This window comes from Tachypleus tridentatus, chromosome 9 (assembly GCF_004210375.1).
Source record: "Tachypleus tridentatus isolate NWPU-2018 chromosome 9, ASM421037v1, whole genome shotgun sequence".
Classification (NCBI taxonomy): Eukaryota; Metazoa; Arthropoda; class Merostomata; order Xiphosura; family Limulidae; genus Tachypleus; species Tachypleus tridentatus.
The window spans coordinates 10915434-10985918 of NC_134833.1; the positions used below are offsets into that span (position 1 = coordinate 10915434).

The 70485-nt window shown below is 32.4% G+C and overlaps 2 protein-coding genes across 2 annotated transcripts; both read right to left on the reverse strand.

The window, feature by feature from the left end:
- Window positions 1-15118: 15118 nt before the first annotated feature.
- On the reverse strand, window positions 15119-21663 carry LOC143224756 (ubiquitin carboxyl-terminal hydrolase 43-like). Its single transcript, XM_076453027.1, has 3 exons — window positions 21454-21663; window positions 18619-18897; window positions 15119-16720 (listed from the first exon to the last, which is right to left on the reverse strand). The coding sequence occupies exons 1-2, from the start codon at window positions 21632-21634 to the stop codon at window positions 18725-18727; spliced, it is 354 nt and encodes a 117-aa protein (XP_076309142.1). The 5' UTR covers window positions 21635-21663; the 3' UTR covers window positions 15119-16720; window positions 18619-18724.
- On the reverse strand, window positions 21637-54961 carry LOC143226993 (ubiquitin carboxyl-terminal hydrolase 43-like). The gene is made up of 9 exons (XM_076458541.1): window positions 54953-54961; window positions 50010-50252; window positions 45290-45379; window positions 39986-40179; window positions 35153-35264; window positions 34319-34509; window positions 30849-30975; window positions 25268-25387; window positions 21637-21693 (listed from the first exon to the last, which is right to left on the reverse strand). The coding sequence occupies exons 1-9, from the start codon at window positions 54959-54961 to the stop codon at window positions 21637-21639; spliced, it is 1143 nt and encodes a 380-aa protein (XP_076314656.1).
- Between the last annotated feature and the right edge of the window lie 15524 nt (window positions 54962-70485).

Below are 70485 nucleotides of genomic sequence, written 5' to 3' on the forward strand. Positions count from 1 at the left end.
TAGTTCCGACTGAGTTGCTGCTAGTTTTGAGTTTTCCATATTGCTCAACGTGAAAAAACCACTTAGTGATGGGAAGTATATTAAGAGAATGGTAATTAGAATGTGCTCATTTCATTTTTGAAGGTTTTCCAGAAAAAAAAGAAAACATCAGTGCATTAAGGAATTGTCAGTGAGTAGGAACACAGTAAAATATAGAATATTACAGGTGAAAACAAAACAGCTAACAGAAGATAGTGGTTCAAGTAAATTACTTTCTATTTGTCTTGACGAGAGTACTGATGTTACATCATCATCTAGGTTAGCCATTGGTGCTCGATTTTGTTGGGGTGATGAAATTTGTAAAGAACTGGTTAACTTGGTAACGTTACCTGAACATACCACAGGTATTGAAGTATGTAAGGCAGTAGTAAACGAATTATCCAATCGATGGGTTTACCTTTCAAAAAATAGTTTCCATGACAACTGATGGTGCACCCAGCATGATTGGTAAAGAAGCACGTTTAGTAAATGGGTTTGCAAAATATGTTGGACATCCACTGGTAGGCGTTCATTGTATTATACACGAGGAGGCTTTGTGTGGAGCTTGGAAACTGTAACCAAGGTAATTAATTTTATTTATGCGCATGCTTGAAAAACAAAACAAAACACGACAGTATCAGAATTTGCTGAGAGAGGCGAACTCAGTGTACACAGGACGACTTATGCACGACATTGTTCGTTGGTTAAGAAGAGGTTCTTTCCTTAAAGTCTTTGTTGAGTGTTTGGATGAAATTTGTGTTTTTGACAAATGGTAGATTTCGTGTCAAGAATTATCTGATATTGTGTGGGTTGATGTTTTTCTTACAAATTTCTCCTCACACTTAAATGACTTGAACACCTGAAACTTTTGACTGTCTGAACAATATCACATTGGCAGTATTAACAGTATTTTCATCAACATATTTATGCGAGTTATTAATTTCAGCGATGAAAGTGTAATTATAGAAATAGACTTCCTGATGAAACTAGTGCGATATGCATACCTCTCAAAACAACCTAATACAAGCCTGATATAAAATATCTGTCATCGTTCGTGCAACAGCAAAAGTCTCACTAAAAGTAAAATCTGTTTATTTTCCTTGGTGTTTTTATGTTACATAATATGAAACAGAACTTATTATTTCATAACAATAAAACAATGAACAAACGTAAATAAGCAAGATGACTCCTTTTTCCTTAACAAAGTCCAATATTATTATTACTAATTCATCAATTTTATTCTTTGTGAAGTATTATAGTCATTAATAACTTGTAATTCCTGGAGCTGTTCCATTTAAAATAAATCAGAATAATAAATGATGATCTGCTGCTAAAATTACCATGGGCACGTGAGATAATTTTCCAGAAAATTATCTTCAATTTGGACAAACACTCTCAATAAGGTTCGCCATCTCTGCTCTAGAGAGAAAGCAGCTGAACAATGGTAGCCGCTGTAACTTTTGTCTTGTCATGTAATCAGATCTGAACATCACTCTTAAAATTCGAAACACTATTTTTTTTAAACAGCAAGGGATTAGAAACCGGTAAGGCTTGGATTCACAGTCTGGGCACGCTGTAACTACGCCACATCGAGTCCAACTCGAAAAGCATACAGCATAGGAAATGGTCTCTCGATTTCCTTGGAGGCTTTGTTGTTAACTACCAAAACTTTCAGTAAAATTATTACTTTAAGGCATAGTGATTTTATACCCATAACTTCTCGGAAGCAAACCATCCTTTAGCAACAAATCTCTGCTGAGAGGGTTCCTTAAGCTGTATTTTGACTTTCTAACTTGTACTTCAAAGGGGAAAAAAAATAGAAATTCACTAGGACTATAAACGAACCCGGAAAACATAATGTAGATTTCTCACAACCCGTTAATTGTTTGTTTAACGAGGGAAATCATATGAATAATACTCATAGGATATTGATTTTAAAAACTGAAACTAACATTTTTCTAATTGTGAAATGACAAATTCGAGAGAAGGCATGTAGTCATCACCATCAACCGTCAACTCTTGGGCTAGTCTTTACTGACGAAAAGTGGAATCGACATTCACCTTACACCGCTTACACGGCCGAAAGGATGGACATATTTGGCGACACGTTTCGATCCCGCCACTCGTAGATAGTGAGTCGAGCACTCCAGCCACCGAGCTACCACTAGCCAAACAATTGAGTGACCTGTCCATATAACCACAATACAGCCAAGTACAGAAAAACTGGAACCAGTCTTAAAACTCTCCTCTCCAGATAACAAGATGACACAGTCACAATATCTTTGTTATCTGCACGAAAGATTCCTGGACTAAGAACACGTTTCTGGACCAGTATGTACGTTTCCAGCGGCCAGTCTATAAATTTATAGTGTCATTTGTCAATCGGTAAACCGACAAAGAGAAGAGTATCCTTCGGGTTTACTAGACAGGGCGCTAGCATCAACTAATCTCGCGCAGCTGTTGAAGACGAGATGTAACACGCGAGAGGTCATAAGTTGATGTTATAAGAAGACATAGGAGCCAACAGGTGAACAAAATGAACAGTATCTTACACGGTGAAGAAACGTGAGCTTCATATTCTAAAACGTGACAGACATGAGCACACGTTGGGTAATTAGCTGAGACCACATAAAAGAAAAAACAAAACTGAAAACAATGACGAAGACATTCCTTCCAGAACTGTCCGACAATTCATGTTTAATCCACTTATGGAATCTCAGTGCAGCTCCCGAATGGATGTCTTCTGTCTCTGCTTAGTAGTTCTGGATTAGGAACAGTCAATACTACAGAGTATGGAGTGGGTGTCTCTTTACCAAAACAAAAACATGTAAACCATTTCAGCTTACATTTACAAAAATATCACACACATTACAAAACTAAGTTACTAACCTATATATATATATATGTGTGTGTGTGTGACATTAAGCAGCATTACAACTGTTTGTATGTACATAAACACAAAAGTACATACTCGGCTGTGCTCTGTTCAACACGAGTATTAAAACCTAGTTTTTAGCACTGTCAAACTTACAGCTATTCCATTACTGTGAGACAAACAGTAATAATAACAACAGAATTTAATTCTGTTTGTTGGCACTCCACTATACAAACTTATGACGGTTACAAGTACTTGTCTGCGAAGGCTTCGTTGGAACCAAAATGACACGTTAGAAACAAGTTATCAATTTCAAAGACAACGCAGTGCATAAGAAGTAATGGTTATACCGAGTATGGACGAGTGACAGTAGAAATTAACATTTTCCATAAGGGTGTCTTGAAAAATGTACGAGTTATGAATATGTTGATATCTTGTTAACATCGATGATATTATCATATCATAACTAGACGTTACTGTGGTAGTTATGTAACTGTAACAATATTATCATATAATAACAAGACGTTACTGTGGTAGTTATGTAACTGTAACAACATTATCATATGATAACTAGACGTTACTGTGGTAGTTATGTAACTGTAACAACATTATCATATGATTAAATGTAGTTACCATTCAGCTAGACGTTACTGTGGTAATTATGTTAGTGTAACATCATCATATCATAAAATGTAGTTACCATTCAACTAGACGTTACTGTAATAGTTATGTTAGTGTAACATCATTATCATATGATTAAATGTAGTTACCATTCAGTTTGACGTTACTGTAACATCATTTATCATATGATTAAATGTAGTTTCCATTCAGCTAGACGTCACTATGATAATTATGTTAGTGTAACCATCATCATATGATAAAATGAAGTTACTGTGGTACTAGATGTTAATGTAACATCATTATCATATGATTAAATGTAGTTACCATTCAGCTAGACATTACTGTGGTAATTATGTAATTGTAACATCATCATATCATAAAATGTAGTTACCATTCAACTAGACGTTACTGTAACATCATTATCATATGATAAAATGTAGTTACCATTCAACTTGAAGTTACTGTGGTACTTATGTTAATGTAACATCATTATCATATGATTAAATGTAGTTACCATTCAACTAGACGTTACTGTGGTAGCTATTTCACGATAATATGTTCTATCATGTTTTTTTTCTATGAATTACACCAAGTGTGATTTATTAGATACAGATCTTACAATTTTTTTTTGTCTTTATGTACAGAATAAAACATAGAACAGACTTTTTTATATTTTATTTCTAAGTCCACGCAATTTCATTACAACAATCGACTTACTATAAAACTATATATTTTCAGCTTTAGTAATTTCCTCAACTTATATACACTTTCAAGCTCTCAGGATATATTGCAGTTCTCTTATTTATATCTCACCTTTCACAACCTGGTTCTTAAAACTAAAAGACACAAAGAATGTGTTTCTAAATTTATATAGGGAGTCGTGAAATAACATTAAAATACACGTACGTGAGTATACATAGTCAGGACAAACCCACTGATATACGTATATATCGATTCCAATAAGAAAAAAAAAAAAAACAAGTCAAATACGTGTACACAAAGTTAAGGAAACGAATCATTAAAATAGCTATACACATGAAAACAAAGTACGTATACATAAATTCAGAAGTAAAATATGGTATAGTTTGAAACGTGAATACATTCGTTATCCTCCAATCCACACAAGTTATCTACATATTGCAGTAAATATGTGTTTTTCGCAAGAAAAACTGTTTTTTAATATTCAAATATTTTATCGTTTCATTATGTATGGAAACAAGTGTACTAATACAAAAGTCAAAAAATTCGTCCCGATCTTTAATTAAAAAAGGAATCACGCACAGATAATTAAAATACGTAATATTTATGTTTCGTGTAATAGAAATGCAGTTAACGGTCAACGTTTCGTATATCCTCGAAGATTAGAAAAGTCTTATTTGCCCAAAATATCTTCCATATGCTGTATGAAATTAGACTAAAAAACACAAAGTCGCTAGAGCGTGAAAATAATAAAAGCACCGCACACGAATTCTAAACCCTAAGGACACGCGGTACGAGATTATTTCAGATGGATTGATGTTCTGCATTCCTAATAGTTTAAAGTTTTTAATTAAAACGACTGTTTAAACAGTGCCAGACAGATAACAAAATGAACACTCTGTAATACCAATAAAACATATTACCACAGCGACAGTTTCAGCTGGCAGTCAAGTATACATCATTTTCTAAGCCTAATTGAGTAAATTAAATCACGACAATACAAAACGCTTAAAGATTCTTTTACCACACACGTTGTCATAGCGACAGTTATTTTTGGAAGTGACCTAGACTTTTGTGACGTCACTTCCCGAGTAACCTGAGAGCAATATAACTGTCTCGTAAAAATGACTGAATATGAAAAAAAAAATTGTTGCGTTTGAATCAACTCTCGAATTGTTATTAACACTACTCGAGATTTAATTGTATTTCACTGAAACCAATCTTCTTAAAAATAAATAACTTTCGAACTTCTGAGAAGGTAAACTCAATACATTTTAGTATTAATAACAATAAAAAATGTAAAAGAAAAACATACATATATATATATATATATATATTTCATAAATCATTGTGGAATAAAGACGTTAAAAAAGAAACTTTGACTTAAAGTCCTTGAAGTAACAGTGGGATATCAAAATAGTATAATATGAACTAATAAGTGTGACAAAACATACATTCACCGTAACTCTGTTATTTCTCACATTTCCTTCAAATCAAAATCGATTTCTAATTAAATTATTTTACTTCATAAACGCTCCCTAATAAGGAGGTCGCGTTAAAAGGCGTTATATCCTTCAACCAAGCAGAATCAACGTTTTCCCAAAACAAACGAACTTTTCTCTATATATGTTTCTAACAGAATAGCACGTAGTATGAAGATAACATTTTAAAATACATCAAACAAACTTAAAAATCCGCCAACTGTTGCTTTTTTAACATAAAGTTCAAGCAGATATAAAGTTGAAAAAAAGTTTTGTATGGAAGAAATACATAAACATTGGAAACTGTACCTGGACTTAGTAGAATTTGTAACACTACATATAATTAAGGTAAGTAATCAACATTTTTATCATGTAGGACACAACTACACACAATTAGAAGTTTATAATCTTAGTATAGTTTTCCTAGGAAGTTCTGTATTTGCTCTTTCAATTTTTATTTAAAACTATGTCATAAACAAAGGTTACCGAAAGTTACGATAAACTGAGCATACATCAAAAAGAAACGTGAGGTTTTCAAGTTTATAATAAACTTAAGTTTATCTATCACTATTTTACCAAGTCTCAATAACGTGTATATTCTTGAGGTAGTTCAGAAAGTGATTGTTTTATTCTATAGTAATACAGAATTTATCCTTTTTAAAACACTCAGGTCAATAGGTACTCCTATTACAATAAACACAACAAATGTTCAGGTTTGTAAATTGCATTATTTAACTGCGATTCTACTTTAGGTATAAATGTGATCTTCTCAGTTGAATCATACAATCATTAAGAATTGAGGCTTTTTGTAGCCTTTGTTTCAGAGTAATTTTTTGCATATTTTCTCTAAAAACTGACCTACAATATTTGTAACAAAGATTACAACTAGAGTATTACTGCACGGAAATAACACTAAACAGAAGCTGCCAGAAGTATGCTTCTTTTGAAATTAAACATTCTGATGAGATTCAAAACTCCAGAAAATCTACTGGTCCATTTTCTCCTGACATTTTCAAAGTTAAAACATGATAGTACATTCATTTCAGATCATAACTCTTGAAGTTTAATTCACAGAAATAAATACAAGCTACACATATAAATGTTTAAATTATATACTATAAAGTGAAGGTCATTACTAGAACACAGACTATTAAAGTTTATTGTGGGATGCTGAAAAACCATAAAATAAGGTAATATTACACTCATGCTTGCTTTCTGTAATACGTAAAGTATAATTATTGTCAAGTTAGCTCTTTATATGTGCTTAACTTATGGACTTCATGAGTCTCAGTGATTTATTTTATACCTAACAGAGTATAATTATTGTCAAGTTAGCTCTTTATATGTGCTTAACTTATGGACTTCATGTGTCTCAGTGATTTATTTTACACTTAACAGAGTATAATTATTGTCAAGTTAGCTCTTTATATGTGCTTAACTAATGTACTTCATGTGTCTCAGTGATTTATTTTATACCTAACAGAGTATAATTATTGCCAAATTAGCTCCTCAAGTGTGTTTAATTTATGGACTTCATATGTGATGATGGTTTTACTGTCAAGTAAATATTTCTTGTTTCTTTGTAATGCTGTTAAATACCACCAAGAGCAACTGTCAACTGAAACTTAATATATTCCACAGTTAAATAAATCTTTACATGAAATTTAGTTGTTCAACATATAGCTTATAAACCTTTATTAATCTGAATGTCACTGACCACGTCTTCTGTTCTGTATTATTCATCCAGTAATAAGATTGAATGAGATAACTATTGATTCATGTTAAACATTTTCTACAATGTCTCAGCTGATATACTAAGCACAGATTTAATTAACAAAATCAATCCCATAAGTATGTCAACAGTATTAAATATCCTACCCATGAAGTGAAGTAATAATATTAAGTACTGTTTAACACAATACCACCAAATAATTTCTGAATAAAATGAAAATGCAAAGAAAAGCTTCAGAAGTCAAAGTACAGATATGGATTTCTTCGTCTTTCATGTAAGAACATACAATATTTTTAAATAAAAACAAACTATCAAATGAAACCTTATAAATATTCAGGTATTACAAATCCACGTTTCAAAATTAAACTAAATTTCACAAAACTTTTACAGTCTTGTTTCATTAGTCACACAGTGCTCGTTTGCTGTGTCTCTTGTTTACCAGAATACCAGTGAGGTCTCACAAGTTTTTACTTTATTTACTCGTATGTTTTTTTAAATACAAACAAGAAGAAGGTACTTCTAAATTCCAATGTATTCTTTTCCTGTTATTATTAAAGATTTACATAAATAAACAAAACACAATGTGGATAAAACTGATGTATCATCAATGTAATGTTCTAGTTTTTTATCTTTACATTACAATATTACAGGTGACTCAACCTGTCAGTCAGTTGGTGTCTTAAGTGTGGGACAACACAGCAAACTGGTTTTATAACTAAAACAAACACTCAGTCCAGGAAGAGTTGAAGTAGGAAACGTTTTGTTACTCGATAACACTGACTGACAGACTTTCCAAATTACAGTCATCATTCAAATTACCACTTCATGCAAGACCAAGAATCAATTAAGTTTGTTTTCTTATAGCAAAGCCACATTGGGCTATCTGCTAAGCCCACGAGGGAATCGAACCCTGATTTTAGCGTTGTAAATCCGTAGACATACCGCTGTACTAGCAGGGGGGCTAGGAATCAATTAAAATGACCAATAGAATTACAAAATTCCTAGTTCACTCTATTAAAACTTCCGAAGTTTACCAACAGTCTGTAACGTGATGTCTTGGTATCAATGTCAACAGCTATGCTACATAAATAAAAGTATCAAATCATCTACAGAACAAAATACACATGACAAATTAATTAGCATTCTAAAGATGTAGTGGTTTTGAGTAGTAAAATCAAAAGCTATGTAACTTTATACATCTTGCCAATTACTGATTGCCCAGTGTTTTATATTACGTTATTGTTTGTTTGTTTTGAATTTCATGCAGAGCCACTCAAGGGCTATCTGCACTAGCCGTCCCTAATTTAGCAGTGTAAGATTAGAGGTAAGGCAGCTAGTCATCACTACCCACAGCCAACTCTTTTACCAACGAATAGTGGGATTGGTCGTAACATTATATTGCCTCCATGGCTGAAATGGGCAAGCATGTTTGGTGTGACAGGGATTCAAACCTGCAACCCTCAGATTACAAAATTGTTATTAAAAACTTTAAAAAGTTTTCAAATAATTTTAAGGTCTTCCTGTTCTCAGTTATTAAATATTACGGGAACATAAAAACTGTCAAAGGCTACAAAATACTTTACATACAAGTAAAAGTATTTTTAACTTTAAAACTTTTATTTTAATAGCAACCGATCCCCCATTTGTCTGTGACTACAAAAGTTTCTAGTATCAAACAAACATAACTGTTTTTGTTTGTGGTATGCATTGTTCTGTTCAAACAACAAAGTTGCATTACATGCATAAATGACACATAATATCTAAAACAATTGCCTAATATCTTTAAGCTTCAAATACTCCTTATCATGTGATGCATGTTTTTAAAGATCTTTGTAAAATTATTTATTTTTGAAAATCCAAAGCCTAACAATGCTATAAGAGATAGATATCAGGAGTTCAGAATCTGTAGGACCTGACTACGTGCATCAACCAATTTTAAGTATTGTTAGAAGTGAACTGTAAAAGCGACATGTGAATAGATTTTTCAGTCAAAAAGGACTTACGACAAAAAGATATCAACTATAACAAAAACACTATAATTAAACAATAGTGCTCCACATTGTTTTAATTTTCCTTTACATCCACCCAGTTTGAATCTTTATTTAAATTAGGTGAATACACGTGCATGGTTAACATGATAGAAATGAAACATTCTTCAGTCAAAAATAACTTAGATTAATTTTTTACTTATTTATTATAATGTATACATAGTAGAAAGTAGCATGCTTTCAATGCTGTTGATATACAAATATTTGGTATTTTTTAGCCATGACATAGCAGCTCATAGAATGGCTCTGAGTTTGTTTGTTTTAGCATAATTCTTTAGCTCATAGCTCCATCACAATTACAAATGTGAGATATAATTACTGTTTTAGACAGTGGAGGTTTTAGAGGGTAGGCTGGTAGAGACCCTCCTAATGATTAATAAAATTAAATAGGGTATACATGGTCCTCATGGTTGGTATTCCTGGAGCACAAAAATACAGATAACAGGGGGGTTGGGGTTTCATAGATTAATTTACTCTCATATTGCCTGAAAGGATTTCAACTATCACAGGCACTGAGGAAGGATTCTCTTTTGTTTTTTACTACTCAGTATGATTAAGAATTACCTCCCGTTATCACAACTCATTTCTGTAAAGCTTATAATAATAACATAAGCTGCTACACTTAAAGAAACATTTGTCCATGAGTGATTCAAACCACTGTAGAGATACTGACCCATCAGTAATAACCTACATGAAAATAATCAAACAATAACTTTATCTTCTCTATTCAACTAAAGTTTTCTATTTTAAGGTTGGATGAAAATAATATTAATGCAACAGAAACAGACTTATGGTTTAGGACAACACAAATACACAACTCCTCTTAGCTAATAAACTTCTTCATAAATATCATTTTACTAATGACTTTTAGTTTGATGAACATTCTTGCCAGAATGATGAGAAACTTGAAATACCTGGTTCAAGATCTTTAAGAACATGTAATACAAATTCCATAAGAACCATCATCATAGCATGCTTATTAAGCCATTCCAAATCGGACAATTCAGACAAAAAGTCATCACATGAATAATTACAAAATTTTAAGGAAAACACATTTGTAATGTTATTACACATTCACACACTTGTAACCTTAGAAAGCAGCACAAACCTTTATAAAATGAAACAAATTAACTCAAGACATTAAACAAAAACTACTAGTGACAAAATAATCATTCTGCACTTATAAAAGTAGGAGCTTAAAACCAGTTTATATCAACAACACTCTCCCAGTACACCACAAGGTTTGAACAACACTCTCCCAGTACACCACAAGGTTTGAACAACACTCTCCCAGTACACCACAAGGTATGAACAACATTCTCCCAGTACACCATAATGTTTGAACACACACTCCTAGTACACCACAAGGTATGAACAACATTCTCCCAGTACACCATAATGTTTGAACAACACTCTCCCAGTACACCACAAGGTTTGAACAACACTCTCCCAGTACACCACAAGGTTTGAACAACATTCTCCCAGTACACCACAAGGTATGAACAACACTCTCCCAGTACACCACAAGGTTTGAACAACATTCTCCCAGTACACCACAAGGTATGAACAACACTCTCCCAGTACACCACAAGGTATGAACAACACTCTCCCAGTACACCACAAGGTTTGAACAACACTCTCCCAGTACACCACAAGGTTTGAACAACACTCTCCCAGTACACCACAAGGTTTGAACAACATTCTCCCAGTACACCAAAAGGTTTGAACAACACTCTCCTAGTACACCACAAGGTTTGAACAACACTCTCCCAGTACACCACAAGGTTTGAACAACACTCTCCCAGTACACCACAAGGTTTGAACAACACTCTCCCACTACACCACAAGGTTTGAACAACACTCTCCCAGTACACCAAAAGGTTTGAACAACACTCTCCCAGTACACCACAAGGTATGAACAACACTCTCCCAGTACACCACAAGGTTTGAACAACACTCTCCCAGTACACCACAAGGTATGAACAACACTCTCCCAGTACACCACAAGGTTTGAACAACACTCTCCCAGTACACCACAAGGTTTGAACAACACTCTCCCAGTACACCACAAGGTTTGAACAAAACTCTCCCAGTACACCACAAGGTTTGAACAACACTCTCCCAGTACACCACAAGGTTTGAACAACATTCTCCCAGTACACCACAAGGTTTGAACAACACTCTCCCAGTACACCACAAGGTTTGAACAACATTCTCCCAGTACACCACAAGGTTTGAACAACACTCTCCCAGTACACCACAAGGTTTGAACAACACTCTCCCACTACACCACAAGGTATGAATAACACTCTCCCAGTACACCACAAGGTTTGAACAACACTCTCCCAGTACACCACAAGGTTTGAACAACACTCTCCCAGTACACCAGAAAGGTTTGTATACATACAGGTCTCCCAGTACACCACAAGGTATGAACAACATTCTCCCAGTACACCACAAGGTTTGAACAACACTCTCCCAGTACACCACAAGGTATGAACAACACTCTCCCAGTACACCACAAGGTTTGAACAACACTCTCCCAGTACACCACAAGGTTTGAACAACACTCTCCCAGTACACCACAAGGTTTGAACAACATTCTCCCAGTACACCACAAGGTTTGAACAACACTCTCCTAGTACACCACAAGGTTTGAACAACACTCTCCCAGTACACCACAAGGTTTGAACAACACTCTCCCAGTACACCACAAGGTTTGAACAACACTCTCCCACTACACCACAAGGTTTGAACAACAAAAGGTTTCTCCCAGTACACCAAATGAACAACACTCTCCCAGTACACCACAAGGTTTGAACAACATTCTCCCAGTACACCACAAGGTATGAACAACACTCTCCCAGTACACCACAAGGTATGAACAACACTCTCCCAGTACACCACAAGGTTTGAACAACACTCTCCCAGTACACCACAAGGTTTGAACAACACTCTCCCAGTACACCACAAGGTATGAACAACATTCTCCCAGTACACCATAAGGTTTGAACACACACTCTCCTAGTACACCACAAGGTATGAACAACATTCTCCCAGTACACCATAATGTTTGAACAACACTCTCCCAGTACACCACAAGGTTTGAACAACACTCTCCCAGTACACCACAAGGTATGAACAACACTCTCCCAGTACACCACAAGGTTTGAACAACACTCTCCCAGTACACCACAAGGTTTGAACAACATTCTCCCAGTACACCACAAGGTATGAACAACACTCTCCCAGTACACCACAAGGTTTGAACAACACTCTCCCAGTACACCACAAGGTATGAACAACACTCTCCCAGTACACCACAAGGTTTGAACAACACTCTCCCAGTACACCACAAGGTTTGAACAACACTCTCCCAGTACACCACAAGGTATGAACAACACTCTCCCAGTACACCACAAGGTTTGAACAACACTCTCCCAGTACACCACAAGGTTTGAACAACACTCTCCCAGTACACCACAAGGTTTGAACAACATTCTCCCAGTACACCAAAAGGTTTGAACAACACTCTCCCAGTACACCACAAGGTTTGAACAACACTCTCCCAGTACACCACAAGGTTTGAACAACACTCTCCCACTACACCACAAGGTTTGAACAACACTCTCCCAGTACACCAAAATGTTTGAACAACACTCTCCCAGTACACCACAAGGTTTGAACAACACTCTCCCAGTACACCACAAGGTTTGAACAAAACTCTCCCAGTACACCACAAGGTTTGAACAACACTCTCCCAGTACACCACAAGGTTTGAACAACATTCTCCCAGTACACCACAAGGTTTGAACAACACTCTCCCAGTACACCACAAGGTTTGAACAACACTCTCCCAGTACACCACAAGGTATGAACAACACTCTCCCAGTACACCACAAGGTTTGAACAACACTCTCCCAGTACACCACAAGGTATGAACAACACTCTCCTAGTACACCACAAGGTTTGAACAACACTCTCCCAGTACACCACAAGGTATGAACAACACTCTCCCAGTACACCACAAGGTTTGAACAACACTCTCCCAGTACACCACAAGGTATGAACAACACTCTCCTAGTACACCACAAGGTATGAACAACACTCTCCCAGTACACCATAATGTTTGAACAACACTCTCCCAGTACACCACAAGGTTTGAACAACACTCTCCCAGTACACCACAAGGTTTGAACAACACTCTCCCAGTACACCATAATGTTTGAACAACACTCTCCCAGTACACCATAATGTTTGAACAAACTCTCCCAGTACACCATAATGTTTGAACAACACTCTCCCAGTACACCATAATGTTTGAACAACACTCTCCCAGTACACCATAATGTTTGAACAACACTCTCCCAGTACACCATAATGTTTGAACAACACTCTCCCAGTACACCATAATGTTTGAACAACACTCTCCCAGTACACCATAATGTTTGAACAACACTCTCCCAGTACACCATAATGTTTGAACAACACTCTCCCAGTACACCACAAGGTTTGAACAACACTCTCCCAGTGCACCATAATGTTTGAACAACACTCTCCCAGTACACCACAAGGTTTGAACAACACTCTCCCAGTGCACCACAAGGTTTGAACAACACTCTCCCAGTACACCACAAGGTGTAAAACAACACTCTCCCAGTGCACCACAAGGTTTGAACAACACTCTCCCAGTACACCACAAGGTTTGAACAACATTCTCCCAGTACACCATAATGTTTGAACTCACACTCCTAGTACACCACAAGGTATGAACAACACTCTCCCAGTACACCACAAGATTTGAACAACACTCTCCCAGTACACCACAAGGTTTGAACAACACTCTCCCAGTACACCACAAGGTTTGAACAACACTCTCCCAGTACACCACAAGGTTTGAACAACACTCTCCCAGTACACCAAAAGGTTTGAACAACACTCTCCCAGTACACCACAAGGTTTGAATAACACTCTCCCAGTACACCACAAGGTGTAAAACAACACTCTCCCAGTACACCACATGGTTTGAACAACACTATTCTAGTATTTGAAACAGTTTGAGCAACACTTTTTGCCAGAGAGAGTGTCAATAACATTCTCCATGTTCATCAAGGAGTTTGGACAAGTCTCCCAATTGACCGGAATAACACTCTTCTATAATACCAGACAATATACAACAGTGTCCTTATACATAAGGGGCTTTTAACAAGTCTCTCAATAAACCAAAAACTTTGAAGAATATCTTCCTAGTATACCAAAGAGTTTGAGACACACTTCTCTCAAACATCAAGATTCATCCCACGTTTTACTTCCATTGTTCTACTAAGTACCATAATTGTATACAAAAATAAATGCACTTATTAAACTTTGCCAGTCATGTTCTCCTCATAATAACTAAACAAATGGGTTTTTAGTTAAAACATTCACATGTATTTTAATTCTGAAAGGACAATACTATCCAACACAGAACTATACATTAAAGTGTTATTGCTCTACTGAAATATTCCCAATGTCTATAATCTATAGAACACTTGAATTTCATTATTTTACAGTTTTATTTTGTTACAAGTTTCAAAGCTACAAAATAAAACTTACTTTTATATATATATATATATATTACAATGTAAATAATTCTAATGATGTATCTAAAATTTATCATTTGTTAAAGGAAATGGTGACAATTTCACTTTGATAAACTTGAATAACTACACTACCAAAGCTCCAAAGTTCATTTCTTTAATATTTACAAGATAAATTCCAGTCTGAGAAAGGTACTTTTATACTACTTATCAGATCACACAAAATATAAGTTTACAAAACAGAAACATCAAGACAAAGTACTTAAAAAAAATTACTAAAAGATGTTGTAAGTCACTTTGTTCCTGTTCTCTATGAAACATTTCTACAGGTAGAGAGAACAATTATCTCTGAAAGTCTTGCTGGAATTATTATTGTTTTATATATATATATATATAATGGTATAAGAAAAGTAATAGTGTTAAATTGTGCATATAAATAATTTTTTTAAGAACACTGTTCACTATCATTCTGTAGTGTTAATAACTGAAACTACTGCATCACTGAGACTAGTATATTAGAGAATGTTTAATATTGTCATGTCTCACATTTAGAGAAACACACTGCCCTTACATGTTTGAGAAAACAACTGACTGTTTTTTTTTTCCCCAATATGTAACATTAACACCATCAATGTTTTTTTCAGTTCAAGTTTTTATGCACCTGAAAGTTACAGATGACCTAGAACAATGGACTCTTACATTCTTATTTCTTGTAAAATGCAACACTACAAAAGTGAAATAAACAGTAACACTTCTTGGAATGTGGAGGATTTTCAATGTTGGTCAAGAAAAAGTGTAACAGAGAATGGTACAACTAGTTAACAGTAAGGACAAGATAAATGAATTTGTTCAGTGACTAGATAAAATGTAAATAGTTGATGATGGGTATATACAAGACCATTGAAACCACCACCTCTGCTGACCACCTCTGATGACCTCTAATATCTTCTACAAGAGAAACAATGTGATAAACATTTTCCTCTCTCTCTCTGGACAAACAACAGCTACGTATTGAGCAAAGTTCATAGAGGATTATTAAGTGGAAGAAATAAGTCAAAACCTTCACTACTTATTTTCACCCTGCTTAATTATTATTCTTCCACAATTGAACACATACACAAAGTTTTGCCATCAGCAACTTTGTCATGTTGGCAACATCCTGGCCAAGTAATGAATGATGTTAGTGTCCACCAGGTATAGCAAGCTACCCAAATAAAAATACCTGCAGTTTAGTTCTGTTACTATCAAAACATTGACACACTAAGAGTTAAAACTAAAATTAAGAGAAGGCATGAGCACGCCACTACAGCAACATTAACGATACAGAATAACAACAACAACAAAGCACCTTTCAGCAAGCGTTGTGAGAATGGCAGGAAAGTTGTGAGCACACAACAAGATGTTACAAAACTGGTTATCAACACCCTCTCTCCAACTGTATCACACTGCTGTTACCCGAAACACCGTTTGGCCAGGAGATGCACTCATATCACTCTTCTCGGGTAAATCATGTTTACCTACTTCTTCGTTTGGAGCTTTGTCACCTGAATGTCTGTCCTCTAATAAGTCTTTCTTAGGTGGCGTTAGTGGGATCATACTGGAGAACTTCTTTTCACCCCGCTGGAAGGGCCCCTTATGTCGAAGGCTTATAGTATCAAATGAGGATTCTAAAATACAAACCATCCATTAAAAAACACTTTTTTCAATTGGAAAGAGCTGGATGCTTTAGCTTGAATTTAACTGATCAACCCCATGCAACCCTCATTTACTCATTGATAGCTGCTATCGAAATCCCATAACCCTTATTAACCCACTGATAACTACTATACAACCCTCAATTTACCCATTAATAATCACTACCCAAGTCCCATGCAATTCTCATTAACCAACTGGTAGTCACTACCTAAATCCTGTACAACCCTCATTTGTCCTTTGATGGTTACTATACAAACCCCATATAACCCTCATTAACCCACTTGCAGCCACTATCCAAACCCCACACAACCCTCAATAACTGAATGGTAGTCACTCTCAAAATCCCATGCAACCCTCATTTATCCATTGATAGTTACTATTAAAATCCTGTACAACCCTCATTAACCTACTGATAACTGCTATACAAACCCCACACAACCCTCATTTACCCATTGCTAGTCACTATCCTAACCTCATACAACCCCCATTTATCTGCCATTGGATAGTTAATAAAACAGTCTCAGATAAGGTTTCTCAGAATACAAAGCAAGATCTTTAACATTAATTAAATACATAAGACTTTTCTTAATCCTACTGTAACACCAGACACTAGGCTACTAAAGTACAGGAGGTTAATCCGATGAAAGCAGTTACAGATCCTAACACACATTACATTGTTTGTGATGACACAGAATAAATCCCAAGAGGCATTTAGAGCTTCAAGACTAGTTTACGTTAACCCTACATACTAATAAAACATTGACATTTCATATATTATCAACTTAATGCTAGAGCCTTCCTCTGACAGTTACCTGTCTATAATATTCATCAAAACACGCTAAGCCTCCTTGTGTTATTGGCCCTTAAGCAATACAAATTATACACAATACATTGTAATACTAATCTTTTTTTAAATCCCAGGGCCAATACAATAAAACTGATTATTTTCCAAATAATTCCTAACAATTCAGTAAAACAAAACTTAGTATTACTGACTGAACAGAAACATTATGTCCAACTCTTCTTTATATTTTTGTTCTTTTAACATTTATCAATTATTATATCACTTTACAATGTTTAATAATGCAGAGTAATAACGTCAAAAACTTTTGTCTGAGTTCAAACTAATGTAGTACGATTATTTGCTCTACTTGCCTAGAAACAAAGCCTAGAAAAATTCACATTTGATCAATAGACAAACCCTGTCAAGGATTTCTCACGATAGAACTGAGTAAACTTAAATATGCAGATAAGAATTTCCTACACACTCATTAACTAAAAAAGCCAGTACTTAGATGTAACAATGCCTTTACACTGTTGACAAGATGAATAATATAGTAAAAATAACAATGGCAGGTAAACAATGTGAAAAGAACAATAATTATACGTTCTTCTGCTCTTTGTGAAAATAAACAACCACATATAATTCTCTCGCCATATTTCAATGTTTCTTTATGATCTTTGAAGCAATACTCCTGTAACCACTAAGTATACAACAATAAATTTGAAAACCTTTCATTTCTACATAAGAAAGATAACATTAAGAGTTAACAATGACATCACTTCTAAAATCACCCTCATAACAACTGAAACCTGTTCCTTCGTGTCAAATAAAAATTTCCTAATTATGTTTATTAATGCTAGCACTGATAGGCTTCAGAAGAAAGAGGTATAGTATCTTTCACATTCTCAATATTAATTACATTTTATATAACAAGACATTCTTCATGACTAAACTTTCACATATTGATGTCCTTCACCATACGAAATAACATTAAAATATTATAACAAGTATTTTCCTGAACACAGTAATGCTAATGATCATGGTTTAACCTGTAATATAAATGTATATCCCTATAATCATACTGACCTACATCAAAAAGGTTATCTTGACTTTTACTGTTCTTTGGTGGATGGTAGTGGAAAGGAGGCATCCGATAGGCCCAGTGATCTGTGTTCATTAAGGATGCTGTTGATTAGCTGCTGTAGCCAGAGGTAGATGAAGATGCACATGATGAAGATGATAAACTTGACCGTTGGTAGAAAACAATGTACGCATCAGCAGTCACTATGTCACATTCCTGGATACCAACCACTTTAGTATCATCAAACATATACCACTTTCCATCCACAGGATTTCTACAGTAGCCTGTAAACATAGAACACTGTCATCATTGAATGTATACCACTTTACATCCACAGGATTTCTACAGTAGCCTGTAAACATAGAACACTGTCATCATTGAATGTATACTACTTTACAACAACAGGATTTCTACAGTAGCCTGTAAACATAGAACACTGTCATCATTGAATGTATACCACTTTCCATCCACAGGATTTCTACAGTAGCCTGTAAACATAGAACACTGTCATCATTGAATGTATACCACTTTACAACAACAGGATTTCTACAGTAGCCTGTAAACATAGAACACTGTCATCATTGAATGTATACTACTTTCCATCCACAGGATTTCTACAGTAACCTGTAAACATAGAACACTGTAATTATTGAATGTATACCACTTTACAACAACAGGATTTCTACAGTAGCCTGTAAACATAGAACACTGTCATCATTGAATGTATACTACTTTACAACAACAGGATTTCTACAGTAGCCTGTAAACATAGAACACTGTCATCATTGAATGTATACTACTTTACAACAACAGGATTTCTACAGTAACCTGTAAACATAGAACACTGTAATTATTGAATGTATACCACTTTACAACAACAGGATTTCTACAGTAGCCTGTAAACATAGAATACTGTCATTATTGAATGTATACCACTTTACAACAACAGGATTTCTACAGTAGCCTGTAAACATAGAACACTGTCATCATTGAATGTATACTACTTTACAACAACAGGATTTCTACAGTAGCCTGTAAACATAGAACACTGTCATCATTGAATGTATACTACTTTACATCCACAGGATTTCTACAGTAACCTGTAAACATAGAACACTGTAATTATTGAATGTATACCACTTTACAACAACAGGATTTCTACAGTAGCCTGTAAACATAGAACACTGTCATCATTGAATGTATACTACTTTACAACAACAGGTTTCTACAGTAGCCTGTAAACATAGAACACTGTCATCATTGAATGTATACTACTTTACAACAACAGGATTTCTACAGTAACCTGTAAACATAGAACACTGTAATTATTGAATGTATACCACTTTACAACAACAGGATTTCTACAGTAGCCTGTAAACATAGAATACTGTCATTATTGGATGTATACCACTTTACAACAACAGGTTCTACAGTAGCCTGTAAACATAGAACACTGTCATCATTGGAATGTATACTACTTTACAACAACAGGTTTCTACAGTAGCCTGTAAACATAGAACACTGTCATCATTAATGTATACTACTTTACATCCACAGGATTTCTACAGTAGCCTGTAAACATAGAACACTGTCATCATTGAATGTATACCACTTTACAACAACAGGATTTCTACAGTAGCCTGTAAACATAGAACACTGTCATCATTGAATGTATACTACTTTACAACAACAGGATTTCTACAGTAGCCTGTAAACATAGAACACTGTCATCATTGAATGCATACTACTTTACAACAACAGGATTTCTACAGTAACCTGTAAACATAGAACACTGTAATTATTGAATGTATACCACTTTACAACAACAGGTTTCTACAGTAGCCTGTAAACATAGAACACTGTCATCATTGAATGTATACTACTTTACAACAACAGGATTTCTACAGTAGCCTGTAAACATAGAACACTGTCATCATTGAATGTATACCACTTTACAACAACAAGATTTCTACAAAGCCTGTAAACATAGAACACTGTCATTATTGAATGTATACCACTTTACATCCACAGGATTTCTACAGTAGCCTGTAAACATAGAACACTGTTATCATTGAATGTATACCTCTTTCCATCCACAGGATTTCTACAGTAGCCTGTAAACATAGAACACTGTTATCATTGAATGTATACTACTTTACAACAACAGGATTTCTACAGTAGCCTGTAAACATAGAACACTGTCATCATTGAATGTATACCTCTTTCCATCCACAGGATTTCTACAGTAGCCTGTAAACATAGAACACTGTCATCATTGAATGTATACTACTTTACAACAACAGGATTTCTACAGTAGCCTGTAAACATAGAACACTGTCATCATTGAATGTATACTACTTTACAACAACAGGATTGCTACAGTAGCCTGTAAACATAGAACACTGTTCACTAGTAAACATGTACCACTTTACAACAACAGGATTTCTACAAAGCCTGTAAACATAGAACACTGTTCACTATTAAACATGTACCACTTACAAAACAACAGGATTTCTACAAAGCCTGTAAACATAGAACACTGTTCACTATTAAACATGTACCACTTTACAACAACAGGATTTCTACAAAGCCTGTAAACATAGAACACTGTTCACCATTAAACATGTACCACTTTACAACAACAGTTTTACACCATGATTTTGGTTACATCACACAGATAACAGTTTAAGTACACAAAATAAGTTGTTGTTGTTTGTTTTTTAATTCACATTTAAGAAATAAAAACAATTAATTATCAGTTCCATTTGAATTTGTATTTTCAATGGCTGGAAACACAAAATTTAGATTCATAATTTACAAAACTTCACTATTAAGTTTACCTGTATAGTGTCCTGCTTGCATGTTTCCATGATGATTACAAACTGCATATAAGTCGTACACATTTTCTTCGGGACAAGTGAAGTTCTGCGTCCTAGGACGTTTCCATGGTGACCAAGTCCACATTCCATTGGGATGACTGTTGACTAGGATGGGGTTCCTTTGAGCAACATATGGAGCCATGTCTAGTCCCAAAACAGGAAATTCCACAAGGCTTTTAACTTAGTGCGTTGACTGGAGGACTGGAACAAGATTTTATATAAACTTAAAAGAAAAACTATTGGATGAGAAGTGCAAAGCTGAAATGGCTAACATATACTATAAACTAGACTTGTGTCTATCCGTTTGTCTGTCTGCAAAAAAAATCTTAGGCTTGTGTCTGTTTGCAAAAATATCTTAGGCTCGTGTCTGTCTGTTTGTAAAAATATTTTAGGCTTGTGTCTGTCTGTTTGTCTGTTTGTAAAAATATCTTAGGCTTGTGTCTGTCTGTTTGTAAAATATTTTAGGCTTGTGTCTGTCCGTTTGTCTGTTTGCAAAAATATCTTAGGCTTGTGTCTGTCCGTTTGTCTGTTTGCAAAAATATCTTAGGCTTGTGTCTGTCCGTTTGTCTGTTTGTAAAAATATCTCAGACTTGTGTCTGTCCGTTGTCTGTTTGTAAAAATATCTCAGACTTGTGTCTGTCTGTTTGTCTGTTTGTAAAAATATCTTAGACTTGTGTCTGTCCGTTTGTCTGTTTGCAAAAATATCTTAGGCTTGTGTCTGTCCGTTTGTCTGTTTGTAAAAATATCTTAGACTTGTGTCTGTCCGTTTGTCTGTTTGTAAAAATATCTTAGACTTGTGTCTGTCCATTTGTCTGTTTGGAAAAATACCTTAGGCTTGTGTCTGTCTGTTTGTCTGTTTGTAAAAATATCTTAGACTTGTGTCTGTCCGTTTGTCTGTTTGTAAAAATATCTTAGGCTTGTGTCTGTCCGTTTGTCTGTTTGTAAAATATCTTAGACTTGTGTCTGTCCGTTTGTCTGTTTGTAAAAATATCTTAGACTTGTGTCTGTCCATTTGTCTGTTTGTAAAAATACCTTAGGCTTGTGTCTGTCCGTTTGTCTGTTTGTAAAAATATCTTAGGCTTGTGTCTGTCCATTTGTCTGTTTGGAAAAATACCTTAGGCTTGTGTCTGTCTGTTTGTCTGTTTGTAAAAATATCTTAGGCTTGTGTCTGTCCGTTTGTCTGTTTGCAAAAATATCTCAGACTTGTGTCTGTCTGTTTGTCTGTTTGTAAAAATATCTTAGGCTTGTGTCTGTCCGTTTGTCTGTTTGTAAAAATATCTCAGACTTGTGTCTGTCCGTTGTCTGTTTGTAAAAATATCTCAGACTTGTGTCTGTCTGTTTGTCTGTTTGTAAAAATATCTTAGACTTGTGTCTGTCCGTTTGTCTGTTTGTAAAAATATCTTAGGCTTGTGTCTGTCCGTTTGTCTGTTTGTAAAAATATCTTAGACTTGTGTCTGTCCGTTTGTCTGTTTGTAAAAATATCTTAGACTTGTGTCTGTCCATTTGTCTGTTTGTAAAAATACCTTAGGCTTGTGTCTGTCCGTTTGTCTGTTTGTAAAAATATCTTAGGCTTGTGTCTGTCCATTTGTCTGTTTGGAAAAATACCTTAGGCTTGTGTCTGTCTGTTTGTAAAAATATCTTAGACTTGTGTCTGTCCGTTTGTCTGTTTGTAAAAATATCTTAGACTTGTGTCTGTCCGTTTGTCTGTTTGTAAAAATATCTTAGGCTTGTGTCTGTCCATTTGTCTGTTTGCAAAAATACCTTAGGCTTGTGTCTGTCCGTTTGTCTGTTTGTAAAAATACCTTAGGCTTGTGTCTGTCCGTTTGTCTGTTTGTAAAAATATCTTAGGCTTGTGTCTGTCCATTTGTCTGTTTGCAAAAATACCTTAGACTTGTGTCTGTCCATTTGTCTGTTTGCAAAAAAACTTTAACTTCCCAAGATTTGATCACTGCAATACTTTCAGGGGTTCTTGAGTAAACTGGAGAGGAATTTTTACTACCCCCAACTTTCTTTGTTTTCTCATTTTTACAGCTTATTATAATTCAATTTTTCCTCCTTGCTACTGCTAGTCTAATAACCTTTTTTCACATTCTGCCAGCAAAGGTACCTGACACCAGGTGCACCATTTATTTTGCTAATTTCAGCAATTATGGTGAGATTACTGATTAGACTAGCAGTAGCAATTACATAACAATGTTTCTGATACAAAAGTAATTTCAGTGAAGTTAGTATGTTCACCAAGTCATTTACAATGTTATCAGACAATTGTGTGTCTGTCTGTTTATAACCAGTGAACATTACCTGACACAAACGTGTGTCTGTCTGTTTATAACCAGTGAACGTTACCTGGCAAGCGTGTCTCTCTCTGTTTATAACCAGTGAATATTACCTGACAAACATGTGCCTGTCTGTTTATAACCAATTAGCTGCTGGACTAATTCTCAACAAACCTGAAATGTACCCTCAGCAACCCAAGGAAATAACACATGGGGATCAGTAATTGGATGAAACCCTCTTCTGTGTAAACCTCATTAATTCCTCCCCAAACGACTGAATATGTCACCATTATTCTAGTCTACCCACTTTTATATCAGCAATTATGAACACAATTACTGACAAAATTATTCACATAATTATCTAAGTAACCACTTCATCCTACCAAAAATGGTAACTGTAGCTGAAGCCTCATCCAACCAAAGGTGTTAATTATGATTGTAGCATCATCCTATTCAAAGATGCTTACTGTAGTAATAGTTCTTATCTTCCTGATATTCCATCATTATAAAATTTAAATATAAACTTTTAATTGTATCAGAGCTTTTTGTCCCACTCGCAAAACTGACTTGTTTATCCTGTTTCAAAATTCCTAAGAAAGGATAAATAAAGAGCCATTCTACTATTAAACTGAGAAGACTAGAGGGAAGACAGCTAATCAACACCCAGACCACTACCAAATAGTGAGATTTGACAATCACTTTCAGAGAGTATTCACAGACAAACTGAGAAGCACATTGTTGATGCAGCATGAGATGAATCATGAACTTACAGATTTCCAGTCTTGGTACACTGACCACAAATCTATGCTTTGCCAAAGATTTGTAAATCAAAGTATTTTTTGGAGTGTTTTCCTGCTCGTTTTTTTAACTGAAATTTTCACAGTTTACTGATTTTGTTATTGTAGTTTCAATTTAGTCTCTGAGGTTTGTTCCAGAAACACCCTGTATCTGTATAACAAAGGTGACTCTTGTCGATTTAAATTTTGGTTCCACTTTTCCCTAGAAATTCTGTCTGAGCATTGGATATTCCTGACTTGCTGGACTAATTACAAAGTTAATATCAGTTATATCACTACTTGAACACGTAAAATCAAATTGTGGTGACAAAGTTAAGTAAAATCTGTTCTGATGCAGTTTTGTTGTTTTAGATGAATCAATGATAATGGGAAACTCTGCTGTATGTTAGAATGAATCATTTCTACAGTGTTACCTTTGTTACTTCACATTTTTACTTCAAGTGGGTTTCTCGTCATCGTGAAAGAACATAACAGATGTCCACATTTACTACTAACCCATCAGAAGACATTGTAATTGAATAAATATATGACACAAATGTACATAATGTTTCTTTGTACTGGTGTACCCATTACTTCTTATAAATGTATGTCTTACATTTTCTACTGTATCATTAGAAACACTACAACATACAATATTTTATAAGACTAGAACAATGTATTAATGATTCAAGATGATATAAAATGTAAGTCATGAATAATTACCTGTCTGAACCGTTTCAGATGAATAATAAAATAATCAGGACAGGACCACAAACTGAGTTGTTTAACCCCTAGTTGATGTTGGCGGCATGAAGGACACATCCAGGCATTGTCCTCTCCAAGCTTATAAAACAAAAATGGATTTAATCACACACAGAGACAAAACCTGAGATTATAAGTAAAATTAAAACAGAACCTAGTGAGCTTCTGAAACATGCACCAATTTTGTTTTTAATTTTCTTTCAAATACATTGATTGCTAATTCCAACAAATATGGTAAAAGCCTCATGTTACCAATTAAGATACACACTTAGAATACAAAGTTGAAACACAACAAGTAACCAACCCTTACTTATGCTATTCCCTATCAGCAAGGTCCATGTATTGAATTATGTTAAGAATATTGTTTTCTGTCATAATGCTCAGGGTAAAGAAGTGGCGTGAAATGGTAAACTGGGTGAATTCACTTTTACTTCTACATAGAACACAGAAAATTCCAGCAGTAATTAACCGTCACTGATGATACGTTTCTTTTAACATTTTTTTTGGTTATTAGAGATTCCAGTAACCAGCACATCACTGATCCACATGCCATTTTGTGCATAAGTTAGAAAGATATTATTCTAGATAAAATCATATATCAGTTATATGTGATATCTAATTATTATTTAATAACACAAGTAATAATCACAAACCAACATTTCTTATGCCTAATTTCTATTTTTACTTTCGTGTATTTCTACATACGTATATCTTTAAATGTTGGTATACATTTGCAAATATTTAAAAGATTCTGAGTGTACCAAAGTACGAACTGTATGACCAAAATAAAGCTTTTCTTTTAACTTTTAAAGCTCGAATGCTACCAGCATCCAGCCAAACTCCATGATTTACCAATCGGATTACAATAACATCCAGTAACACTCGTGTTGCTTTGGCTGAAACTAATTCAAACCATATTATTATCCTCAAAGTGAAGAAACCTGAAGTTTTACAAGATATGACAATAATTATTAGGAAACATGAAAATATTTCCAGCAGAACATGCAAACCTTATAGTTTAAAAACAGTTAATTATACAAACTTTTAGTATCAGCAGTTTTCATTCACAAATGTTTCACGTCACTAGAAAAATTGAAAGAAGTTTTAAATTTGTTTAATTTCACACAAAGCTACTCAAGGGCTACCTGCACAAACCGTTTCCCACGTTATGAAGTGATAGACTACATCACCCACTGTCAGCGACTCTTTTATTAACAATTGGTTGGAATGATCTACACTTTATAATGCCCTTACAGCTAAAAGGGCAAGCACGCTCAGCGATTGCATGCAAACTGTGAATCACATGCACCAACTTTCAAGCCCTGCCAAGCCCAATTGTCAAAAAATAAACAGATAGATATGCAGCCCGACCAATTTCAATTTTTTTAGAATTGTTTTCTCTCATTAGGTCAACAAACTTTGCTTATTACTGTGGAAAATCTAAACATCCATAAATCTATAAAAAGGAACAATTTCTCAATTTTTCACAGTCTAAATGTTGCAGCCAACACTCCCTTTAACACTTGGAAAAATACATCTTGTATCAAAATCCTATACCAACTTCTACACCATAAATACACATTGTAAAAGTAACAGAGAAACAGCATATCTGTATACGGGTCATTCCATGACAAATCATCCAGATTTTGGAAAATTTTCCAGGTGACGCCCTCAGAATGCCTTGAAAAAATTCACATGTGCTCATCTACTCATATAATGAAAAATTGTCAAATATTAGATCAATATCTCTAACACTTTCTGATTTACAGCCCTGTAAAATTAAAGTTTTTTTTTTTGGCGAATTCATTTTCGGGCAACTTTGGCTGCTTAAAGCTGCAAGAGTAATGGTGGTAGAAGGCTGAAATTTGCTACACTGACTGAATTAATATCACAGGATTCAAAAAGTATCTCAAACCAAGTTTATCTCTCTTAGGATTTTCATAGTGAGGCAGTAAAATCACCTGAAAACCCAAAATCATAAAAAACATTGGTTTATTTAATAAGCCATAACTCTAAGACTTAATATGATACAAAGCTGAATTTTGTTTTCAAATTTCCAATAACTTATCAGTTGATAAATCAGCAATTGTTGTAATTAAAAGTCTATTAGATCTCCTGTAAAAATATGTAGTTGCATGCAACTTTGTATGATTTAGCTAAAAATAGCCCTACTTCAGGCCACAGTTTGACCATGTCACCAGTTATTCAACCTTTTCAGATTTTTACCATATATTCTTACATCTCTGAATATGATCTACAAATAAAATCAGGATGGTTTTCAACCTACTTTTTGAGTTATAAATTTTTAAAATATTCTCTGACCGTGCATTGTTTACTTGACACAAAACACTTCAGGTGTGTTACTGTGTACAAATATATCCATACAATTTTAAAATAATTTATGAATCCAACTGAAATATTCCAATCAGCCTTTACAATATATTCTTACATCTCTGAACATGATTTTCAAAAACATCAAGGTTGTGAAATATAATATATTAACAGGCAACCTAAATAAAATAATTGATTTATTTGAATTACATACTTGCAAAAAAAAAAAAAAGGTTGTTTGTGAATGTTGAGATCTTATTTCTACAGTCAGTGTAGGAAACCACGGTTCTATTGATTGATTCAGTATTACTCAACTAATGTTTCACACACAAATCACTTTTAGTAAAAACTTTCACTTCAACTGAATATATAAATGCAATAATGCTCGATGGGGAAAATTACCAAAAGTATTTGTTTATTCCTCAGCAAGCTGATATTAGTTTAACTTCAGATAAACAATACATCTGCAATACTTATTTAATAATTATCATATACTGTATGACCAGTGACTTTTTTCTTACATCATCCTGTTGGTAGTAACAGTGAAAGTGATGCTACAGCAGCTCAAATATGGTCTAATGATAACAATGACAATTATCACCCAGGGAAATATGTGGCATGCATGTACAATCATGAATGGTATGTGGAAAAATTGGATTCATAAATTATTTTAAAATTGTATGGATATATTTGTACACAGTAACACACCTGAAGTGTTTTGTGTCAAGTAAACAACGTATGGTCAGAGAATATTTTAAAAATTTATAACTCAAAAAGTAGGTTGAACACCATCCTGATTTTTCTTGTAGATCATATTCAGAGATTTAAGAATATATGGTAAAATCTGAAAAGGCTGAATAACTGGTGACATGGTCAAACTGTGGCCTGAAGTAGGGCTATTTTTAGCTAAATCATACAAAGTTGCATGCAACTACATTTGTTTACAGGAGATCTAACAGACTTTTAATTACAACAATTGCTGATTTATCAACTGATATGTTATAGGAAGTTTGAAAACAAAATTCAGCTTTGTATCATATTAAGTCTCAGAGCTATGGCTTATTACATAAACCAATGTTTTTCACGATTTTGGGTTTCCAGGTAAATTTACAGCCTCACTATGAAACCTAAGAGAGATAAACTTGGTTTGAGACCATTTTTGAATTCTGTGAGATTAATTCAGTCAGTGTAGCAAATTTCAGCCTTCTGCCACCATTACTCTTGCAGCTCTAAGCAGCCAAAATTTGCCCAAAAATGAATTTGCCAAAAAAAAAAAAAAAAAAATTTTACAGGGCTGTAAATCAGAAACTGTTAGAGATATTGATGTAATCTTTGGCAATTTGTCATTATATGAGTAGATGAGCACGTGAATTTTTTCAATCCATTCTGTGTGGGTCACTTGTAGTTCCCTGGATGATTTGATATGGAATGACTCATACAAGTAATGTAGCACTTGTCATGCTAAATGACTTTAAATATAAAATAAATATTTTCTTCCATTTATCCAAAAACAAAACCAATCTTCAGTGCTGTAGTAACGTTTAGGTCTTCTACACATGAAATCAAAACTCATGGAATGCAATATTACAAGAACGATGCAAGTCGTGAATAGAAGCCATAGCTGAGTCTAACAGCATTAACTTCATGATTGTGAACCAACTGTATAAGTTTTGAAACACTGATTTAAAGGGTGTGATTTGTTTTAATTACTATTTGCTCTCTTTCAAATACATCCAAAACAGTGGATACTTAAACAGTTTTAAAAAAGAATGTTCCTAAAATAATGTAGATTCAAAAAATATCTAATCTTTATATTCTCTACTATTTCCAATTGAAATGTTGTTTATTTTACTGTTATTTGTACTTGAACTGTAAATAGTTCAACTGAAAGGTAGTTTTTATATAAAGATACTACTTATTACATTACAATCACTAGAAACTGTTATTTTATTGGTTCACAATTATACAGTTAAATCCAAACTCTTACAACTGTTATTCTATTGTTTCACATTTAATACAAACAATGAATAACCTATACCTTTGTGCAACAATACAATACAAACAATCAGTAACCTATATTCTTGTGCAACAATACACAATACTAACAATCGATAATCTGAATCCTTGTGCAACAATAGGATACAAACAATCAATAATCTATATCCTTGTGCAACAATACAAACAATCAATAATCTGTCCTTGTGCAACAACACAGTACAAATAATCAATAATCTATATCTTTCTGCAACAATACAATACAAACAATCAATAATCTATATCTTTCTGCAACAATACAATACAAACAATCAATAATCTATATCCTTATGCAACAATACAGTAAAATACAATCAATAATCTATATCCTTGTGCAACAATACAGCATAAACAATAAATAATTTATGTCCTTGTGCAATAATACAACAACCAATAATCTATCTTTGTGCAACAATACAATACAGACAATCAATAATCTATATCATTTTGCAACAAATCAATACAAACAATCAATAATCTATATCCTTGTGCAACAACACAATACAAACAACCAATAACCTATATCCTTGTGCAACAATACAACTGCATGCAGTCATTTGTCCAGCATCACATCAACAGTTTGTTGTTTTTAACTTTTCGCTCACCTTGTCTTCGTAGTTGATTAAACAATCATATCCATTTTGAATGTGTATAAGTTTCTTTGTATTAAGATATATTAGGATATGCATGCTGGAAATTATTTTAAACTATGTTACTGTCAGCTTCACAATATTAATTATTTTAAAACTTGTACCACAAACCACATTTAACAACAATATATTTAATGACATTACTGTTAAGAGCCTAAAAAATTGAAATTTTACAAAGTTCTCTCTTAGAAATTTATTATAAATAAAGGTATATTACAGCCAAAATGCCTCACCTAATACATACATGTTCATGATACTAACATAGTTACATACACTATAGATAAATGCCCTCACCTCATATATCTATATTCACAATACTAATATGGTTACATTGTGGTAATTTCTCTTCAGATTAACGTACAAATAGTCAAGTACATTACAACAGAATATCCTTCACCTTGTTTATTCCAGTAGAAAAATAACATTACACTGTAATCCACTTGTTGTTTTTTATATTAACATACACTAATGGAATGTAAAACTAAATGCACTTCAACTTGTTTTTTTTGTGTTTTCTTCATACTAACCTTTTCTTCCACAAAATAATGCTGGAAACAGTCATCTAGAGTTACTTTAGGCACCTGTTTTTGTTGGTTTCTTAGTTTTTGAACACTGGGATCCACTTCCATAAGGACCTCAACATCACTAATCATCCTGAAAACATAAGAGATTCGGGTTTGAGAACCACTTTTGTTCTAATAAATTACAATTAAAATGTCTTAATTTTGAAACTGTAAAAGTAAACAGTTTTAAACTGTCAAGCCAGTAGTCCTTAATTTTTGTCAGTAAGCAACAGTCTGGATTTTGTCCACAAACTAAAACCTGAATTGAGAAGAAACAACTTTGTTTATATTGTTTTTACATTGTAAAAAACCTCTTGGAAATACACTTTCAGTGTACTTAAATGTTAACTGACAAAATGGTCTTCCCCCAACCCCTCACACAAAGCTAGAATCCCACACTGCAAACTTGTAGGGGCCAATTTAGGTGTACAAATATCAAACCAAGTTGAAAGTGACTACTTAAAATGAACAGACGTAAAATGAAAATGATGCACATCAGTGGAGTACATCTCACTACTTCTGGAACAGGTGTGGTTTTCACCGAGGGAAGAGGAAAGTGAGACAGAACTGAATGTGGTAATACTTAGAGCACTGGACAAGTAATGGTCAGGCAGAATGTTTTGCTTGTCATAGGATTGTGCCTGATATTGTACTTGTGTGGAACAGAATAACAACACGTAGAATGCACGAAGACTGTGTGAATGTGAATCCCAAGAGGTAGTGTGTATCTTACATCTCCTTAAGGAGTGAAGCAGACCAGGAAAATGGTAAGGATCAGAACAAGATGTAAGTATATGAGTGAGAAAGTTAAACCACTCAAAATGGCAGCACAGGACCTAGAGGGGAAGAACCAGTTAGGATTGAAGATGACACAGGAGGAGTGATAAAGGACATGGGCAACACCAAAGGCATAAATATTTGAATTAAGATGATTGCAAACAGGAAGAGAAAGAAACAGGTGCTGAGGAAGAAGAGATTGATAGAACAGGAAGGCAAAGGTCTAAGTGAAAAACAACAAAGGGTTTATTCAACAACACTAAGAACCCAAACAGGTAGTTGAAATGAATGGAAAAGTAGAGAAAAGACAGGGGAAGAAAATACCAGATAGAAACTGGAGAAAGGGATAAAAGTCAATAAAACTGTCCAATAGCTGGGAAGTGATAAAGTGGACAAGACTTTGTCAAAAATCATGTAAAGAAGAGAGAAAGACAAGAAACCAAAATGCTGGAAGGACATAATCCACAGCAAGGTGGCCAAAATCAGAAGGTTCATGACTGTCCTTGATAAATAGACATAGAAAAAGCGAACAGATTGAGAAGGGAAACATGCAACACATGGAGTCAGTCCCTGGACTGAGACAATGGACCTGAGAAAGGCCATGCATGAATACAAACAATGATGACATCTGTGAAAGGAGGAACCACTCCTCAAGGAGAATCTTGTTGGGAAAAGATAATCCATCATCAGGTTCAGGAATCCAGAAAAAAAACAAAAGAGAAGAAGTGAAGACCACAAAGTGGTGACTGTGGGCCCACAAAAAAAAGGATATCCAGTATCTGAAAACAAAGAGATCTGGAACTGGTATTCCTTGACTTAGTAGTACAAGTAATGACAGAATAACCACTGTCTCCTGTAGGAGAGGAAGAAAGTGAGATAGAGCTTGATGAACCACCAAAAGAAACACAATATGGAGACCAGAAATCATCCAGGAGTAGATGTGAGAATCACCAATCCCCCAAAGATGAGTAAATAAACAGATATAAATCAAACATGCAAGCCAATGAAAATTACCTAAAAAAGACATTAATAATCAGTATCTAAGTTAGCATTCCACTAAGCTGACCTAGACGACAAAGGACACTGAAGTCCTACACTCATGAAAATGGAAACAAGGCACATGGTTAACAATAATAAAAGAAATATAATTATTCAAATAGAACAATAAATTATACGTTACTGTAAGTAATGCTATGTAACATATCTAAACATACCTAATTAACAAAGTACTTATGAAATGGGCAAACCACCTAAATGTATCTACTCCACAAAGAATGTAAGAGTAGCAAACATGCAACCTGAAGAAATTTACATAGAAAATGTGTTAATAAACAATGTCTAACCTACAGTTCCTCCAAATTAACCTAGATTACAAATGACATAGTGAACAATGACAAAAAGAAATTACTCAAGTTGGACAACAAATTAAATGTAAAGATGTGTAACTTACACACAATATAAAAATACATAAATAAAGTACATCTCAACAATAAACTAACATAACCATGAAAGATGCTGAGTCTAAAAAGCAGGTGGTATTAAAAAAATGTACAAAACATTTACTGAAAATATATAGTAATAAAATATATAGTAATAACATACATCAAACTTACAATTCATTTGAAGTTATTTAGAAGACAAAATTACTAAAATCCAAGCACTTATGGAGTGAAATATGTAATTCTTCAGTGAGTGAATAAGTGCAAAGGGCATCTTAACCATGCTTATCTTAGATATATCAACCAGGTGTGTATGTTGCAAAACTTACCAAAAATCACCTCAGAAGAAAAACAATTCTTTACCATGACAACAGATGCCACATAAAGTCCACAGTGTCTGCTCATTGTTTATATTCTTACCCATAAAGATTTTCTCATGACAACAAGAAGAAATCGCTGCTAGACGAACGTACGAATCAACTCCCTGTGAATCAAGGCCTGTTGCTCCTTAGCAGATAAAGTTTTACTGTGGTTTCTTTTAATTTAGTAACAAGAAATAAATTCAAAAAAATACTTGAAATGGCAAAGAAGGACATTTATAAATAGTAGCCGCGATGTGAAAACACAAACACGTGTCTAAAAAAATAGCGTGTCAATCACCAAAAAGGTGAGAATTGGCTGGGAATAGCACAGGGAGCGAGTTACACCAATATAGATGGTGCAATGGTATTGGTGGAAAGTAGTCACATGATATGTACACGTTAAGAAATAGCACAAAACTAATAGGGTATAAAGACCAGTGTGCTGTCAGCAAAAATATCTTTATCAGTGCATAGAAGGCAGATAGCTTTGTGCGAGGGAAGATAACACTTCAGAAATAAGCTTTTGATACACAAATAAAATTAAGTCTTTACAATATCTAATAATGTGATACATATATATATAAAACTTACATTATAAACAATTCTAGAAAAACAATGAAATTATTAATGACAAAACTGGACAATAGTGGAAATGTTTGTTTGAAGCTTGCAACAAAGCAAGATAGCAAAACTGTTTGTTTGAGTGCTATAACACAGTAACATGATTTAAAAAGTTTTGGTTTTCAGATCCAGTCATTTTATTGTGGAAGTTAGCAGACAGAGTGTACAAGTACTACATATCAATCACATAACACTTAAATGAAAACAACAAGATCCAAGAACATGAAGAACATACTCTTCCTTTGTCTCTTGGTCCCATTCTACAATCAACTTCAAATGGTGTGGCCCCATTACAGTAGTGGCTTCTATAGCTTCCAAAGCATGGTCAACAGTTGGCATGTACAGTGGGTGGTCCACATCACTGGGTAAGTAGCATTTGCCAGAAAGTCCACCAATAACCCTCAAACGTAGCACAATTCCAATGTTCTAACAAAACAAGTGATGTTATTGGATCCTGTAGCTATTCAAAACCATAATTATATTTATCTACTAATTAATTATCTGATCACAAAAAAGATCATTCCACACTTAACTGAAAATCATCAAAAACTGCAATACATACGTCAGTTTAGCCAGGTACTAACACTTCCACATATTTATTATTAGAAAATGAATTACAACTAAGAGAGCTTTGTAAGTTGGGTGAATATTTTTTAATATAAATTTTGATATTTTTTTTTAATTTTATAGTAAATTCATATTAGTTTAAACAAAACAAAAGTATAATTTGAATTTTTCTTAAACTAGAATTATTCAGTCATGGTGAAACTATATATATTTCAAAGCCAACACTGTGACATTTTGTGAAAAGGTCAATATAAAAGTTCATCCAGCAGTCCTAGCTCCATTAACATTCCAAGGATTACCTTTTTCTTTTAAGGAGAGTCTCACAAAGGGATCAAAGAGTTATTAAATAGATCCAGAGAGGTTAGAAAAAATTTAACACTTTCATGTCAATGGGAGTTACAATATAGAAAATTTTTAAAATCTCAGAAGACTACTCCAGATAGGGGAAGCAGAACTCTCTAATGGAAGGTGAAGTCTGTCACCTTGGTGAACACACCCTTACCTCTAATGAAACATCATTCTGTAGTATGTCATCCATTGCTACCAACATTTGTTTCTGTATCTCTTTAAACGTGGCTTCTCTTGAGATTTGGAGAACATATGGAGAACCAAATCTAGCAGATAGACATATATTAGTGCTAGTCATCAGATAAACATATATTAGTCTTAGTCACCTAATATTAAAAATCATGCAAAAAGCTTATTCTAAATGTGTGTGTGTGTGTGTATAACATTTGTAATAAATTACAATACTTTATTAATAATGTTGATATACTGATACAAAAATTAACAGTTAATGGATTTAATACAGAAATTTCAAATCAAATTATTAAACTATTGTGTAATAAATACAAAGAAAGTAAAATGAGAAATTTTACTAAAATTTGTTTTTAGTTTAAAATGCGGTCATTTAAGAACTTGGCACTACTTTATGTGGATGTACACCTCGAGTCACATATCAAAGTACAACAGTCTCACTAAACTATCACTTTACTGATGTCGTGTTAATTAGATGCTCTACCATATTGGTGGTAGGAATGTTAACTTCAAGATGCAAGTTTTATCTTACTTACACCTTAAGTAGTTGTACCTTATTTTCCTTATTTTTTTATTTTCTTTAATGTTAGTTATTTATGTTTATCATTGTCTTATTCTTATTTTAACTTGGGAGACCAGTCACCTTCCCACAACTGTCTGCAGGCAGTGAAGGGTGACACAGATGTAGGACGTTGTGGGCTTAACCAAATACATCTCACTTTCCTAATTTCTAAATTTCTAATCTTATGTGAGATTAGCGAATTGGAGGTTAAGACTGATAGACAGTGTATCCCCACTGCAATGTGGGTCCTACTTCATCAGTCACCTCCAAAACCTAGTATACATTTTATAATCCCACGTTGTACCTTGTACCCTAAAATCCTTTTTAAAATATGCGGCATATTTTATTTATTAATTCATTTTAATGTGTTTTCTTTATGGTTATAATATATATAGTTTGGAGTGTGCAGAAAAAGATGAGTATATTAAAATATTTGAATAATTTTTTGAGAAGCCTTCAGTTGGATTTTACTTTCTGTTATTTCAAAATCAAGTATCAACATTCTGAAAGATTTCCAAGCACTATTATAGAAACACAGTTACATACACTGATTTCAGTAGTGTAGGTAACACTTATATAGACTAGATCCAACAGCTTAGGTAACACTGTTATAAAAAATTAATGTAACCAGCTAAGGTAACAATGTCATACAAATTAGTTGTACTAATCTAGCAAAGTTTGAACCTGTGTATAAACATAAAGATATCTTAATTTGTGTACTTATCAGCAGAACTTTCAAACTTAAATTTCTGCAGTATTCTTGCAGGACAAAAGTTACATTGTTTATAATCAATGTGGTTGCCTCATATTTTTCCTCATTATGTTCAGCTGTAGTTTGTGATGATGCAAAACCCACTAGAAGAAAAATGTATCTCAGGATGGCTGATATGGGCATTAACACTTTTACCAAAATAAAGTAGAGAACAACATTTTGACCTTCTCAGGTCATATTCAGGTTAATCTGAGGTCCTGAAACTGAAACTATATCTCTATAATAGTGCTTGGATATCTTTCAGATGACCTAAGAAGGTTAAAACGTTGTTTTCTACTTTATTCTGGTAAAAGTGTTAATACCCATACCAACCATCCTGAGATACATTTTCAGCTGTAGTTTATTTCATGAATATTGTTCAGCTTACCCCAAATGTATTATTTTGTAATCTCTTCTTTGCATTTCTGGTTTATGTATCATTTTGGTGTAAGGCCTGCATTCCAGCATACCAGAGCTACGTATCAAGATGTAATTTCTTCTTACATTGTAATACCAGAGCTACGTATCAAGATGTAATTTCTTCTTATATTGTAATACCAGAGCTACGTATCAAGATGTAATTTCTTCTTACATTGTAATACCAGAGATACGTATCAAGATGCAATTTCTTCTTATGTTGTAATACCAGAGCTATGTGTCAAGATGTAATTTCTTCTTATATTGTAATACCAGAGATACGTATCAAGATGTAATTTCTTCTTACATTGTAATACCAGAGATACGTATCAAGATGCAATTTCTTCTTATGTTGTAATACCAGAGCTATGTGTCAAGATGTAATTTCTTCTTACATTGTAATACCAGAGATACGTATCAAGATGTAATTTCTTCTTATATTGTAATACCAGAGCTATGTATCAAGATGTAATTTCTTCTTATGTTGTAATACCAGAGCTACGTATCAAGATGTAATTTCTTCTTACATTGTAATACCAGAGCTACGTATCAAGATGTAATTTCTTCTTACATTGCAATACCAGAGTTACGTATCAAGATGTAATTTCTTCTTACATTGTAATACCAGAGTTACGTATCAAGATGTAATTTCTTCTTACATTGTAATACCAGAGTTACGTATCAAGATGTAATTTCTTCTTATATTGCAATACCAGAGCTATGTATCAAGATGTAATTTCTTCTTATGTTGTAATACCAGAGCTACGTATCAAGATGTAATTTCTTCTTACATTGTAATACCAGAGATAATGTATCAAGATGTAATTTCTTCTTATGTTGTAATACCAGAGTTACATTATCAAGATGTAATTTCTTCTTACATTGTAATACCAGAGTTACGTATCAAGATGTAATTTCTTCTTACATTGTAATACCAGAGTTACGTATCAAGATGTAATTTCTTCTTATATTGTAATACCAGAGATACGTATCAAGATGCAATTTCTTCTTATGTTGTAATACCAGAGTTACGTATCAAGATGTAATTTCTTCTTACATTGTAATACCAGAGTTACGTATCAAGATGTAATTTCTTCTTACATTGTAATACCAGAGCTACGTATCAAGATGTAATTTTTTCTTACATTGTAATACCAGAGCTACGTATCAAGATGTAATTTCTTCTTACATTGTAATACCAGAGCTACGTATCAAGATGTAATTTCTTCTTACATTGTAATACCAGAGCTACGTATCAAGATGTAATTTCTTCTTACATTGTAATACCAGAGCTACGTATCAAGATGTAATTTCTTCTTATATTGTAATTAAATGTTACTGTTTTCTTTTATTCACTTTAACTGTTATAAATTTAAGTAGAAAACTTGACTGTCATGTTTTCTTTCTGTCCATTGTTTTTCTAATATTTTACTTTTCCCACATGCTTGTTTCTGATGAAGTAGCTTTCATTTTGACATCTTTCTCATGAAATTAACTTTGTTGTCACATCTCCTGAATGGACTAGCTAACGATATATGTTTCCTGACTGGTCAGTATTTAACACACACTTCAATGACCATCATCTAAACAGTGACTTTGTTCCAGTTCACCCACAAACAAATCTACTGAATTGTGTTATATTGAAGGTAGAAGGCATGAAAAACAACAACACAAAATCAGAATTTATAGGCTATGGTCATAAAGGTACAACCTGGAGTTACAGGCTATGGTCGTAATGGTATAGCCTGGAGTTACAGGCTATGGTCGTAATGGTACAGCCTGGAGTTACAGGCTAGGGTCGTAATGGTACAGCCTGGAGTTACAGGCTAGGGTCGTAATGGTACAACCTGGAGTTACAGGCTATGGTCGTAATGGTACAACCTGGAGTTACAGGCTATGGTCGTAATGGTACAACCTGGAGTTACAGGCTATGGTCGTAATGGTACAACCTGGAGTTACAGGCTATGGTCGTAATGGTACAACCTGGGTTATAAACTATGGTCGTAATGGTACAACCTGGAGTTATAGACTATGGTCGTAATGGTACAACCTGGAGTTATAGACTATGGTCATAACAGTACAACCTGGAGTTCAAAATCAAAATGATTCCACCCAATTAGGAATATTTAACACCTCTGGGATATATGTGAAACTAAGAATGATATTTAAAACATTACTGAACACGGTTATCACAAATCAAACCACAGTCATATAGACCAATAGTTCCAATACCTTTATAGTTTGAGGCTTCCTTGATGTAAATGAAAACAGTTGAAACCCCAAACCTATAAAAATTGCTTGATATGTAATTTATCAATTTCAAAAAAATAATTACTCATGAACTCCAATGACATCTATGAAGCACTTTTTCTGTTAAACTCTATGTTTGTAACTTAATGTGATCTTTTCTTATCAATTTATATGTATTATAATTAGATCATGAGACCATCTTTGTTTTGAGTCCATTTTCTGGCAGTGCCTTAGAAAAACTTAATGGGTCCTGAGGGATGTGGCTCCCACTTTGGGAAACACTGATATAGACTCTAGCTGCCCCAAAAAAGGATTAAATCTTAATTACCTGCTAGAGAATTCTAATAAAGCACTACAGAGATGAAACATGACACGAGAAACTTCAGCACACAAGTCACATAATATTTCTACTTAAAATAGTTTTTTAATCATTTTTATAGCTTACAAAAATTCTCATAGCAATGACTTGGAAAAAAAACAAACAAGGGGGTGATTCTTCATATTATATAATTCTTCCTTACTGACTATGTCTTTCTCTGGACTGAAATATTTTTTGTTTCTTTTACATCGTAAGAATTGAGGTTACTGACATATTTTTTATGTCACTGGCTATAATGTCTTCTCTCGTCATGTAAGTGAACTTGAGGCTATCATGTCCTTTTTATGTTAATATACTTGAAAGTATATAGTCAGGCTTCTTTTACAGTTAACAGATCAGACCACTGGACATCACATATTTTCATGCAGTGTCACATAAACCAAATCTACAAAAGCTGTAATCACAATGTTTTAAATATAAGGCACTAGGTGACACTCACATCCTTCCCTGAGTTCCTGTTCCAATTCTGTTCACCCACAATAGAAGTATATATTCCCCTTCACTTTGTGTGGCTGGTTTCAATTCTGGAGTTTCCACAGCATACACTTCCTGATTCTCATCAACGATGGACAAGACATCATCATCACTGTAGGTCTGCTGAAAACCATCATCTCCTAACTCGATCAAAACTATCTAGAAGGAGATCTTTAACTGTTAATAAACTTCTAATACTACTTTATGTTACATAGATCTGTGACCCCTCTTTAACAAGGAGAAATAAACACATAAAATAACATCCTTTCAAAAAACCTGCAGACATCTGACAAGACTGTGTAATCAGTACAAAGGTTTCTAAAATAATATCCTTTCAACAAACCTGCAGACATCTGACAAGACTGTAATCAATACAAAGGTTTCTAAAATAACATCCTTTCAACAAACCTGCAGACATCTGACAAGACTGTGTAATCAGTACAAAGGTTTCTAAAATAATATCCTTTCAACAAACCTGCAGACATCTGACAAGACTGTAATCAATACAAAGGTTTCTAAAATAATATCCTTTCAACAAACCTGCAGACATCTGACAAGACTGTGTAATCAGTACAAAGGTTTCTAAAATAATATCCTTTCAACAAACCTGCAGACATCTGACAAGACTGTGTAATCAGTACAAAGGTTTCTAAAATAATATCCTTTCAACAAACCTGCAGACGTCTGACAAGACTGTGTAATCAGTACAAAGGTTTCTAAAATAATATCCTTTCAACAAACCTGCAGACGTCTGACAAGACTGTAATCAATACAAAGGTTTCTAAAATAATATCCTTTCAACAAACCTGCAGACATCTGACAAGACTGTGTAATCAGTACAAAGGTTTCTAAAATAATATCCTTTCAACAAACCTGCAGACATCTGACAAGACTGTGTAATCAGTACAAAGGTTTCTAAAATAATATCCTTTCAACAAACCTGCAGACGTCTGACAAGACTGTAATCAATACAAAGGTTTCTAAAATAATATCCTTTCAACAAACCTGCAGACATCTGACAAGACTTTGTAATCAGTACAAAGGTTTCTAAAATAATATCCTTTCAACAAACCTGCAGACGTCTGACAAGACTGTATAATCAATACAAAGGTTTCTAAAATAATATCCTTTTGACAAACCTGCAGACATCTGACAAGACTGTAATCAATACAAAGGTTTCTAAAATAATATCCTTTCAACAAACCTGCAGACATCTGACAAGACTGTAATCAATACAAAGGTTTCTAAAATAACATCCTTTCAACAAACCTGCAGACGTCTGACAAGACTGTGTAATCAATACAAAGGTTTCTAAAATAACATCCTTTCAACAAACCTGCAGACGTCTGACAAGACTGTGTAATCAGTACAAAGGTTTCTAAAATAACATCCTTTCAACAAACCTGCAGACATCTGACAAGACTGTGTAATCAGTACAAAGGTTTCTAAAATAACATTCTTTCAACAAACCTGCAGACGTCTGACAAGACTGTAATCAATACAAAGGTTTCTAAAATAACATCCTTTCAACAAACCTGCAGACGTCTGACAAGACTGTGTAATCAGTACAAAGGTTTCTAAAATAACATCCTTTCAACAAACCTGCAGACGTCTGACAAGACTGTAATCAATACAAAGGTTTCCTTTAATGTAAATACTCAATTTCTACCAGGTTTGGTGAAATTCCATTAACAAAGTAATACTTTGTACAGTAATTCTGAGAGACCTGCATTTGTACTCAGAAATATCTTGAAAACAAACAATAAGAACAAAGGAACGTCATGACAGCATTAGATTATTCAAAACCTGACCACCTTTAATATACTGCATTTCAACTGACACTGATTCACAATTGAATAAAATTACTTACAGTATGCCATTATATATTATTCAGCATCAAAGCTCAGTAAATAAATTATTACATGTCAATGTTTATTTATATTTCCACATGTAATCTTACCAAGTCTGACAAACTTTAATTTCTAAATGAAAGAGAAGATAGATGTAAAGAATCATGTATGTGATGAAACATTAAAATTCTGAAGGTGTATTGTTAGAATGTGATTACGTCCCACAAAGAAGCATTCAGTACTCTGTAGGTAGCCTTAAAATTCTGAAGGTGTATTGTTAGAATGTGATTATGTCCCACAAGGAAGCATTCAGTACTCTGTAGGTAGCCTTAAAATTCTGAAGGTGTATTGTTAGAATGTGATTATGTCCCACAAAGAAGCATTTATTACTCTGTAGGTAGCCTAACTCAAAGAGCTTGTCGTGTTGTACCTAACATAACGGGCTACACATATTTTATTCTAACTCAGATGGTGGCTTGTGACTAAAATTAATAATCCTCCATTATCAGTGGTCAACTAATAGTATCATAGTTCTGAGGTAGTCTCGGGGCAGCAGCACAATCAAGAGGGTACAAGCACCATATTTATCTGTTTGTCTGGTTGTTTTCAGTGTTTGATAGTGTTAGTTTAACAGAAAACAATAGTATGCTGCAAACAGAATGTTTTGTTCATTTGTGCAAAAATCGTGGTGGGCACAGATTTCTGTCTAATTCAAGTAAGGAAAGAGAGAGTGTTTGAAAATGCTGAATTCATCAGAAGAGCTGATCCTAAGGACAAGTTTCGTGTGTGGGAGCCTGGACCAAGCTGTGTCATGTACCATGATCACTTTGTACTGACAGAATACTACAGTGAAACATCTTTTGGTAATTATCATTCCAGTATTAAAAAAAAAACCAAAAACACCCACTACTTCTCCCTACTACCTCAACCACTACCACCATAGGGGCCGAGGAACACACACACTCAAAAACAATAACACATACCTACACACACACATACACACCACCTGCCACCATCACTAAACATTTTTTTTTTTTTTGCTTCTAGAGCCTTTATGATTTCATATTAACCCAATGTTGTGAATATTTATAAGTATGACAAGTTATACATCATAATATGTACACGTACAAGTGGATTTTAGTGATGCATATTTTTTATAAGTAATTCTCTTTCAGGTTATGAACCTCAAGCAAAACATTTGTGACCAAACACTGTTCCAAGTGTGTTTCTGTGGACAGCTTCACAGACATCGGAAGCAAAGGATAGGAAAGCTCGACAAACAAAATGCCTGAATCGGACTGCAAGAGTGATGTCAAGCCAAAGTTCACCAGGATGTTCACGTTCAATCCAGGAATACACTTCAAAGCTATGCACACTATAACACCTTTCTTGTGACACACAATTTCTGCTCAATATGATATATCTTTGTAACTTACAACTATTTAAGCATAATCCTGTCCCCAGCATACCATAATGAGTTAATCATTTGCGTAATTAAAATACTCATCTATAACAAAACTCTAGCCTTAGTAAACACAAAAATAAAGAAATATCACAAGCTCACTATCACCACAAAACTCACATTGTTTTGTTTCGTCATGCACCTACTCTGTACTTTTTTTAGACATAAATGACACTGAAATCAATAACAAGGCCTCTACTATCACCCATATAAAAGTTCATGATTCACTTCAGAAAAGAAAACTTGTTATAATACACAAACACAATACACACAATGTATTTATATATTAGTTATTTCATGTTCCTACATAAGTTACATACGACATATAACGACCAAACATTGTGTATTTACCAAGTCCACATCCAGAGAAGGCAACAACAAGCAAGGTGAAGGATCCTGACGATTGTGCTGCCACCGTGCGAATGTCGGAACGTGCTAGTTACGAGCTTCCCATTAACTCTATTGTTATGGGTCACAGGTCAAAGGGCATGCCATCAAGTTCATTTATTTGCATTCAAAATATTAATGAACTATTATCTTATAAATTTGTCAATAAGTCTGATATGAAAATGTAGGTTCTAATACAAATCTTAGTATTACATATATTAATTAATTTCATAATTTAAAAGTAAATATTAAAACACACACTTTAATATAGATTTTAGTGAGTCACGTGGTATGTTGAATCCAGCAGTGGTTAAAATTATATGTCAAAATACCAAGTCTATTTTGTACAAATTATAGAATTCAAATTACCAATACTGACAAGCTAGAATGTAAAATAAGAATCTAATATATTTTCTCCTTGTTGAGATATGGCTTACATACTAAATCAAACATGGTGGCCCACCTTACCTCTTTCCTTTTTTTTGGAATGGTCTCTTAAATATATATTTACTTCAATATATGATGTGAATAATCAACCAAGAGCTTAGAATGTCTTCCTAACTGCTTTCTCAGCCATCTCATCTTTCTAACCACAATTTCAAGCATGTAAGTTGTATCCTTAGTCTGCTCAAAATTTATATATATACTTTTAGACAAAATACATCTTAGTTATTCAGTTTCATAAGTTATAGTGAAATTCTAGAGAATAAATATAGCTATTTATAAGATTTGGGTTATTTCAAATGTACATATAAAATCTAAGAAAATATTATTTCATTTCACATCCACCATGTAGAAAATTTGAAGATGCTCAGTAACCTATAGCAACCAGCAAACAAGTACAAAGGCCATTATAACTTGAAGATGTAATTGTTTCCAATTCTTATTTATTTTACTGTTCTATATTTTAAGAAAATAAGTTTAGGAACTTATACAGACTAAAGGTCCATTTCATATTATTGGATATGATGACATGAGTACATATGCACCACATTAGTGCAAGTTATTTAATGTTAGCTAGGCATGACTAGATGGTCAATATATTAAAAATAATAAATACATAAAAATGTATCATATTATGAGATTTAAGCTATTTAGATTAAAATTTTGTGTTTTCATATTATAATTTGTAGGCATTGCAGAATGAAAAAAGCATAATTTATGTATTTAGGAGGTTTTGGAGATTACAGATGAAATCTGAGATTTTTAGGATGAAGAATAGTTCTATTTTAACCATAACATAAAAATTACTTTGTACTCAGATTAGTAACAAAACAGACTTAAGATATTCACAAACATATTTTGAGTAAATATAATTGTGGACAAAAAACGTGCAATCTTTACTAAAAGTCTACCAAATTTTGTGAATGTACACACACTGCTTCAAAAGTTATAATATAAATACTTAACCTGTGTATATTATATACTGAGCCTGTCATGACAGGTTTAAGCGAAATTATGGAGATGCATACCACAAGAATTAGAACAGAATTACTATGGTTTTCAAGCTGTAACTTACCTTGCATGTTATCTATTTTAATTTTCATCTTTAATCTTATTAGAAACCTACCTGATTACTGGGAATCTGATGATTTTTGGAAAGGATTTCCCTGAGTTCCTTTATAGTGGCATGAATATCCATACTGACACCGAGCTTAACCTGACCAGAACAAATAAAATATTCTTCTAAGTTTAAAAATGTAAGCTTAGTTCAAAAAAATAATAATTTTTTCAATTAACAAAATAAGCCTACAATGGCAGTATCTCGAGAGTATCATCATCTGAATAGATTCTACAATGATTTGGTTTGTTTTGGAATTTCGCGTAAAGCTACTCGAGGGCTATCTGTGCTAGCCGTCCCTAATTTAGCAGTGTAAGACGAGAGGGAAAGCAGCTAGTCATAACCACCTACCACCAACTCTTGGACTACTCTTTTACCAATGAATAATGGGACTGCCTGTCACATTATAATGTCCACATGGCTAAAAGGGCTAGCATGTTTGTTGCAACGGGGATTCGAACTCATGACCCTCAGATTACAAGTCGAACGCCTTAATCCACCTGTCCATGCCAGGCCTTTCTACAATGGTATTATCTCTGCAATGCCTACAATAATATTTCTTGTATTATCTTTGCAATAATATTATTTTACAGCAAATTCCAATGATACAGAAAAACAAAGTATACAAACCAATTTTTCTCTTAAAATAAAAGACAGTAAGGGTAAATATATAAACCATTTAATATTCACTGTTGCTTTATCCACACAACCTTATTAAAGGTCTACAAATCAACTGGACATCAAATACAGAGATGCCAAATGACTGAGCATAATGATTGTAGACAGAGCCATTTGTCATTTGCAGCTACTAGGCCTGACCAATGTCTCTAAGCTGTTTATTATTATATTATTATTATAACTATTATTATTTATTACTGCTATAGATTGCTTATTTATGACTGTGTTTTGTGTATTTAATAAATAAATAAAAAAATTATTTTGAAATTATGTCTTTTATTTAGTTCAGAGTAACAAACATACTGGTAAAACAACATTAAACATGCACAAGTAAGCAGAAAAAGTCTGTGTAAGGACTAGTTTATATCATGTTTATAATACTTACTGTAATAGTTTTGCAGCTGTCGCAGCCTTTGTTTTGGTGAGAATGTATCTGGATGGTTGGGAGTTATAACAACATTGTCCATTTGACTACATACACATCTTGTGTGTTATAATACTGTTCAAAACTGAGGTGCTCAAGTTTGGTCTGAACTTGCTTTTGTTTTTAGTCACTAAACTAAATATTCTTTCACTGTCAGCATTAGAATGGAAGATTGTAAGAATTCCGAGCATAACCCTACACAGAATGTCATACTTCTGGTTACCATTTCCATCCTTAACTGTAGACAGCTGAACCCAAAACTTGTCAACATTCAACTGAAGGACAGTTTCTGAGAAAATATCAATTTGATACTTCAAATATTGCCCTTCCAACTTGTCAATAGTGTCGTGCTCATGTGTATTGACAAGGATAGAATACCTGTCTGTGAAGAAACGTAGAGAAGAGAAATCTTTGCTGACTTTCAGTTTTGGATCAGCAACCTCTGCGTGAATCAGAAGTTCATCATTTAGAGGGAAATGTTTCATCATGTAATTTGTAGCTGCAATATAGTATTTCTTGACACTGGTGTAGAAGTTGATCAGGTCCAGGTCCTTTAACAATGTATTCCTTGGCAGCATTTCCAATAGAAACTGCCTCATCAGATTTGTGTAAGGATTTATTGTTGTAGTCAAGTTCAGTGATGTTGCCTTCACTGGCTTGATGTATCTGACAAGTATATTTTTAACTTGTGTAATCAGAGTTCTATGCATAATGTGTATACAAGGTTCTTCTCTTTGCAATATCAAATTGGCTTGCTCAAATAGAGGAATTGCAGACTGAAGAAAAAGACAAAATAACAAGTTCATTTCATTGTCCCAGAAAACTGTTAACTTATCTAACTTGCTCTGCACATAACTTTTCTTGGTTACTTCCTTGCAAGCTTTGGTTTCCTTCTCTTTTTTCATTGATTGTCTCTTCTTTAGTGCAAGGTCAGACTGCCTAAACATATATTGAGTTATATCGTATATTTCTTTGTCTGCTTTTGGAGACTGTTGTCTTGTGCCCCTGTGTGGCTGGGAGGGTGTCTTGACTGTGCCCCTGTGTGGCTGGGAGGGTGTCTTGACTGTGCCCCTGTGTGGCTGGGAGGGTGTCTTGACTGTGCCCCTGTGTGGCTGGGAGGATGTCTTGACTCTGTCCCTGTGTGGCTGAGAGGATGTCTTGACTCTGTCCCTGTGTGGCTGGGAGGATGTCTTGACTCTGTCCCTGTGTGGCTGGGAGGGTGTCTTGACTCTGTCCCTGTGTGGCCGAGAGGATATCCTGACTGTTAAAGTCTTGCTGCCTGACTGAGCTGCACGTTTAGATCATTTTGAATCTAGTTTTCCTTTTCACAGTGAAAATACTTCTTCAATGGCTTCCACATGTCCAATATTCTGTCGAGGCACACCCAAAGTGATAGCCATCTTGTGTTAACAAGTTGTAGAATTTTTCTTGTTTCTTTGTTACACAATCCTTGAAACTCTTTGAAATGTTGTTTTCTGCAACTTTTGTCCAGAAAATAGCGGATATCTATCAATATATCAGAAACTGGACAGGGCAGATTCTCTGGAAACTTTCTGGGCAGCAATATTCATGAGGTGACAAACACAGCCCATGAAGTAAATGCTAGGCTGTCGTCTTGGGATGTGTCCCATCACACCTTTACCTATACCAGATATAACTGAGGCATTGTCTGAAGGAAAACTAAGACAGTTTTCCCACTGAATTTTCCTCTTTGTCAGTTCATGGTCCAAAAGCTTAAAAATATTCTCTCCTATTGAAGCTTCTTTCCATGCCACCATTGTCAAAAGAGAACAAACAATTTTTCCAAGCAAAGGGTCAAGATATTGTACAACCACTGGATACAGTTTTGAGTCATCCATGTCTGTGGATCCATCTGTGGCTAAACTGTAAACACTGTTAGTAAGTATGCTTGAAATCATTTTGTCATCTTCACAACCCAACATTTGTACAATGGCTGTAGTTTTGGTTCTAGCACAGCCATATTTTTTTTGCTATATCAGTCTGAGAACATTTTTCTGAATAGATGTCTTGCATGATTGGCTACAGCTAGGGGTAAATTATGAGCAATGACGAATCGCATGAACATCACTTCTGCATTTATGGTTTCATATTCTAAATTTTTAATCATAAATGTCATTATCTGCATCGTTTTTGTCTTCGCCTCAGCCTTTTGTTGGTGAGATCCTGATTTTATATGTCTGGAACAATCGTTTATTCCACCATGCGCCACAGAAAAATTGATATGACAAACTGTACAAAACGCATGACTGTCACTGAATTTTGATGCAATGACCAGATATTTTGCACTATACTCTTTCCTAAATTTTTGATTCACAGTTTTAGTCCATTTAGATTTACCAGAAACAAGACAATCTGGTAAACGAGGCCTCTTTTTTTTCCAACTTGTGAACAATCGCATTGGTGTTTCAATGTCGCTTAGAAAATGAGAAATACCCATCTACATGAGTGCTGATTGGGTGACAAGCACTGATGACATAACTGTAGATTCCCCCACGTACCCAGTATGGAGAAGCTCTACACTCAAACTGTTGGTAGACGTTGGAGATACAAATATTTTTTTATTATTTCAAGCACAAACACGATTATCGCAAGTAGCCATTTGGACTATGTCTTTTATTTATTATCAAAATTTATTTGTATCTCACTAGAAATTTTCTTTTCACCCCTTTCAAGCCCTGGGAGAACAATTTATCACTTTATTGTATAGGCCTATATAATATATAATAATTTGGGAGTTCCAACAAGTCGTAATATTTATCTGTATGAGTGTATAGTCATAATGTATACACCAAAATCATAATGATTACGCTCAGTCGTAATGGTTGACATCTCTGCAAATAGGCTAACATGGCAGACAAGCTAAAACAAAACTGATTTTCATTTTCTGAGAGCAAAATGTAAAACTATAGAAAAAATTTCAAAAAAAAAGTGGAAAATAAATAATTGAATAGTAACAGAAAGAAAAATACAAAACTATACAACAGACACAAAACCATATGTACTGAAGAAACTTTTACCAACGTTTTCATTAAAAACCAACACCTCATACATGTATGTATTCAGCCACAAATCTCAGAGTTGTCTAGTAAATAAAAACTTTTAATTTATATTCATTTGTATAAGAAGAAAATTTGAGGCATCTGTATTGTGAGACATTCAGTTATTAATGCTAATTTTAGGAACATGAAGTGTATAGTTACCTCCTAAATAAAACTAAAAAGTAAACAGATATTCATTCCCCAATCATTTTATTCCAACGTAAAAAGTTAGGATATGATAGAAAAAAAAAAAAGTCAAAACTGGGGGTTAAAGGAGATAGCATTTATTTTATTATGCTTACATCCTATTTTGGAACTACAAATTTTATAGTTGAAATGGCCTTAAACTTTCAAACCTTCAAGATAAATGTTACAGAGACGTAGATTAGGAGAATATTTCAACCATATGATACAATTCTAACAAAACACTTACTGTTGAATGGATAAGACATCTGATAAAAGGTTAGTTATATATTTTGAATTTTGTAAAAAATTTTGTCTTCTGGCATCATCTATCTTTAGGTAACAAAAAATCACTCTTAAGTACTGCTTCAGTTAAAATTCTCACCTGTCTTGGGTCACCTTTCAGCCCGACCAAATTTACAAACACTGGTCTTGTTTGTCGGTGAAGAATGGGAAGAGACAAACAGATATATGGATCAAATGTGTTGCTCTGTTTTCCATAATTAGGGCAAACTAGAGATGACCGAAACTGGCCCTGGAAACAATCGAGAACAAAACTGCTGTTACACCTGGCATAGTTCGCAAGAGTTTCAGCAGCCACCACGTCGTCAGGTCGTCCATGGCTGTCCTGAAAGTATAAAATAACGTTTAGTCTTAGAATATATATCATTCTCTTATAAGAACAAATGTTTAACAATTAGCAAAGAAAATTACAATATCATTCCTTCAAAGAAAAATAAATAAATGAAAATCATACAATGGAAAATACAAGAAACCTTTAATATTAGACTTGTATCTCTTATACTGTTCACAAGGATGAAATTGACATACATGAGAACAGTCACAGTTCTTAATAAAGCTATATCATGATAACTGATATCACTGAATTATACCTCTGGAGTTTAATAAAGCTATATCATGATATCTGATATCACTGAATTATACCTCTGGAGTTTAATAAAGCCATATTATGATATTTGATATCACTGAATTATACCTCTGGAGTTTAATAAAGCTATATCGTGATATCTGATATCACTGAATTATACCTCTGGGATTTAATAAGGCTATATTATGATCTCTGATATCACTAAATTACACCTCTGGGGTTTAATAAAGCTATATTATGATCTCTGATATCACTAAATTATACCTCTGGGATTTAATAAAGGTATATTATGATCTCTGATATCACTAAATTATACCTCTGGGATTTAATAAAGGTATATTATGATCTCTGATATCACTAAATTATACCTCTGGAGTTTAATAAAGCTATATTATGATCTCTGGTATCACTAAATTACACCTCTGGGATTTAATAAAGGTATATTATGATCTCTGATATCACTAAATTACACCTCTGGGATTTAATAAAGGTATATTATGATCTCTGGTATCACTAAATTACACCTCTGGGATTTAATAAAGCTATATTATGATCTCTGGTATCACTAAATTACACCTCTGGGATTTAATAAAGCTATATTATGATCTCTGATATCACTAAATTACACCTCTGGGATTTAATAAAGCTATATTATGATCTCTGATATCACTAAATTATACCTCTGGGATTTAATAAAGCTATATTATGATCTCTGGTATCACTAAATTACACCTCTGGGATTTAATAAAGCTATATTATGATCTCTGGTATCACTAAATTACACCTCTGGGATTTAATAAAGCTATATTATGATCTCTCACATCACTAAATTATACTTCTGGGATTTAATAAAGGTATATTATGATCTCTGATATCACTAAATTATACTTCTGGGATTTAATAAAGCTATATTATGATCTCTGATATCACTAAATTACACCTCTGGGGTTTAATAAAGCTATATTATGATCTCTGATATCACTAAATTATACTTCTGGGATTTAATAAAGCTATATTATGATCTCTCATATCACTAAATTATACCTCTGGAGTTTAATAAAACTATATTATGATCTCTGGTATCACTAAATTATACCTCTGGGGTTTGTGAAATCTAACTTTTACCCAAGAGAATATTTTTTATTAAAACAAGTGAAACTAAAGTGTTAACTGTTTGCATTTTAGCTTTTCCATGATGTCTATATGTTTTCTTTAGGACAAAAGAAACACTTAAAACAAATAATCAATTCCACTTAGCTAAGTTTTAAAATAAAGATTTAAACTGTTTTACCAAAACAGACGTAGCTCAAAATCAACAGAGCATGAAAACACTTATAAATCTTACAGAAACAAGATCATAATATTATAGTGCATATTTCTCAAATATTATGGATATTTGAGAAATTGTAAAATGTTTTCTAACAGTTTATAGATACCTGAAGAACCATAACATATGTTTTCTAACAGTTTATAGATACCTGAAGAACCATAACATGTGTTTTCTAACAACTTATAGATACCTGTAGAACTACAACATATGTTTTCTAACAACTTATAGATACCTGAAGAACTACGACATATGTTTTCTAACAACTTATAGATACCTGTAGAACTACAACATATGTTTTCTAACAATTTACAGATACCCGAAGAACTACAACATATGTTTTCTAACAATTTACAGACACCCGAAGAACTACAACATATGTTTTCTAACAATTTATAGATACCCGTAGAACTACAACATATGTTTTCTAACAATTTATAGATACCTGTAGAACTACAACATATGTTTTCTAACAATTTATAGATACCTGAAGAACTACAACATATGTTTTCTAACAATTTATAGATACCTGAAGAACTACAACATATGTTTTCTAACTACTTAGATACCTGTAGAACTACAACATATGTTTTCTAACAACTTATAGATACCTGTAGAACTACAACATATGTTTTCTAACAACTTATAGATACCTGTAGAACTACAACATATGTTTCCTAACAACTTATAGATACCTGAAGAACTACAACATATGTTTCCTAACAACTTATAGATACCTGAAGAACTACAACATATGTTTCCTAACAACTTATAGATACCCAAAGAAATACAACATATGTTTCCTAACAACTTATAGATACCCGAAAAACTACAACATGTTTCCTAACAACTTATAGATACTCGAAGTACTACAACATATGTTTCCTAACAACTAAAAGATACCCGAAGAACTACAATATATGTTTCCTAACAACTTATAGATACCTGTAGAACTACAACATATGTTTTCTAACAACTTATAGATACCTGAAGAACTACAACATATGTTTTCTAACAACTTATAGATACCTGTAGAACTACAATATATGTTTCATAACAACTTATAGATACCTGTAGAACTACAACATATGTTTTCTAACAACTTATAGATACACGAAGAACTACAACATATGTTTTCTAACAACATATAGATACACGAAGAACTACAACATATGTTTTCTAACTTATACATACCTGTAGAACTACAACATATGTTTTCTAACAACTTATACATACCCGAAGAACTACAACATATGTTTTCTAACAACTTATAGGTACCCGAAGAACTACAACATATGTTTTCTAACAACTTATAGATACCTGAAGAACTACAACATATGTTTTCTAACAACTTAGATACCCAAAGAACTACAACATATGTTTTCTAACAACTTATAGATACCTGTAGAACTACAACATATGTTTTCTAACAACTTATAGATACCTGTAGAACTACAACATATGTTTTCTAACAACTTAGATACCCAAAGAACTACAACATATGTTTCCTAACAACTTATAGATACCTGTAGAACTACAACATATGTTTTCTAACAACTTATAGATACCCGAAGAACTACAACATATGTTTTCTAACAACTTAGATACCCGAAGAACTACAACATATGTTTCCTAACAACTTATAGATACCTGTAGAACTACAACATATGTTTTCTAACTACTTAGATACCCGAAGAACTACAACATATGTTTTCTAACAACTTATAGATACCTGTAGAACTACAATATATGTTTCATAACAACTTATAGATACCTGTAGAACTACAACATATGTTTCCTAACAACTTATAGATACCCGAAGAACTACAACATATGTTTCCTAACAACTTATAGATACCTGTAGAACTACAACATATGTTTTCTAACAACTTAGATACCCAAAGAACTACAACATATGTTTCCTAACAACTTATAGATACCTGTAGAACTACAACATATGTTTTCTAACAACTTATAGATACCCGAAGAACTACAACATATGTTTTTTAACAATTTACAGATACCTGTAGAACTACAACATATGTTTCCTAACAACTTATAGATACCTGTAGAACTACAACAAATGTTTTCTAACAGTTTATATGTCTGATATGTCATTGTCATTATGTGGCTCATGTTGTTAGAATTAATAAAAGAAAATGTAGTCTGAATCCTTTTTTTTTAACTTTAAAGGGCCACTTGTGATTCATATAATGCATTAACATGAGTAAATTACTTACAGGTTAACTCAACTATGATATGGTCACATCTTAGCTTGAAATACAGAAGTAACTCCATCTACATCTTGGATTTCTTGTTTTTTGTTTCTTCTAGAATTTTGTGCAAATATGTACATTGGCTAGCTAGACATAACCGTTTCTAATATTCAACTGTTAGACTAGAGATAAGGCAGCTAGTCAACAGCACATATCACCAAATTTGCAGCTGTTCACATCTGACCAAGCAGTGTGATTTGACAGTCACTCTTATAACATACCCGTAGACTCCTAACCGCAGAATCTAAAAATACTAACCAACAGGTGACATCAAACATACATGCGTGCACAACATGATGACAAATGAGCAGGCTTAAGCAAAACATAAGGAACTACCTTATCCCAATGACAATGGAGCAGGCTTGAAAAAAACATGTAGCTTAATTATACACCCCTATCAAATGCAATACTGTTTCTAAGCGCCTGGAATTTTGCCTGTTTACACTAACGATTAATAGACAAGTTCCTGTTTCATGGAACATTCCCAAAAGGTCACTTCACTTTCTTTGTAATTCTTCCCTTACAAAGAATAATATCATACATTCAGTTTTGAAAATAAAAAACAAAATAATAATTCTGGTAATATAAATAAACATCTCAGTTCCCAAAGCCAATTTCTTGAAACTGTTATAAAAGTTAGAATTTAAACGACAACAACATGCCTTCAAAACTGACTTCAATACTATTGCCATACATTAACTCTGTATGACAATGGACATAGTACAAGCTTATAAAGTGTAAGTACATTGTAAGTAAAGTAAGTTTTAGCATTACAAGCCTTCATTCTTACAACAGCTGCAATTGGCAAAAAAGTAAAAATTGGACTGTCAACTCACCTTTGACATTTACTTCAAAGCTTTTGTTCTAATGAACAGATATCTAAACATTAATAATTTCGGTTGCCAAGAGAAATGTGAGAAAGGTGAAACACGTACAGTGTCAGTCAACAGACTAATGAAATATGTATTATGTGTGCTTAAACAAGGCCCTGAAATATACCACGTGCCAGGTTGCATTTTATTTATGCATAGGGCTGTGTTAAACAGAACTCAAAGCTATAAAGTTCTGAACTGTTGTGAGACTGGAATTTTTTTTGCATTCTTTGAGTTCCAAACTGAACTTTGTTTCACTGATTTTCACGATGTATTCAGCACTTCATGTTTTTGTTTTTCAGGAATATAGCATTGCACTTACAGAACACATTATACATTTGTGCTATTTTGTTTTTCTTATTTTTCTAAATTGAATAAATGAGTGCAAGTGTTTAGACTTATATGGAACCAAAGGAAGTTAGTTCAGGCAGCAATATCAAGAAGTTGTTGATGTCATATGACTGTTAGCAAGCAATCACTGCTGTGAAATTAAATAAATATACACTGCTGGCCAAATTCTTAAGGCCAATCAATGAACATAAAGCAAAAATATGCATTTTGCATTGTTAGACTAAGCCACTTGCTTGAGTAGAGCTTCGAAAGATGAAAATAAGAAAAGGGAAAATAAAAATAAAAAACATTCTTAGCATTTAATAGGGAAAATGTGAACACTATGAAATTAGCCTAAATACTAGCTGGTCAAAAGTTTAAGACCATACCAAAAAGAAGTCCTAAATATGGTAGGAAATGCCTAACAAAATGGCACATTGAGAGAGACCTTGCTTTTGTAGCTCAACAATTCAGCCACGTTCAAACTCTGTCAATTGTTTACCCTTTGCCATGTTTTTACCCAATGTAACATAGGAGATGTCAGTGGGAAATGTTGACAACGCTAATGCTTGAACACAAATGACTAAATTTTGTTACGTGTTTACCGATCAATATTGTTTACCGATTAATGCTGATTACAGAGTATGGTCTTAAACTTTTGACCAGCTAGTATTTAGGCTAATTTCATAGCGTTCGCATTTTCCCTATTATATACCAATAAAGATTTTTTATTTTTATTTTCCCTTTTCTTATTTTTGTCTTTTGAAGCTCTACTCAAATAAGTGGTTGAGTCTAACAATGCAAAATCCATATTTTTTCTTTATGTTCATTGGCCTTAAGATTTTGGCCAGCAGTGCATATATAACCCCATTTCCTGGTACAAACAGTAGTGAAGTTAGGCTAGGCATACCAACAGACCCTTGCTTATTGTTGTACAGTATTGTAATGTGAAGTACCTTAGACCTATTCTTAAAAGACCTGCTTGGTCTATTAATGCCACAGTAATTATTTTTATTTTACTTTTATTCATTGCAAATTACAGTTATTTATTCTATTTTAATAATTGAAGTTTCACTTTAACATATACGATAAAGTTTAATAATGAACCCTTTATTTTTAGTGTAAAACTGTAAGTTTTGTTCCATAACTACACAACTAACCCAAAATATATTCCATAACTTTTCTACATGAGACCTAGCTCCTAAGTTTTAGTTGTGGATCCAAGATCTGAAATTATTTGTCAAGGCCTGATGTAGAGGTCAGCTTTTAGTCAATCTAAGTCAACTGACTAAAACAAATTGTGTTATATGTGCTTAAACACAAACACAAATTTACAGTTTCAATAAAAATTACTAAAAAAACTTACTTCAACTATGATGCTCAACTTACATCATAATACACCCAATTTTGTGAAATGTAAGGAGATCAAAGGGCCCCTCTTGACCCTTCCTGCAGGCACCCATGGTGATAATGTCTAATCCTAGGTCTCTGTTTTACCAAAAAGAAATGTTGAAAGAACCTGTGCTGATAATGTTTAATCCTGGGTCTCTGTTTTACCAAGAAGAAATGTTGAAAGAACCCATGGTGATAATGTTTAATCCTAGGTCTCTGTTTTACCAAGAAGAAATGTTAAAAGAACCCATGGTGATAATGTTTAATCCTAGGCCTCTGTTTTACCAAAAAGAAGTGTTCAAAGAACCAACCCTGATAATGTTTATTCCTGGGTCTCTGTTTTACCAAGAAGAAATGTTGAAAGAACCCATGGTGATAATGTTTAATCCTAGGTCTCTGTTTTACCAAAAAGAAGTGTTGAAAGAACCTGTGCTGATAATGTTTAATCCTGGGTCTCTGTTTTACCAAGAAGAAATGTTGAAAGAACCCATGGTGATAATGTTTAATCCTGGGTCTCTGTTTTACCAAGAAGAAATGTTGAAAGAACCCATGGTGATAATGTTTAATCCTAGGCCTCTGTTTTACCAAAAAGAAGTGTTCAAAGAACCAACCCTGATAATGTTTATTCCTGGGTCTCTGTTTTACCAAGAAGAAATGTTGAAAGAATACACAATGTAATCCTAAATTATGAGAAAGATTTCTGTATTTGAATAATGTATACATCAACTTATTTCAAACACACATTTCTCTAAGTATTAGTAACAAATGGCAGGATACTAAACATTAACTAACCCACCAATGCTGATAACGCCACTGCAATATTTGTGTTTACTTTTTCATTTTACTTCTTTCATATTTTTCTCATCTTTACCAACTATTTAAGCTTCATATTACAGTGATATAGCAAAGATCATCAAAACCCTTTTTCTTTATACCAACCAAAACACGAGTAACAAACTTCAACATCAAACGCGACAACACATGCACATGTTACACCACTAATGTGTCATACACAAACTAGCTTGTTTAAGATAATGCTATAGTAGTAAAGTGGATTTCTGATTTCTCCCAATCAGAATATTTAAAGCACCATCTTTGGTTCTTTCTGACTACCAGTCTCTCATCACTCTGTTTTTATACATCAATATCATCTTTATAAATTAAACCCATACATCATCATTACCTAATGCCATCATTTCCATTTCTGGAAACATCTCCAAGCACGTCCAGATACTTAAATGATCTACCTCTGTGGAGTTCCACATGAAGAGTGCTTTATATCATTATAAAAACTTGAGTAAAGTCTTTAAAAGAACTTATGACAGCTTTTAAGAATCTACATGAATTTAAAACATATGATAGAATCCTCTTCCATTCTAACCATGATAAATCTGCTGGTGTTACTTATAACAATGTATTCAAAATAGTTGTGCTACAGATCATAAACACATTTGAATATATCATGTCTTGAAAGTCTACTCACTTTGTTCTCATGTCAACAAAACAACAAGTGTTCCATCCTGCCTTCAGTTTTCTTTCTCAGTATCATTAGCAGTGCAACTTCTTTTACAATCACTATGATTTACCTTTCATTGTGTGATGGTACTTAATTATCAAAATATTTTACTGCTTCCTGATAATTCTTTGAATTATTTAAATACAAAAACTTACTCTTTTATAGCAACTACCCCAGTCATTCATAAATCCAACAGTAACTATTTAGTGCCCATTGAAAGAACAAATCCAAGATGTTCCAAAATCAAACAGTGACCTCTCAGTGATCTCTATAGGAACTGTCTCCAGATGTTCACATATCACACAGTAACCTTTAGAGGAACTATACAATATTCACAAATGAAACAATGACTTCTTGGTGATATACAAGGAAGTTACCCCCAGATATTCACAAATAAAACAGTTACTATTAATTACCTTTACGAGAACTACACATTCACAAAGCAATCTTATACTTACTGTGCTATAGCTCAAAATAGTGGGTCAGCCTAAGTCTAAACAAGTAATGATAAGTAGACTCCTCAAGGGAGAACTGCCAACAAAAACAGATGATATATACTGCAGACATAGTCAGCATTAAGAGAGATGGTCCACAATCCAGTAAAAAGCAGGTAAAGAAGCCAATTCATTGAGACTTCACCAAGAGTTTGCAAACAAGGGAATTGTTGACCATATTAGGCCATATCTAAATAAGGAAAATTAGGAGTTGTTAACCATATTACCTCATGATATTTAAATCAGGAAATCCAAGCAGTTGTTTTAATGGAATATAACTGAATGATGCACTAGAAGTGGTAATATTAGTATTATATCCAACGGTGTACCAGAAGTTCAACCTTGTAGATACAGAGAGAAGATTCATCCTAGATCCACATGTCAGACTTAAAAAAAAACATTCAGGGATGCTTTCCAACAAGAGTGAGAAGCATAAGTGGAGGTAATGGAACATTGATGGCAACAGAAAAATGTTCCATTCACATATACAAATCTTATAATGAAGGACGTGGTAAAAAAAACCATTGAGGTCAAAGAATTCCATGAGCCATCCTACTGATCAAGCAAAGATCAACTGAACAGGTGCATATGTGCATGACCCAAAAGGATGAGCAGCACTGATGATGTCACCATCACCAAACACAAAACCTAACATACAGAATGAGTACAGCATGCATAAGTACTAATAACAGCAAGGTCCAATGCTCACAGGAAGATAGGAAAAGACTGAACTCAGCTGAATACAAGTTGAAAAACACCCCACACTGCTCATCAGTGAATAAAATATTTAGTGGGAGTAGGAATGAACACAGCCTGAAACAGAGATTGGACACATATGGGAGAGGAAGGAGAAAAGGAAACAAAAGGAGGGCCCAAAAGGAAGAGTGTGAAGAGAAACGCCATGAGTAAAAATTAGAAAAACTCTTGAACGTCAGGAGACGTGTGACAACACAAGTTCAAACTGTAACAGCACACAGAAGAGAAACCCCACCAACAACCTCAGCTGCCATATACGAGGAGGAGTTGGGAATCGACTGACAAAGAATTGAGTTTAAAAAAGAAATAGAATAACGGAAGTTAGGGTTGGTTACAATGTGGAAATGACTTAAAAAAATAAAAACTGATGATGGGCAGCCGCCAAGCTTCAGGGCAAAGAATGGGAGAGGCAAAGAACTTGAAGAATGGTAAAAAGAAGTTTATTCTAGAATAGAAGAACAACCCAGCTATCTAAAGTAATAAAGACACAAATAAAAAGGAAAGGTATAATAGCATGACAACAGCGAAAAAGTGAAGAGAACCAGAATCACCTGCAAAACACTCAGTGGCATGGCGGAGTGCTTAAGACTTGATGTATAGAGAGAAGGGTAAACAAGTGTGGTGAAAAGCAACAGAGATAGATAGGTGTAAGGGACACTAAAGGGTGAAAGTTACATAAAAGTTCATCTCTTCTTCAAAAATGAAGGAAATTCCAACTGTGACAATGTTCAAAAACAGAAGCAGAAAGAATAAAATAAAGTATATCAAAATTAGATAGATTGGAATCAATACGTTTAACACCATGGTAACAAAAATAGTCAAGTAGGAATTGTAAGTGATATAAGCTAGGACGAGGACTAAAAAGTAGAAAATTAGCAGAACATAATCTGGGAAGAAAAAAACACACCAATTCTCTTAAAGGTACATATCAACCACACAAGACACTTTCAGATCAAACATACTAGTGTTGTTGCTTTATCGCTGGCCTCTGATCACACATACATGCTGAATTTGAAACAATGTGGTGGTGGCAAGTCTGAAAGATAAATAATCAAATGTAATTGTCTACATATTTATTAATTTAAAATTAGCCTTTATCCACTGTAAAGTTGTTAGGTGGCAGAAAATTAAATATGGTACATATAAAATCATTTGTTGGTGTACACTATATACAAGTTAAATACTGTTATGTATAAAACCATTTGTTGATGTACACTATATACAAGTTAAATACTGTTATGTATAAAACCATTTCTTGATGTACACTATATACAAGTTAAATACTGTTATGTATAAAACCATTTGTTGATGTACACTATATACAAGTTAAATACTGTTATGTATAAAACCATTTGTTGATGTACACTATATACAAGTTAAACTGTTATGTATAAAACCATTTGTTGATGTACACTATATACAAGTTAAATACTGTTATGTATAAAACCATTTGTTGATGTACACTATATACAAGTTAAATACTGTTATGTATAAAACCATTTGTTGATGTACACTATATACAAGTTAAATACTGTTATGTATAAAACCATTTGTTGATGTACACTATATACAAGTTAAATACTGTTATGTATAAAACCATTTGTTGATGTACACTATATACAAGTTAAATACTGTTATGTATAAAACCATTTGTTGATGTACACTATATACAAGTTAAATACTGTTATGTATAAAACCATTTGTTGATGTACACTATATACAAGTTAAATACTGTTATGTATAAAACCATTTGTTGATGTACACTATATACAAGTTAAATACTGTTATGTATAAAACCATTTGTTGATGTACACTATATACAAGTTAAATACTGTTATGTATAAAACCATTTGTTGATGTACACTATATACAAGTTAAATACTGTTATGTATAAAACCATTTGTTGATGTACACTATATACAAGTTAAATACTGTTATGTATAAAACCATTTGTTGATGTACACTATATACAAGTTAAATACTGTTATGTATAAAACCATTTGTTGATGTACACTATATACAAGTTAAATACTGTTATGTATAAAACCATTTGTTGATGTACACTATATACAAGTTAAATACTGTTATGTATAAAACCATTTGTTGATGTACACTATATACAAGTTAAATACTGTTATGTATAAAACCATTTGTTGATGTACACTATATACAAGTTAAATACTGTTATGTATAAAACCATTTGTTGATGTACACTATATACAAGTTAAATACTGTTATGTATAAAACCATTTGTTGATGTACACTATATACAAGTTAAATACTGTTATGTATAAAACCATTTGTTGATGTACACTATATACAAGTTAAATACTGTTATGTATAAAACCATTTGTTGATGTACACTATATACAAGTTAAATACTGTTATGTATAAAACCATTTGTTGATGTACACTATATACAAGTTAAATACTGTTATGTATAAAACCATTTGTTGATGTACACTATATACAAGTTAAATACTGTTATGTATAAAACCATTTGTTGATGTACACTATATACAAGTTAAATACTGTTATGTATAAAACCATTTGTTGATGTACACTATATACAAGTTAAATACTGTTATGTATAAAACCATTTGTTGATGTACACTATATACAAGTTAAATACTGTTATGTATAAAACCATTTGTTGATGTACACTATATACAAGTTCAACTGTTATGTATAAAACCATTTGTTGATGTACACTATATACAAGTTAAATACTGTTATGTATAAAACCATTTGTTGATGTACACTATATACAAGTTAAATACTGTTATGTATAAAACCATTTGTTGATGTACACTATATACAAGTTAAATACTGTTATGTATAAAACCATTTGTTGATGTACACTATATACAAGTTAAATACTGTTATGTATAAAACCATTTGTTGATGTACACTATATACAAGTTAAATACTGTTATGTATAAAACCATTTGTTGATGTACACTATATACAAGTTAAATACTGTTATGTATAAAACCATTTGTTGATGTACACTATATACAAGTTAAATACTGTTATGTATAAAACCATTTGTTGATGTACACTATATACAAGTTAAATACTGTTATGTATAAAACCATTTGTTGATGTACACTATATACAAGTTAAACTGTTATGTATAAAACCATTTGTTGATGTACACTATATACAAGTTAAATACTGTTATGTATAAAACCATTTGTTGATGTACACTATATACAAGTTAAATACTGTTATGTATAAAACCATTTGTTGATGTACACTATATACAAGTTAAATACTGTTATGTATAAAACCATTTGTTGATGTACACTATATACAAGTTAAATACTGTTATGTATAAAACCATTTGTTGATGTACACTATATACAAGTTAAATACTGTTATGTATAAAACCATTTGTTGATGTACACTATATACAAGTTAAATACTGTTATGTATAAAACCATTTGTTGATGTACACTATATACAAGTTAAATACTGTTATGTATAAAACCATTTGTTGATGTACACTATATACAAGTTAAATACTGTTATGTATAAAACCATTTGTTGATGTACACTATATACAAGTTAAATACTGTTATGTATAAAACCATTTGTTGATGTACACTATATACAAGTTAAATACTGTTATGTATAAAACCATTTGTTGATGTACACTATATACAAGTTAAATACTGTTATGTATAAAACCATTTGTTGATGTACACTATATACAAGTTAAATACTGTTATGTATAAAACCATTTGTTGATGTACACTATATACAAGTTAAATACTGTTATGTATAAAACCATTTGTTGATGTACACTATATACAAGTTAAATACTGTTATGTATAAAACCATTTGTTGATGTACACTATATACAAGTTAAATACTGTTATGTATAAAACCATTTGTTGATGTACACTATATACAAGTTAAATACTGTTATGTATAAAACCATTTGTTGATGTACACTATATACAAGTTAAATACTGTTATGTATAAAACCATTTGTTGATGTACACTATATACAAGTTAAATACTGTTATGTATAAAACCATTTGTTGATGTACACTATATACAAGTTAAATACTGTTATGTATAAAACCATTTGTTGATGTACACTATATACAAGTTAAATACTGTTATGTATAAAACCATTTGTTGATGTACACTATATACAAGTTAAATACTGTTATGTATAAAACCATTTGTTGATGTACACTATATACAAGTTAAATACTGTTATGTATAAAACCATTTGTTGATGTACACTATATACAAGTTAAATACTGTTATGTATAAAACCATTTGTTGATGTACACTATATACAAGTTAAATACTGTTATGTATAAAACCATTTGTTGATGTACACTATATACAAGTTAAATACTGTTATGTATAAAACCATTTGTTGATGTACACTATATACAAGTTAAATACTGTTATGTATAAAACCATTTGTTGATGTACACTATATACAAGTTAAATACTGTTATGTATAAAACCATTTGTTGATGTACACTATATACAAGTTAAATACTGTTATGTATAAAACCATTTGTTGATGTACACTATATACAAGTTAAATACTGTTATGTATAAAACCATTTGTTGATGTACACTATATACAAGTTAAATACTGTTATGTATAAAACCATTTGTTGATGTACACTATATACAAGTTAAATACTGTTATGTATAAAACCATTTGTTGATGTACACTATATACAAGTTAAATACTGTTATGTATAAAACCATTTGTTGATGTACACTATATACAAGTTAAATACTGTTATGTATAAAACCATTTGTTGATGTACACTATATACAAGTTAAATACTGTTATGTATAAAACCATTTGTTGATGTACACTATATACAAGTTAAATACTGTTATGTATAAAACCATTTGTTGATGTACACTATATACAAGTTAAATACTGTTATGTATAAAACCATTTGTTGATGTACACTATATACAAGTTAAATACTGTTATGTATAAAACCATTTGTTGATGTACACTATATACAAGTTAAATACTGTTATGTATAAAACCATTTGTTGATGTACACTATATACAAGTTAAATACTGTTATGTATAAAACCATTTGTTGATGTACACTATATACAAGTTAAATACTGTTATGTATAAAACCATTTGTTGATGTACACTATATACAAGTTAAATACTGTTATGTATAAAACCATTTGTTGATGTACACTATATACAAGTTAAATACTGTTATGTATAAAACCATTTGTTGATGTACACTATATACAAGTTAAATACTGTTATGTATAAAACCATTTGTTGATGTACACTATATACAAGTTAAATACTGTTATGTATAAAACCATTTGTTGATGTACACTATATACAAGTTAAATACTGTTATGTATAAAACCATTTGTTGATGTACACTATATACAAGTTAAATACTGTTATGTATAAAACCGTTTGTTGATGTACACTATATACAAGTTAAATACTGTTATGTATAAAACCATTTGTTGATGTACACTATATACAAGTTAAATACTGTTATGTATAAAACCATTTGTTGATGTACACTATATACAAGTTAAATACTGTTATGTATAAAACCATTTGTTGATGTACACTATATACAAGTTAAATACTGTTATGTATAAAACCATTTGTTGATGTACACTATATACAAGTTAAATACTGTTATGTATAAAACCATTTGTTGATGTACACTATATACAAGTTAAATACTGTTATGTATAAAACCATTTGTTGATGTACACTATATACAAGTTAAATACTGTTATGTATAAAACCATTTGTTGATGTACACTATATACAAGTTAAATACTGTTATGTATAAAACCATTTGTTGATGTACACTATATACAAGTTAAATACTGTTATGTATAAAACCATTTGTTGATGTACACTATATACAAGTTAAATACTGTTATGTATAAAACCATTTGTTGATGTACACTATATACAAGTTAAATACTGTTATGTATAAAACCATTTGTTGATGTACACTATATACAAGTTAAATACTGTTATGTATAAAACCATTTGTTGATGTACACTATATACAAGTTAAATACTGTTATGTATAAAACCATTTGTTGATGTACACTATATACAAGTTAAATACTGTTATGTATAAAACCATTTGTTGATGTACACTATATACAAGTTAAATACTGTTATGTATAAAACCATTTGTTGATGTACACTATATACAAGTTAAATACTGTTATGTATAAAACCATTTGTTGATGTACACTATATACAAGTTAAATACTGTTATGTATAAAACCATTTGTTGATGTACACTATATACAAGTTAGTTAAATACTGTCACTATATACAAGTTAAATACTGTTATGTATAAAACCATTTGTTGATGTACACTATATACAAGTTAAATACTGTTATGTATAAAACCATTTGTTGATGTACACTATATACAAGTTAAATACTGTTATGTATAAAACCATTTGTTGATGTACACTATATACAAGTTAAATACTGTTATGTATAAAACCATTTGTTGATGTACACTATATACAAGTTAAATACTGTTATGTATAAAACCATTTGTTGATGTACACTATATACAAGTTAAATACTGTTATGTATAAAACCATTTGTTGATGTACACTATATACAAGTTAAATACTGTTATGTATAAAACCATTTGTTGATGTACACTATATACAAGTTAAATACTGTTATGTATAAAACCATTTGTTGATGTACACTATATACAAGTTAAATACTGTTATGTATAAAACCATTTGTTGATGTACACTATATACAAGTTAAATACTGTTATGTATAAAACCATTTGTTGATGTACACTATATACAAGTTAAATACTGTTATGTATAAAACCATTTGTTGATGTACACTATATACAAGTTAAATACTGTTATGTATAAAACCATTTGTTGATGTACACTATATACAAGTTAAATACTGTTATGTATAAAACCATTTGTTGATGTACACTATATACAAGTTAAATACTGTTATGTATAAAACCATTTGTTGATGTACACTATATACAAGTTAAATACTGTTATGTATAAAACCATTTGTTGATGTACACTATATACAAGTTAAATACTGTTATGTATAAAACCATTTGTTGATGTACACTATATACAAGTTAAATACTGTTATGTATAAAACCATTTGTTGATGTACACTATATACAAGTTAAATACTGTTATGTATAAAACCATTTGTTGATGTACACTATATACAAGTTAAATACTGTTATGTATAAAACCATTTGTTGATGTACACTATATACAAGTTAAATACTGTTATGTATAAAACCATTTGTTGATGTACACTATATACAAGTTAAATACTGTTATGTATAAAACCATTTGTTGATGTACACTATATACAAGTTAAATACTGTTATGTATAAAACCATTTGTTGATGTACACTATATACAAGTTAAATACTGTTATGTATAAAACCATTTGTTGATGTACACTATATACAAGTTAAATACTGTTATGTATAAAACCATTTGTTGATGTACACTATATACAAGTTAAATACTGTTATGTATAAAACCATTTGTTGATGTACACTATATACAAGTTAAATACTGTTATGTATAAAACCATTTGTTGATGTACACTATATACAAGTTAAATACTGTTATGTATAAAACCATTTGTTGATGTACACTATATACAAGTTAAATACTGTTATGTATAAAACCATTTGTTGATGTACACTATATACAAGTTAAATACTGTTATGTATAAAACCATTTGTTGATGTACACTATATACAAGTTAAATACTGTTATGTATAAAACCATTTGTTGATGTACACTATATACAAGTTAAATACTGTTATGTATAAAACCATTTGTTGATGTACACTATATACAAGTTAAATACTGTTATGTATAAAACCATTTGTTGATGTACACTATATACAAGTTAAATACTGTTATGTATAAAACCATTTGTTGATGTACACTATATACAAGTTAAATACTGTTATGTATAAAACCATTTGTTGATGTACACTATATACAAGTTAAATACTGTTATGTATAAAACCATTTGTTGATGTACACTATATACAAGTTAAATACTGTTATGTATAAAACCATTTGTTGATGTACACTATATACAAGTTAAATACTGTTATGTATAAAACCATTTGTTGATGTACACTATATACAAGTTAAATACTGTTATGTATAAAACCATTTGTTGATGTACACTATATACAAGTTAAATACTGTTATGTATAAAACCATTTGTTGATGTACACTATATACAAGTTAAATACTGTTATGTATAAAACCATTTGTTGATGTACACTATATACAAGTTAAATACTGTTATGTATAAAACCATTTGTTGATGTACACTATATACAAGTTAAATACTGTTATGTATAAAACCATTTGTTGATGTACACTATATACAAGTTAAATACTGTTATGTATAAAACCATTTGTTGATGTACACTATATACAAGTTAAATACTGTTATGTATAAAACCATTTGTTGATGTACACTATATACAAGTTAAATACTGTTATGTATAAAACCATTTGTTGATGTACACTATATACAAGTTAAATACTGTTATGTATAAAACCATTTGTTGATGTACACTATATACAAGTTAAATACTGTTATGTATAAAACCATTTGTTGATGTACACTATATACAAGTTAAATACTGTTATGTATAAAACCATTTGTTGATGTACACTATATACAAGTTAAATACTGTTATGTATAAAACCATTTGTTGATGTACACTATATACAAGTTAAATACTGTTATGTATAAAACCATTTGTTGATGTACACTATATACAAGTTAAATACTGTTATGTATAAAACCATTTGTTGATGTACACTATATACAAGTTAAATACTGTTATGTATAAAACCATTTGTTGATGTACACTATATACAAGTTAAATACTGTTATGTATAAAACCATTTGTTGATGTACACTATATACAAGTTAAATACTGTTATGTATAAAACCATTTGTTGATGTACACTATATACAAGTTAAATACTGTTATGTATAAAACCATTTGTTGATGTACACTATATACAAGTTAAATACTGTTATGTATAAAACCATTTGTTGATGTACACTATATACAAGTTAAATACTGTTATGTATAAAACCATTTGTTGATGTACACTATATACAAGTTAAATACTGTTATGTATAAAACCATTTGTTGATGTACACTATATACAAGTTAAATACTGTTATGTATAAAACCATTTGTTGATGTACACTATATACAAGTTAAATACTGTTATGTATAAAACCATTTGTTGATGTACACTATATACAAGTTAAATACTGTTATGTATAAAACCATTTGTTGATGTACACTATATACAAGTTAAATACTGTTATGTATAAAACCATTTGTTGATGTACACTATATACAAGTTAAATACTGTTATGTATAAAACCATTTGTTGATGTACACTATATACAAGTTAAATACTGTTATGTATAAAACCATTTGTTGATGTACACTATATACAAGTTAAATACTGTTATGTATAAAACCATTTGTTGATGTACACTATATACAAGTTAAATACTGTTATGTATAAAACCATTTGTTGATGTACACTATATACAAGTTAAATACTGTTATGTATAAAACCATTTGTTGATGTACACTATATACAAGTTAAATACTGTTATGTATAAAACCATTTGTTGATGTACACTATATACAAGTTAAATACTGTTATGTATAAAACCATTTGTTGATGTACACTATATACAAGTTAAATACTGTTATGTATAAAACCATTTGTTGATGTACACTATATACAAGTTAAATACTGTTATGTATAAAACCATTTGTTGATGTACACTATATACAAGTTAAATACTGTTATGTATAAAACCATTTGTTGATGTACACTATATACAAGTTAAATACTGTTATGTATAAAACCATTTGTTGATGTACACTATATACAAGTTAAATACTGCTATGTATAAAACCATTTGTTGATGTACTATATACAAGTTAAATACTGTTATGTATAAAACCATTTGTTGATGTACACTATATACAAGTTAAATACTGTTATGTATAAAACCATTTGTTGATGTACACTATATACAAGTTAAATACTGTTATGTATAAAACCATTTGTTGATGTACACTATATACAAGTTAAATACTGTTATGTATAAAACCATTTGTTGATGTACACTATATACAAGTTAAATACTGTTATGTATAAAACCATTTGTTGATGTACACTATATACAAGTTAAATACTGTTATGTATAAAACCATTTGTTGATGTACACTATATACAAGTTAAATACTGTTATGTATAAAACCATTTGTTGATGTACACTATATACAAGTTAAATACTGTTATGTATAAAACCATTTGTTGATGTACACTATATACAAGTTAAATACTGTTATGTATAAAACCATTTGTTGATGTACACTATATACAAGTTAAATACTGTTATGTATAAAACCATTTGTTGATGTACACTATATACAAGTTAAATACTGTTATGTATAAAACCATTTGTTGATGTACACTATATACAAGTTAAATACTGTTATGTATAAAACCATTTGTTGATGTACACTATATACAAGTTAAATACTGTTATGTATAAAACCATTTGTTGATGTACACTATATACAAGTTAAATACTGTTATGTATAAAACCATTTGTTGATGTACACTATATACAAGTTAAATACTGTTATGTATAAAACCATTTGTTGATGTACACTATATACAAGTTAAATACTGTTATGTATAAAACCATTTGTTGATGTACACTATATACAAGTTAAATACTGTTATGTATAAAACCATTTGTTGATGTACACTATATACAAGTTAAATACTGTTATGTATAAAACCATTTGTTGATGTACACTATATACAAGTTAAATACTGTTATGTATAAAACCATTTGTTGATGTACACTATATACAAGTTAAATACTGTTA

What these genes read in the sequence shown, in the direction of transcription:
- LOC143224756 (XM_076453027.1), bottom strand. Translation starts at nt 21,634, where the DNA reads ATGGCTCCATATGTTGCTCAAAGGAACCCCATCCTAGTCAACAGTCAT. An exon ending in GCAAGCAGGACACTATACAG is followed by an intron (nt 18,898 to 21,453) that starts GTAAACTTAATA and finishes CTATGTTTACAG; the next exon opens with GCTACTGTAGAAATCCTGTG.
- LOC143226993 (XM_076458541.1), bottom strand. An exon ending in ACAGGAACTCAGGGAAGGAT is followed by an intron (nt 35,265 to 39,985) that starts GTGAGTGTCACC and finishes TCTATCTGCTAG; the next exon opens with ATTTGGTTCTCCATATGTTC. An exon ending in AGAATGATGTTTCATTAGAG is followed by an intron (nt 34,510 to 35,152) that starts GTAAGGGTGTGT and finishes TTGTTTTGTTAG; the next exon opens with AACATTGGAATTGTGCTACG.